The 64,146-nt window shown below is 35.1% G+C and overlaps 1 protein-coding gene and 5 pseudogenes across 1 annotated transcript; all 6 read right to left on the bottom strand.

The window, feature by feature from the left end:
* Positions 1-9,140: 9,140 nt before the first annotated feature.
* Positions 9,141-11,364, bottom strand: LOC143223523 (heat shock protein 70 B2-like). Its single transcript, XM_076451601.1, has one exon. The coding sequence runs from the start codon at positions 11,246-11,248 to the stop codon at positions 9,344-9,346; it is 1,905 nt and encodes a 634-aa protein (XP_076307716.1). The 5' UTR covers positions 11,249-11,364; the 3' UTR covers positions 9,141-9,343.
* Positions 11,365-18,095: 6,731 nt separating this feature from the next.
* On the bottom strand, positions 18,096-19,852 carry LOC143223522 (heat shock protein 70 B2-like; annotated as a pseudogene).
* Positions 19,853-26,857: 7,005 nt separating this feature from the next.
* On the bottom strand, positions 26,858-28,947 carry LOC143223521 (heat shock protein 70 B2-like; annotated as a pseudogene).
* A 6,723-nt stretch (positions 28,948-35,670) lies between these two features.
* On the bottom strand, positions 35,671-46,579 carry LOC143224014 (uncharacterized; annotated as a pseudogene).
* Positions 46,580-53,304: 6,725 nt separating this feature from the next.
* On the bottom strand, positions 53,305-55,370 carry LOC143223519 (heat shock protein 70 B2-like; annotated as a pseudogene).
* Positions 55,371-62,108: 6,738 nt separating this feature from the next.
* LOC143224013 (heat shock protein 70 B2-like) lies at positions 62,109-64,126 on the bottom strand (annotated as a pseudogene).
* Between the last annotated feature and the right edge of the window lie 20 nt (positions 64,127-64,146).

The raw sequence follows: 64,146 nt of genomic DNA, 5'->3' as shown, positions 1-64,146 counted from the left end.
TTGTATCTCATACATTGGTTTGGCATTTTACGTTATATTCTACTTACATTACAAATCATTATCTTAGGCCTCGATGCTATATTCTGTGCATTTTGTTGCCTTTTATAACAACTGTATGGATTTCAAGTTAATAACGGATTGAGAACGCCACAGCCAAATAATGTTATATTATGTACTGTTTGGCGGCCGGTACAATGTGGTGGCTAAGGCGCTTAACTCGTAATCAAGGGTTGCGGGTTCGAACCTCCGTCGCATCAAACATGCGCTGCCGCTGGGGCGTTATAGTGTTACGGTCAATCCTTCTATTCGTTGGTTAAAGAGTTGGCGGTGAGTGGTGATGACTAGCTGCCTCCATTCTGATCTTACACTTCTGAATTAGGGAGGGTTAGGGCAGGTAGCCCTCGAGTAGCTCTGCGCGAAATTCAAAAAGAAAACCAAACTGTTTGTGGCCCATATTTCTTGTTTAGAAAGCCGTACGTTCCTTTCGTAAAGTCACTAAAATACTCACCTCAGAAGAACTTACTGTTTCGGTGTGTTCTGATAGCGTGAAAGTGACTAATGTAAAGGTAAAGGTGCAGGACAGCCTCAGAGCACTGTATGATGGGGTGGTGAATAGGCGTATCACGTGAAGTTTACCCCCCCTTCCATTATAAACTTAATGGATGAGTTCTTGTATACCACTCTATGGTTGAAGTACATGTTTATGTTTAAAAGTTGTTAACAGTGATGTGCGTTAGTACAATCGTAAAACTTGTGTTTATTGTACCTCTACCAGTGAAAAGTACACTTGATACGTCAATTAATTATACCGATACTTGCAAAAATATACAAAGTGTCAATCGTGATTGTTAAATGGTACAGCCGTTTTAAAAATGTTACGATAAATAAGCTAAAGAGATTTTATAATGCTCTAGGGGTATTATATATATCTCTATGTAGTAATTCAACTCTACAAAAGAGCACTATTGCACGTTAATTAAATATTTAATTAACATATGTTAAAATTATATATTATACATACAACATGTGTGCATGCTTTATTTAATGGTTACGTTACTTAACGGTAGAAGTAATTACAACAGGAGTGTTGTGTTACTTAAAGTTGACTAAACGTATGTGCGCTCAATGGCACAACAGTACATCTGCGAACTTGTACTGCTGAAAACCGGGTTTCGATACCCTTGTGAGCAGATCACATGATAGTCCCTTGTGTAGATTTGTATTTTAATAACAATCTAACTTAACGTCTGTCGCCATGTAGACATACACGATATAATGAAGTTAGTGAATTAAAATGAGGCATGAATAATGTACAGGGTGAATGAATTAAAGATACAAAAGAGTATATGAAAGTAAATCAAACAGTTAAATTTTACTTAGCACTAAGACTATAAAGCTAATTATAAATATATAAATATTGGCTAATAAACAGAGAAGAAAACGTGCACTTTCCCTCTGCCATTTGTTTGGTGAACGAAACGAAATCACGATCACCAGAGAAAAGGGAAGAGTGAATATATTCATTATGTTATCACAGCGCTGAAAATCTGAAACAAGAAACGTCACTGATTGTGGAGGGATCGATAGCCACGAGCCATCGAGGTAGCTTGTTCTGTATAATGGATGTTGTATCGCAGATTTTTTAAAACGTTTGGAGAACATTATAAATATAGACTTGCCATTTACTTGCGCGAGTGTATTTGTATCACTCATTTTTCCACGTTAACGGCTTACGACACAATATTTACAGTTAGAGCATCAAATGTATTTTCCTCAGCACGTAATGTACATAAAACTTCAGTTCTGAGAAATCACTTTCTTATCTTTATAGCAAACTACGTTTCTCAGATTGTAGATAGTAAACTTGTGTAGATAATTTTCAGAGGCAAGGGTAGAAATTTATAAAAGTGTTATATTTGGAAAAGAAAGGAAATGAGTGGCAAAATGATTGTGGGGATATGGAGGTATTTCCTCTTGAAAACATTTGTAATTTACACAACGTTATGGGTTTCATAATTTGTATATAATTGATATAACATTGGAGTTTAGTTTTGGGAGTATGATACCACTGTATACTCCGATGACTTTAGTAATGTAATAACGTCATCCATACTCAGTGATAAGATTTACGACGCAATATTTACATTTAGAGGCATCAGATGTATTTTCTAAACATAATGTACATATAATAGCTTATGATACTAGTTATTGGTTCGATCACTGGAACTGATACTCCAAAGAAGAGCTAAACTTGCAGCTTTGCTCTACAATCAAGCAAAAGGATTTTTGTAACTGCATTAACCGGTTACTGACATTGTATAAGTATGTAACATGAAGACAAATAGTTTCTATGCGATATAAAATAAAAGTTAGAAATAGAATGTGCCGAAAATATGTTTAATAAAATATAGGAAAAGAGATTTTTTGTTTGTTTGTTTTCATAAAACAAGATTATCGTCTTACTTTCCTGTGAATTGGAATTGAATGTCTGATTAACGTGTGCCATGAATTATTTTCGGAATTCTAGAAATGATTAAAACCAACAAACAACAGTGGGATGAACGGAGAAGGGGTATATTGTTGATGTACCTAACATCGTAATTCAAATATAGTCTTATGAAGGTGAATTTAAATCTAATGTCAGAATGTATCAGCGTGTATTTTATCAATACCAGATTACTATACTGAGTAGCAACTGGAATTAACCTGAAATTTCTCTCCATTTTTATACCATCCATTGCCGGTGGGGACTGATTTACGCTGAGGTGATTATATGGTTTTGCCTGTCGCAGGACTCAGTTTGGAAAAAATGGCCAAGAAAAGGTAAAGCCGCCCAATGTTATAATACAAAGGCGTAGAAAGTCTCATCAGTAATCACTGGGATTGACGACAGTACCCATCTTTTTTTACTCGTATGTTATTTTAGGGACAGTGTAATGAGTAATAATGTCATGTACCCACAAAGAGTTTGCGTATTAGTAGTGAAGACAAAAAAGTATTCGAAAGCCGTGGGAGCCCATGTGTAAATCAGGTTGTAAGTGAAGCCAAATTAAAGGGGTAAACATATAAAGAACTATACCGAGGTATCGTTGCTATAAAACGGATTGTGTCTTATGTATGTGATTGTCTATCAACGTTTTCCTTATGATGACCGAGAATTTACAAAGGTTCTTGAGCATAACGCAGGGAAACCTTAAGTTCCATACCTTATCCCTTTCCCTCTTTCACGAGTTTGAGAGCCGTTTAAAATTTCCCTCAGCTATTGGTGGCAAATGACACACGCACGTCGTACCACCATCACCGTAAAGGGGCAGAGTAAATGTCGCACGTGGGACAAACACCTTTGCCAGTACATTGTAAAAGCACTAAAACATTTAAATATATAGCCTATAAACTTAAGGAAACCCTACAAACATTACACTATTTCTGAAAAACTGAAATAAATATCAATGAATTTTACGTTGCATGTCGTATTTGTAAGGTGTTCCATTCAGAAAAATGTGTGTGTGTTTGTACCCTCACTCCTTCCGTGCCTATTGGACCAATTTCAGCAAAATTTGTATGTAAACTGTAAACTATGGGGATGTTCTAAGACGGTCAAATTAAACTTAACCATATTTTTTCTTTTAAAGCTTGTTGGCTAAAACTTCCAACCAACAGAGTCAGTCTTAGCAGGCTGACGTTTTAGGCAATGTTGGATATTAAATAAGGATTCAAGGTCAAAGTATGAAAGTTGCTGGATTGTTTCTCAAACAGCCGTGCTTTTCTCACCGTGAAGGAGATGAAACATGTTCAAGGATGGGATCACCTCAAAATCTTTTTGTTGTTGGTACACGGAAAGCAAACTGCAAGTGTTGTTTATCGAGAAACTTTGCCATAATTTTAAATGTTTTATATGTATATGTTCAAGTTATTATTTTGAAATATGTCATTGATGTTCAACTTGCATTGTTTTAATTAAGTTGATACATACCCCAAGAAATGACTGGTGTTTCAGCCTGTTATATGTGTATGATCACAAAACCTGCTTCGTGGAACATAAAATACTAACTAGCGCTTTTTAGGTGTATTACTGGATATAGCACCTTATGGATTTGTTTGCATCTCATTCTTCGTATACTTGAGTGTAATAATAAATATTAAGTTTCAGAATGACTTCTATTTAGTGTCTAGTTCTGAAGAAACTATATGGAGTTAGTTTTAGTTGGCACAAGCCAAATCGAGGAAACGACTGAACACCACTGATCTCTGATAAACACAGGCAGAGGGAATGATGGTGTATCCTTCATCTGTGTCCCTACTCACGGTCATGTGATAATTGACTTTTTTATGACGTTTGAGACGTATAATACCCGTGTACGTAACTTCCGCAGGTAGTAAAACATGTGGAGTAATCAGCGCCGCCCAGTGAGTCAATTTGACAAAAATATCCTGAGCACTTATTTTTGCATTTTGGGTTATGTTTCATGCAACTAGCGCCATCAAGCGAGCAAGAGCTACAACTACAGTACAAATTAGTACATTAAATTACACGTATATTAACATGATTTCTCGAACTCAGCGGTCTACTTATGTTGGTTTAAAAATGCGCTACTGAAATATAATTCCGTTTTCACTTAATTGTCTATTCGCTAATTTTTTCTGTTTTCTTTATTCTTTCTTCTTAATCATCTATTAGTCAGTGATGCTTATAATCGGTTAAGTTTCACTAGAATTTGTATATAAATTTGTTTTGTAGTTTTGGGATATCTGAACTATGCACCCCGTAGTCGCAAAACGATCTTATAATCTATGACCGTGAGTACGCGATAAAGTGAAAGCCAAATTCCACTCTTTGGTCAGGCAAGAATATTACGTGTATTGTTATCTATCTTCCATCTGGTTCAGTGCCAGTGATGGGCCACCCACAGCTTTATAGATTTGAACTTTATTTCTCCATTTTCGTTGTATCAGAAAGACAACAGCAAAAACTTATCACAACAACGCAAGTAGTTTTCAAAAGTTAATATATTAAGTGATAACGTGCAATAATGTTAGTAAATTAAATTTTAAACTTATATTATTTTAGTATATAATACTTTTTAAAATAACTAGTATAAAACTACAATACAACTTGAATGTATTTCATACAGTTCATATTTATTAAAGTGTGTTATTTTTGACTTATGCTTAACAAATGAATGTTATTGCAGCTCTCAGTGTTCGAGTCTCATTTATGCTCCGAGAATTAATTTAGTTTCTTCACCACTTCTATAGTCTGTAGGATGACTATACGTAGATATTTACTGTGCAACTTTTATTTACTAAAAACATAGAGCTTTTTCGCGTACTCTATGCTTTCGTACTTCTTCCAAGCACGATTCTGTACGTCAATGAGTAGTTCTTGCTCTACCAAACCAAGTAAGCTACATCTAACAACCTATATACAATGAAATACATGCGATGCTTAAAATGGTTTATTGTTGGTTTTGTATTCTCAGTATCTTCATTTAAAGCACGTCGAAAAGGTTGTTTGAAAAGTATTGAAGAAAAATCGTTTAGAAAGCACGTCCATGTCAATTGAACCACTCCCATAAGCATATCTCTTCGGTATGTTTTCAATCCACCTGCAGAGAAACAAAATACTGACTTCTTGCTCTAATTAACAATCAAATATCGCCTTCTCCAACTTCAAGTATACCAATACGACACTTAATAAACCTCGTGGAAATTGTTTATATAACAGGATTTTGCTGTTTTCCTTTTTTATAACAAACCTACAAAATTAACTAGTTACATAATGGAAATAAAATAAAAGTTAGTATTGTTCAGCACTTGAATTTGCTACTGATTACTAAAGTTCTTATTCAAATTCTGTTGTGGTTTAACGAAAAATAAACCCAATGGGCTGTTTCCAACCACTTTTCCAAAGGAATCAAACCTTGGATTCTAGAGTTTTAAGCGTTTATAGCTATTGCAGATTTCAAAAAGAAAAACAAACGTGTACAAAATGACAAACATGTTTACTATTTTCTCTTCTAAAACACAAAATATACAACACATTGAACTAAGTGAAGGTTTCACTTTATGCTAAAATATGAGAACAACATTTACGAGTATTAGTCCAAAAAATTTCGTAATATTTTTAATAAATATATTTCCGTAGTAATAACGCTAGAAACTGGGTTTAGATACTCGACGCAAATATATTGTATAACTTTGTGATGTTTTTTAATGTTCACTTTTCAAACATATCAATAAATCTGGCATTCTCACAAGAAAATCAAGTGTTGGATTCAAAATGTTCATCCACAATGTTAATGATAAAATACGTTTTGTTGAAACGTATTATAACTGAAAAAAAATACACTGGTGAGGTTTTCGTTAGCGAGAATTTTCTCATGATATTAATGAATAAACTTGCATCGTCCTAGTTCAATATTGTTTCTGTCAGCATAAAATGTTTTCTGGAGTCACAGCTTACAGGTTTCCCTGTATGTAAGCTTTGGGGGTTGATGTGCTGTACTGATATCTTTCTTTAAGAAATGAGTGTTACGTACATAACTTGTGGAGTTTTAATACAGTTCAAATTCATTTGATTATATAAATAATCATGAACATGCGTGCGTATGATTTTATAAATTTTAACATATCTTCATCAATCTGAACCGAACTTGCACAGTGTTAAAGGAGGGTTGGATCCCACTCGTAATTACGTATTGATAGAATGCTAGGGAGCAGTATGTCTTTCTTACGAGTATTGATACCTTTCTAGATTTTATTGCACTTTTAGTGGTTTTATTTATATAAAGAAGCACAATTTCCTGCATTTAGTATATATATAAAAAAGGAAAACGAGGCAGGTAAATATATGCCATGCTGAATGCTTCAGTTGCATTAAAATATGATTTTATTGAGAAAATTGGTGAAGTCCAAAATAATTAATTTCTGAAATACGAAGAGGAACCTCATAATTAGTATGAATACTTCTTGAATAGCCAGTTGGAATGTAAGTGAAATTGGAGACGGTAGAATGACAAAAGAAAACAAACGAACAGGAAGTAAAATAAATTAATTGGAAGTTAGTGTTAAAAATGAATATATCCATAGTGTATTTACTCTACAATAAATTAAATACAAGAAAGGCTCCGCGGCAGCCACTGGATGTTATAAAATGTTGAAATAATCCCACGACATAGAAATATAAGTACATAGAAAGTTTCAAAATAACTTGTTCTAAAGTATGGGATGTCTTAACTTTAGTCAATTAATGTGTAGGCTATGTATGTACAAAGATAATTCCACTTCGTGAAAGGTGGTAAAAGAACGCTCCTTTCACAACTGAATTAATACAAAGACGGTTTAATTTTATTCTCGAACAACAGATGACAGCACATTCTCATCACTTGAACTTCTACGTATTTGTAAATCACAATCTGAATATTTATGTGTACATATTGTACGATGATACGAAGTTTAACGTTTTTTAGTTGTGGGTAAAATTGGCAAGCCTTATGTTAGTATTCAGGTTCGCTGAGGTCGAAAAGAAAACTGAAACGTTTTCACAAAATGCAGGTTTAGGACTGTTAAAAGAAGAGTATATTGAGTAAAGCCAAGGAGGATGAGAAAACAAGTTTAGTGTTAAATATGAACATCTTTGTTTCCTGTTTACTATTACTATTTTGTTAAATAAATCAGCCCGGTTTCTACTGTCACATGTCATCTAGTGCTGGAGGCTGCAAAACAAGCAAAAGTTATCAAATCCTTAGCTTGTGTATTAAAATCAATGTTCTACACGAAGTATTTACAGATTTATTACGTATTAGAACAGACTATTTTTACACAGAAACATAGTTGAGGAAAAAAAAAACATAATTCAGAGAAATGCCGTAATAATATACACGATAATATAAAATTTGTAACAAATAGGGGCTAAAACTGGTAATAGTAGAAAGGATATGTCGGTTCGAAAGTTCATGATTTGTGTTTTGTTTATTTCGTAAAAGTATCTAAATTGTTGGCGAGACGAGTGTTGTTGACAAGCTGTCTTCCTTCTCTGGTCTATCAGTTCAAGATTAGGAAAAGCTACACACAGAAATTCTTGTCCCGGCATGATGGGTTAAGGCCTTTCGACTCGTAATCCAAGGATCGCGGGTTCGAATCCCCGTCGCACCAAACATGCTCGCCCTATCAGCCTTGGGGCTGTTATAATGTGACGGTCACTCCTACTATTCGTTGGTAAAAGAGCAGCCCAAGAGTTGGCGGTGATGACTAGCTGCCTTCTTACATTGCAAAATTAGGGACGGCTAGCGCAGATAACCCTCGTGTAGCTTTGCGCAAAATTCCAAAACAAACAAAAAGTCTTTTGGGCGAAAGAAAGAGATATTTTAAAGTGCATTTAAACAGAGCATTTAACAAACGAGTAGGAGCTTTATTAGAGATATTGTTTTTATTGGTTTCAAAGTGATAACTCGGGTTTCATGCTGATAAAAGTTACATTGTGATAATTGTTTCCTGCTAAATTATTCAGTTGTTGACGATTTAGTTTTTCTTTATTATTTGTCTCAACCGTTTGCACAGTTTCAAAATTCGAATTTTGTTTGTTTCTTGTTAAACACGAGGTTACCCTATTCACTATCTGTGCTACGTTCTGCACGAGAATCGAAAGTTGGTTTCTAGACTAACGAGCCTCCGTGCTTGTCAATCCCCCTTCCCGCCTCACCACAGCAGTGTGTTTTCGGACTTACAACGCCAGAAACTGGGCTTCGATTCCCGTGGTGGACAGAGCACAGATAACCCATGGTGTGAAGCTTTGTGCTCAACTTGAAACAAAGAAACTTAGCGCTTAGTCACTTGGAGTTCCAAACTCGTTATTATAAATGCTTACAAGTTTCCAGATTGGAAAAATTAGTCCATATTGAATACAAGTGTTTACTTTGTCTAATTGATTTATAAAGTAAATGGAGTTAGATGTTGTACACATTTTAATCTAAAGTTTTAGCTGTTTGGTATCCTTACCGATCACCCAATTAATTGGAAAAATGGCAAACTTACGTCATCATGAAACGTGACAGTCTTCTCATAACAAAACAATTAACGGATATAAACTTCATATTTACTACTTACATTACAAGATATGAACGCACCAGAAAAAACCGTAATTAACAAAAACTAGCTTTATTTATATAAAAATATAACGTTGACTAGGATAAGACGATTAAGAACAACTTTCATATTATACATACATTCTGAAGAAAATAAATTAAAATGAAGCACGTGAGAAAATATTGTTCCGAAAATGTGTTATATGATTTATCACATGTTTTAGTTTTACATTATATACAGTTTATTATATTTTCTACAATTAATCCACTTCTTCAACCGTTGGACCAGATCGTGAACTCTTAGAAGTATTTCGAGAATCAGTTGTTTGATGGAGTTTGGTCATAATAGGACTACATTCTTGTTGAACTTCTTTAAGTTTATACTCAAATTCATCCTTCTCTGCTAGGCTGTTGTTGTCTATCCACCTAATCGTGTCCTCGCACTTTTGGTTAACTTTCTCTTTGTCAGCAGATGACAATTTTTCGCCACTTTCATTGACTGCCTGTTTTACACTATACACGTAACTCTCTAGCTGATTACGAGCACTTACTCTTTCTCGCTGTTTTTCGTCTTCTTGTTGGTACTTTTCAGCGTCTGCTAGCATCCTATCAATCTCGTCCTTCGACAGTCGTCCTTTCTCGTTGGTGATCCTTATACTTTCAGCCTTTCCTGTGCTCTTATCCTTGGCCGAGACATGCAGAATGCCGTTTGCATCAATATCAAAAGTCACCTCAATCTGAGGCACACCACGAGGTGCTGGAGGTATACCCATCAGTTCAAACTTCCCCAACAGATGGTTGTCTTTGGTCATTGCTCTTTCTCCCTCAAATACCTGGATGGTGACTCCAGGTTGGTTGTCAGAATAGGTCGTAAAAACCTGTGAGGTCTTGCAAGGGATTCTGGAATTTCGTTCTACAATTTTGGTCATTACTCCTCCAGCAGTCTCTATACCAAGAGACAAAGGTGCTACATCTACTAGTAACACGTCCTTGATGTTATGACTGGTATCACCACTCAACACGGCTGCCTGGACTGCAGCTCCATAGGCCACAGCTTCGTCAGGGTTGATCGACATACATAGATCTTTACCATTGAAGAAATCCTTTAACAACTTCTGGATTTTGGGGATCCGAGTGGATCCTCCAACGAGAACTATTTCACTAATCCTATGCTTGTCCATCTTGGCATCAGAAAGAGCTCGCTCAACAGGTTCCAGTGTACCTCGAAAGAGGTCCATACACAGTTCTTCAAACCTGGCACGGCTGATTTTGCTGTAGAAGTCGATGCCTTCAAAGAGGGCGTCAATCTCAATAGAAGCTTCTGTACTGCTGGACAGTGTTCGCTTGGCTCTTTCACAAGCAGTTCTCAGTCTCCGAAGAGCACGAGGACTCTTGTGCAGATCCCTTTTGTGCTTTCTCTTGAACTCTTCTACAAAATGGCTAACCATCCTGTTATCAAAGTCCTCACCACCCAGATGCGTATCACCAGCAGTGGCTCTTACTTCAAACATTGAACCTTCGTCAATGGTGAGTATTGACACGTCAAAGGTCCCACCTCCTAGATCATATACGAGGATATGCTTTTCACCTTGAAGATTTTTATCGAGACCGTATGCTAATGCAGCAGCTGTTGGTTCATTGATAATTCTCAGTACATTAAGTCCAGCAATAGCTCCAGCATCCTTGGTAGCTTGTCTCTGGGAATCATTGAAGTAAGCTGGAACTGTGATTACTGCATCTTTCACCGGCTGGCCAAGGTAGGCTTCAGCGGTTTCTTTCATCTTTGTTAGAACCATGGCACTGATTTCTTCAGGATTGAATAGCTTATTTTCCCCTTTAAATGAAACTTTCACTTTTGGCTTACCGTCTTGATTAACGACAGTGAAAGGCCAGTGCTTCAGGTCTTGCTGGATCTTTGGATCATCATACCGACGGCCGATGAGTCTCTTGGCGTCAAATACTGAGTTTTCGGGATTCAGAGATACTTGGGATTTTGCTGCATCTCCAATCAATCGCTCTGTATCTGTAAAGGCAACGTAACTTGGCGTTGTTCTGTTACCCTGATCATTGGCAATGATCTCGACTTTTCCGTTTTGGAAAACTCCCACACAAGAGTAAGTTGTTCCGAGGTCAATACCAATCGCTGGTACTCTTTCACACGACATGTTTCCTTGTATAAGTCAGACTTTTCAACTTAATATGCACTATCAGAACTGTTAACAGCAAGTAATTCGAAAATTCTTTCAAGTACTACTCGATTGCAGAACGTTTTCGAACTCTTCGTTGAGCGCAATATTTATATTCTTTGTAACTTTTCTCGAAGTTTCTCGAACGTTGACTCATAATGCTGTTTAGACAGCGCCCTCCCGCGTGTTCTTTAGCCAATCACGGCTTTCCTTCTAGCTAACAGTAGGTGTACTATCCTCTTGAGGTAGCTTCGGGAAAATTCTCGACAAGTAATGTATGTGTAGCATGCAAATGTTTTACCTTATCGAAGGAATGCAATTCGAACAGTTTAGTTTTCACAGATCATTTGTGTTTAACTTCAAAAGATTTGATTTGAATAGAAATGCAGGTTAGTAATTAGGTCTACAGACGGAGATGGACGTTTCTGCCGAAGTGTCGACATTTACTCCATTTCGTAAAGTAGGCCTAATTTACGGTGTTTATAAATTTTCACCATCACAATGAGATTAAAAGTTAGTACTGATACGTTCCGAATATAAAATTAGCATATCATACGTGCTATTACGCTGTGTTATATACACTGAGAGTTTACGAATAATGTGTTAAGTAAAGTAAAGCTAGAACTAGTATTAAACTTTGTGTTTCGAAAAAATAGTTGATAAAAGAGCTTGTTTCTGTTGGTTTTTTTTATTTTTATTAAGAACTTGTGATCAGAGTAAAGTGACTATAAATAAATGTTTATTAAAACTCGAACATCTTAATGTCGCAAGGAAATATATAGTGAAATAGAAAAGAAGCCTGTACGTGATATTCATTTACCTGTATCTATAGCTATATGGCCATACGGACCTCCATGGTCTTTTAAAACTATTATGCAACTAATTACTTGTGATTTCTTTACGACATTATTGATCGTGTTTCCCTAACAGCATGCGAGTTCCATAAAATAGTGTATAATATGATATCAGTGTAACAATCAGACAAATATTTTACTTTTTTTAATTTTTCAAAGTTTGTAAGTGTTGACGCTTGAAAAACGTGATGAAGAGGCAAGCTCTGCTGTCAAAACATTTGTTTACGTTACACAATTTACTAGAAATAACCTTGTGTTGTAGTCCAGTTCCTTTTTAAACTGTCCAGATTTAGTTGGTGCCCATTAATGATATTTTATTCTACTAATTTATTAGTCCATTTTATTTTTAGTGATGAATATGGTTGAAGTGAGACGGCATGTTTCAAGATGTTCTAACATGAAGTTAGTTTTAAGAATTAAATTAATGAACTGCCAAAGTCTGAATTGGAGGAAATCATTACTCAATCAGCATAGTGTGCAACAAAGACAGCGTTTTCACTTGCATTTGTGAGGAATGTAATCATTACGTATTTTGAATGGCAAAAAAGACCAGTTTTATTAATTGTTTGATTTTAATTGAATTGAACGTGGTAACTGTGTGTGAGGCACAAGAATACATTTAATAAATACATATATAAACATATTATTGCTTTATGTGATTTAAGAAGTATGATGCTGAAAGCTTTTTGAAATTGTAAGCAATATAATCACAGTTTAACTCCTCAACTTAACTGACTTTTAATCTAAAGAAGTAATACATTGAGGTAGGTAAAAGTCAGTTGGAGTAGTAATGTGAACTTGAATAATGAAAATAAATTTCTCAAACTTGTAGTAACATTTCATTTTGGAGTTTATACGTAAATTTTTCTAATTCTAATTTGCAAGTATTGCTCATTTTTAGAATATTTTAATGCAAAGAGAGAGGTGTCACATGGTCCATCTTTGATCCAAGGTTTACATATTTTGTAATTTCATTGATAAACAGTGTGCAACATTAGCTAACCTCAACGGATAATTGCATATACGAGTACATGGTAAAGCATCTGTTATATATTGAGATTTGACAACAGTTTCTAACAGGTTAGTAGTAATCATCTTTGTATGTTGTTTCCAATTTAAGTTATAATGACTTTCATTTTTTAACTGATCTGCTTTGATTGCTAATGTTGCTGATGTGCCAGAGCAGAATGTTTGCAATCCTGCTCTTTGTATTAGTCAGATTTCAAGCAAGTACTTGTAAAATTAAAAATTTGGCCGAAACAAACAAACAAACTGTATAGAATTTAAGATCTAATGTGGGGAACTTCCATGCCTTCCTGGAACTAACCTCGGTGATATTAATTACAGTAAAGCTATTTATTAGATTCTAGGGAAGGTTTATTTAAGTGGTGGTGATGGGGCTTCTTTCTTTTAAGAATTCTAAAATGTGAAAGATATTTAGTTACATGTTTTTGTTTTGAAGATGTATATATCGAAGCAAAGAAATAAAATATATCAATTAGAGTCACTTGTTGTCATTTGGATTATTTTGTAGAACAATATAAACGAAATACATATTTGAAGCTTGTTAATTACTATATGTGTGTGGCAAGATAAATATTCATTTGCTAAAGTACTATATGAATGATCACAACAGTTGTAACTTTAAATCCTGTTATTTCTGAAGGATCTAGTTCCTAATTAATAGACCAACTAGATTAATTTTAATGTGTTGTAATTTAACTGATAACATCTCTACCAAGAATTCTTTGAATCTGGCTACAGGGAGCATAATAAATAACTCATATCTGATCATATATCAGTACTTATTCAAAGTCAGTCTGTTAGCCTATCTAGATGCTTCAGCAAATCAACAATAAAGGATATGAGACATTTTTTGGAAGGTGCATTTAAATGATTTCAGATGGTGTGGATGATGCCTTCAAAGAACTGTTTAAAAATTTTAGTAATGGATGAGAAGAAAGGAAAGTAGGCTGACCACTAAACCATGGTTATTTCAATTTATATTTATTAAGATGTAAAAAACACAGTACTTGCATGGAAATGAGATGAGAAAAACAAACAGACTTGTGAAAGATATCAACAAGAAATTTCGAAAAGAACTTAATAAAGGGTAAGAATAAAAAATATAACACAAAACACTTGCAGGGTAGTTGCAACGTGGTTTACACTAAACATTAGATGTATATGTACTCGCCTAAAGTTTACTCAAATTCTATAAAATTAATGATTTGATCTGGTTTAACTTTGTGATGTTTTAATGTTCACTTTTCTACCATACGAGTAAATCTGGCATTCTCACTAGAAAATCAAGTGTTGGATTCAAAATGTTCATTTACAATGTTAATGATAAAATACGTTTTCTTGAAACGTGTTACTACTGATGACGTCTTTATTTGATAATGCAACGAATAATCGTGAAGCTATCCATAACCTCAAAGTGTATCAAGAAATTTATCAAAATATGTATTCATGTTCTATCTTCTAGCCTATGTGAATTACTTAATAATTATGCATTACCAGAGGCTTTAAAGACAGCAAAAATAATTTTCTAGTTAAATTCTTTACACGATGCATTTTAATATCACTTCATTGTAGAAAGATTCTGAATAGTTGATTTACATTAAATTTACGTCTTTCTTTTTAACAGTATCAAAATTTCAAATAATTCACCATTATTAATGGCCTGAAATGGGAATATAGTGTCAATACATTTCGTAATCAATGCCAATAAGAAGAAGGAAAATTGGTGAACTTGCATAGATGTAAAATGATGTACAACTGAAAAGACATCACTGGTGAAATCATGTAAATGCAATTTTGATTAACCTTACGAGTTTGAAAATGTTAAGAACATGGAAAAGTAATAATTTAATAGGAGAATAAATTTATTACGCCGCATTTGTCAAAATTTGGTAGTTAAATGTTACCCAGTCATTGAGAGATGAGGCTGTCAATATGTAACCTTTCACATTTTTCTGTATTGAAACTGGTCGACATGTATATTATGTTTTCCTATTCTTAACTAAAAAAATACACTGGGTGAGGTTTTCGTTAGCGAGAATTTTCTCATGATATTAATGAATAAACTTGCATCGTCCTAGTTCAATATTGTTTCTGTCAGCATAAAATGTTTTCTGGAGTCACAGCTTACAGGTTTCCCTGTATGTAAGCTTTGGGGGTTGATGTGCTGTACTGATATCTTTCTTTAAGAAATGAGTGTTACGTACATAACTTGTGGAGTTTTAATACAGTTCAAATTCATTTGATTATATAAATAATCATGAACATGCGTGCGTATGATTTTATAAATTTTAACATATCTTCATCAATCTGAACCGAACTTGCACAGTGTTAAAGGAGGGTTGGATCCCACTCGTAATTACGTATTGATAGAATGCTAGGGAGCAGTATGTCTTTCTTACGAGTATTGATACCTTTCTAGATTTTATTGCACTTTTAGTGGTTTTATTTATATAAAGAAGTGATAAAAAGAAGCACAATTTCCTGCATTTAGTATATATATAAAAAGGAAAACGAGGCAGGTAAATATATGCCATGCTGAATGCTTCAGTTGCATTAAAATATGATTTTATTGAGAAAATTGGTGAAGTCCAAAATAATTAATTTCTGAAATACGAAGAGGAACCTCATAATTAGTATGAATACTTCTTGAATAGCCAGTTGGAATGTAAGTGAAATTGGAGACGGTAGAATGATTAAAGAAAACAAACGAACAGGAAGTAAAATAAATTAATTGGAAGTTAGTGTTAAAAATGAATATATCCATAGTGTATTTACTCTACAATAAATTAAATACAAGAAAGGATCCGCGGCAGCCACTGGATGTTATAAAATGTTGAAATAATCCCACGACATAGAAATATAAGTACATAGAAAGTTTCAAAATAACTTGTTCTAAAGTATGGGATGTCTTAACTTTAGTCATTTAATGTGTAGGCTATGTATGTACAAAGATAATTCCACTTCGTGAAAGGTGGTAAAAGAACGCTCATTTCACAACTGAATTAATAGAAAGACGGTTTAATTTTATTCTCGAACAACAGATGACAGCACATTCTCATCACTTGAACTTCTACGTATTTGTAAATCACAATCTGAATATTTATGTGTACATATTGTACGATGATACGAAGTTTAACGTTTTTAGTTGTGGGTAAAATTGGCAAGCCTTATGTTAGTATTCAGGTTCGCTGAGGTCGAAAAGAAAACTGAAACGTTTTCACAAAATGAAGGTTTAGGGCTGTTAAAAGAAGAGTATATTGAGTAAAGCCAAGGAGGATGAGAAAACAAGTTTAGTGTTAAATATGAACATCTTTGTTTCCTGTTTACTATTACTATTTTGTTAAATAAATCAGCCCGGTTTCTACTGTCACATGTCATCTAGTGCTGGAGGCTGCAAAACAAGCAAAAGTTATCAAATCCTTAGCTTGTGTATTAAAATGAATGTTCTACACGAAGTATTTACAGATTTGTTACGTATTAGAACAGACTATTTTTACACAGAAACATAGTTGAGAAAAAAAACATAATTCAGAGAAATGCCGTAATAATATACACGATAATATAAAATTTGTAACAGATAGGGGCTAAAACTGGTAATAGTAGAAAGGATATGTCGGTTCGAAAGTTCATGATTTGTGTTCTGTTTATTTCGTAAAAGTATCTAAATTGTTGGCGAGACGAGTGTTGTTGACGAGCTGTCTTCCTTCTCTGGTCTATCAGTTCAAAATTAGGAAAAGGTACACACATAAATTCTTGTCCCGGCGTGATGGGTTAAGGCCTTTCGACTCGTAATCCGAGGGTCGCGGGTTCGAATCCCCGTCGCACCAAACATGCTCGCCCTATCAGCCGTGGAGCTGTTATAATGTGACGGTCACTCCCACTATTCGTTGGTAAAAGAGCAGCCCAAGAGTTGGCGGTGATGACTAGCTGCCTTCTTTCATTGCAAAATTAGGGACGGCTAGAGCAGATAACCCTCGTGTAGCTTTGCGCAAAATTCCAAAACAAACAGAAAGTCTTTTGGGCGAAAGAAAGAAATATTTTAAAGTGCATTTAAACAGAGCATTTAACAAACGAGTAGGAGCTTTATTAGAGATATTGTTTTTTATTGGTTTCAAAGTGATAACTCGGGTTTCATGCTGATAAAAGTTACATTGTGATAATTGTTTCCTGCTAAATTATTCAGTTGTTGACGATTTAGTTTTTGTTTATTATTTGTCTCAACCGTTTGCACAGTTTCAAAATTCGAATTTTGTTTGTTTCTTGTTAAACACGAGGTTACCCTATTCACTATCTGTGCTACGTTCTGCACGAGAATCGAAAGTTGGTTTCTAGAGTAACGAGCCTCCGTGCTTGTCAATCCCCCTCCCCGCCTCACCACAGCAGTGTGTGTTCGGACTTACAACGCCAGAAACTGGGCTTCGATTCCCGTGGTGGACAGAGCACAGATAACCCATTGTGTGAAGCTTTGTGCTCAACTTGAAACAAAGAAACTTAGCGCTTAGTCACTTGGAGTTCCAAACTCGTTATTATAAATGCTTACAAGTTTCCAGATTGGAAAAATTAGTCCATATTGAATACAAGTGTTTACTTTGTCTAATTGATTTATAAAGTAAATGGAGTTAGATGTTGTACACATTTTAATCTAAAGTTTTAGCTGTTTGGTATCCTTACCGATCACCCAATTAATTGGAAAAATGGCAAACTTACGTCATCATGAAACGTGACAGTCCTCTCATAAAAAAACAACAAAACAATTAACGGATATAAACTTCATATTTACTACTTACATTACAAGATATGAACGCACCAGAAAAACCGTAATTAACAAAACTAGCTTTATTTATATAAAAATATAACGTTGACTAGGCTAAGACGATTAAGAACAACTTTCATATTATACATACATTCTGATGAAAATAAATTAAAATGAAGCACGTGAGAAAATATTGTTCCGAAAATGTGTTATATGATTTATCACATGTTTTTAGTTTTTACATTATATACAGTTTATTATATTTTCTACAATTAATCCACTTCTTCAACCGTTGGACCAGATCGTGAACTCTTAGAAGTATTTCGAGAATCAGTTGTTTGATGGAGTTTGGTCATAATAGGACTACATTCTTGTTGAACTTCTTTAAGTTTATACTCAAATTCATCCTTCTCTGCTAGGCTGTTGTTGTCTATCCACCTAATCGTGTCCTCGCACTTTTGGTTAACTTTCTCTTTGTCAGCAGATGACAATTTTTCGCCACTTTCATTGACTGCCTGTTTTACACTATACACGTAACTCTCTAGCTGATTACGAGCACTTACTCTTTCTCGCTGTTTTTCGTCTTCTTGTTGGTACTTTTCAGCGTCTGCTAGCATCCTATCAATCTCGTCCTTCGACAGTCGTCCTTTCTCGTTGGTGATCCTTATACTTTCAGCCTTTCCTGTGCTCTTATCCTTGGCCGAGACATGCAGAATGCCGTTTGCATCAATATCAAAAGTCACCTCAATCTGAGGCACACCACGATGTGCTGGAGGTATACCCATCAGTTCAAACTTCCCCAACAGATGGTTGTCTTTAGTCATTGCTCTTTCTCCCTCAAATACCTGGATGGTGACTCCAGGTTGGTTGTCAGAATAGGTCGTAAAAACCTGTGAGGTCTTGCAAGGGATTCTGGAATTTCGTTCTACAATTTTGGTCATTACTCCTCCAGCAGTCTCTATACCAAGAGACAAAGGTGCTACATCTACTAGTAACACGTCCTTGATGTTATGACTGGTATCACCACTCAACACGGCTGCCTGGACTGCAGCTCCATAGGCCACAGCTTCGTCAGGGTTGATCGACATACATAGATCTTTACCATTGAAGAAATCCTTTAACAACTTCTGGATTTTGGGGATCCGAGTGGATCCTCCAACGAGAACTATTTCACTAATCCTATGCTTGTCCATCTTGGCATCAGAAAGAGCTCGCTCAACAGGTTCCAGTGTACCTCGAAAGAGGTCCATACACAGTTCTTCAAACCTGGCACGGCTGATTTTGCTGTAGAAGTCGATGCCTTCAAAGAGGGCGTCAATCTCAATAGAAGCTTCTGTACTGCTGGACAGTGTTCGCTTGGCTCTTTCACAAGCAGTTCTCAGTCTCCGAAGAGCACGAGGACTCTTGTGCAGATCCCTTTTGTGCTTTCTCTTGAACTCTTCTACAAAATGGCTAACCATCCTGTTATCAAAGTCCTCACCACCCAGATGCGTATCACCAGCAGTGGCTCTTACTTCAAACATTGAACCTTCGTCAATGGTGAGTATTGACACGTCAAAGGTCCCACCTCCTAGATCATATACGAGGATATGCTTTTCACCTTGAAGATTTTATCGAGACCGTATGCTAATGCAGCAGCTGTTGGTTCATTGATAATTCTCAGTACATTAAGTCCAGCAATAGCTCCAGCATCCTTGGTAGCTTGTCTCTGGGAATCATTGAAGTAAGCTGGAACTGTGATTACTGCATCTTTCACCGGCTGGCCAAGGTAGGCTTCAGCGGTTTCTTTCATCTTTGTTAGAACCATGGCACTGATTTCTTCAGGATTGAATAGCTTATTTTCCCCTTTAAATGAAACTTTCACTTTTGGCTTACCGTCTTGATTAACGACAGTGAAAGGCCAGTGCTTCAGGTCTTGCTGGATCTTTGGATCATCATACCGACGGCCGATGAGTCTCTTGGCGTCAAATACTGAGTTTTCGGGATTCAGAGATACTTGGGATTTTGCTGCATCTCCAATCAATCGCTCTGTATCTGTAAAGGCAACGTAACTTGGCGTTGTTCTGTTACCCTGATCATTGGCAATGATCTCGACTTTTCCGTTTTGGAAAACTCCCACACAAGAGTAAGTTGTTCCGAGGTCAATACCAATCGCTGGTACTCTTCACACGACATGTTTCCTTGTATAAGTCAGACTTTTCAACTTAATATGCACTATCAGAACTGTTAACAGCAAGTAATTCGAAAATTCTTTCAAGTACTACTCGATTGCAGAACGTTTTCGAACTTTTCGTTGAGCGCAATATTTATATTCTTTGTAACTTTTCTCGAAGTTTCTCGAACGTTGACTCATAATGCTTTTAGACAGCGCCCTCCCGCGTGTTCTTTAGCCAATCACGGCTTTCCTTCTAGCTAACAGTAGGTGTACTATCCTCTTGAGGTAGCTTCGGGAAAATTCTCGACAAGTAATGTACGTGTAGCGTGCAAATGTTTTACCTTATCGAAGGAATGCAATTCGAACAGTTTAGTTTTCACAGATCATTTGTGTTTAACTTCAAAAGATTTGATTTGAATAGAAATGCAGGTTAGTAATTAGGTCTACAGACGGGAGATGGACGTTTCTGCCGAAGTGTCGACATTTACTCCATTTCGTAAAGTAGGCCTAATTTACGGTGTTTATAAATTTTCACCATCACAATGAGATTAAAAGTTAGTACTGATACGTTCCGAATATAAAATTAGCATATCATACGTGCTATTACGCTGTGTTATATACACTGAGAGTTTACGAATAATGTGTTAAGTAAAGTAAAGCTAGAACTAGTATTAAACTTTGTGTTTCGAAAAAATAGTTGATAAAAGAGCTTGTTTCTGTTGGTTTTTTTTATTTTTATTAAGAACTTGTGATCAGAGTAAAGTGACTATAAATAAATGTTTATTAAAACTCGAACATCTTAATGTCGCAAGGAAATATATAGTGAAATAGAAAAGAAGCCTGTACGTGATATTCATTTACCTGTATCTATAGCTATATGGCCATACGGACCTCCATGGTCTTTTAAAACTATTATGCAACTAATTACTTGTGATTTCTTTACGACATTATTGATCGTGTTTCCCTAACAGCATGCGAGTTCCATAAAATAGTGTATAATATGATATCAGTGTAACAATCAGACAAATATTTTACTTTTTTTAATTTTTCAAAGTTTGTAAGTGTTGACGCTTGAAAAACGTGATGAAGAGGCAAGCTCTGCTGTCAAAACATTTGTTTACGTTACACAATTTACTAGAAATAACCTTGTGTTGTAGTCCAGTTCCTTTTTAAACTGTCCAGATTTAGTTGGTGCCCATTAATGATATTTTATTCTACTAATTTATTAGTCCATTTTATTTTAGTGATGAATATGGTTGAAGTGAGACGGCATGTTTCAAGATGTTCTAACATGAAGTTAGTTTTAAGAATTAAATTAATGAACTGCCAAAGTCTGAATTGGAGGAAATCATTACTCCAATCAGCATAGTGTGCAACAAAGACAGCGTTTTCACTTGCATTTGTGAGGAATGTAATCATTACGTATTTTGAATGGCAAAAAGACCAGTTTTATTAATTGTTTGATTTTAATTGAATTGAACGTGGTAACTGTGTGTGAGGCACAAGAATACATTTAATAAATACATATATAAACATATTATTGCTTTATGTGATTTAAGAAGTATGATGCTGAAAGCTTTTTGAAATTGTAAGCAATATAATCACAGTTTAACTCCTCAACTTAACTGACTTTTAATCTAAAGAAGTAATACATTGAGGTAGGTAAAAGTCAGTTGGAGTAGTAATGTGAACTTGAATAATGAAAATAAATTTCTCAAACTTGTAGTAACATTTCATTTTGGAGTTTATACGTAAATTTTTCTAATTCTAATTTGCAAGTATTGCTCATTTTTAGAATATTTTAATGCAAAGAGAGAGGTGTCACATGGTCCATCTTTGATCCAAGGTTTACATATTTTGTAATTTCATTGATAAACAGTGTGCAACATTAGCTAACCTCAACGGATAATTGCATATACGAGTACATGGTAAAGCATCTGTTATATATTGAGATTTGACAACAGTTTCTAACAGGTTAGTAGTAATCATCTTTGTATGTTGTTTCCAATTTAAGTTATAATGACTTTCATTTTTTTAACTGATTGCTAATGTTGCTGATGTGCCAGAGCAGAATGTTTGCAATCCTGCTCTTTGTATTAGTCAGATTTCAAGCAAGTACTTGTAAAATTAAAAATTTGGCCGAAACAAACAAACAAACTGTATAGAATTTAAGATCTAATGTGGGGAACTTCCATGCCTTCCTGGAACTAACCTCGGTGATATTAATTACAGTAAAGCTATTTATTAGATTCTAGGGAAGGTTTATTTAAGTGGTGGTGATGGGGCTTCTTTCTTTTAAGAATTCTAAAATGTGAAAGATATTTAGTTACATGTTTTTTGTTTTGAAGATGTATATATCGAAGCAAAGAAATAAAATATGTCAATTAGAGTCACTTGTTGTCATTTGGATTATTTTGTAGAACAATATAAACGAAATACATATTTGAAGCTTGTTAATTACTATATGTGTGTGGCAAGATAAATATTCATTTGCTAAAGTACTATATGAATGATCACAACAGTTGTAACTTTAAATCCTGTTATTTCTGAAGGATCTAGTTCCTAATTAATAGACCAACTAGATTAATTTTAATGTGTTGTAATTTAACTGATAACATCTCTACCAAGAATTCTTTGAATCTGGCTACAGGGAGCATAATAAATAACTCATATCTGATCATATATCAGTACTTATTCAAAGTCAGTCTGTTAGCCTATCTAGATGCTTCAGCAAATCAACAATAAAGGATATGAGACATTTTTTGGAAGGTGCATTTAAATGATTTCAATTAATATAGAAACAGATGGTGTGGATGATGCCTTCAAAGAACTGTTTAAAAATTTTAGTAATGGATGAGAAGAAAGGAAAGTAGGCTGACCACTAAACCATGGTTATTTCAATTTATATTTATTAAGATGTAAAAAACACAGTACTTGCATGGAAATGAGATGAGAAAAACAAACAGACTTGTGAAAGATATCAACAAGAAATTTCGAAAAGAACTTAATAAAGGGTAAGAATAAAAAATATAACACAAAACACTTGCAGGGTAGTTGCAACGTGGTTTACACTAAACATTAGATGTATATGTACTCGCCTAAAGTTTACTCAAATTCTATAAAATTAATGATTTGATCTGGTTTAACTTTGTGATGTTTTTAATGTTCACTTTTCTACCATACGAGTAAATCTGGCATTCTCACTAGAAAATCAAGTGTTGGATTCAAAATGTTCATTTACAATGTTAATGATAAAATACGTTTTCTTGAAACGTGTTACTACTGATGACGTCTTTATTTGATAATGCAACGAATAATCGTGAAGCTATCCATAACCTCAAAGTGTATCAAGAAATTTATCAAAATATGTATTCATGTTCTATCTTCTAGCCTATGTGAATTACTTAATAATTATGCATTACCAGAGGCTTTAAAGACAGCAAAAATAATTTTCTAGTTAAATTCTTTACACGATGCATTTTAATATCACTTCATTGTAGAAAGATTCTGAATAGTTGATTTACATTAAATTTACGTCTTTCTTTTAACAGTATCAAAATTTCAAATAATTCACCATTATTAATGGCCTGAAATGGGAATATAGTGTCAATACATTTCGTAATCAATGCCAATAAGAAGAAGGAAAATTGGTGAACTTGCATAGATGTAAAATGATGTACAACTGAAAAGACATCACTGGTGAAATCATGTAAATGCAATTTTGATTAACCTTACGAGTTTGAAAATGTTAAGAACATGGAAAAGTAATAATTTAATAGGAGAATAAATTTATTACGCCGCATTTGTCAAAATTTGGTAGTTAAATGTTACCCAGTCATTGAGAGATGAGGCTGTCAATATGTAACCTTTCACATTTTTCTGTATTGAAACTGGTCGACATGTATATTATGTTTTCCTATTCTTAACTAAAAAAATACACTGGGTGAGGTTTTCGTTAGCGAGAATTTTCTCATGATATTAATGAATAAACTTGCATCGTCCTAGTTCAATATTGTTTCTGTCAGCATAAAATGTTTTCTGGAGTCACAGCTTACAGGTTTCCCTGTATGTAAGCTTTGGGGGTTGATGTGCTGTACTGATATCTTTCTTTAAGAAATGAGTGTTACGTACATAACTTGTGGAGTTTTAATACAGTTCAAATTCATTTGATTATATAAATAATCATGAACATGCGTGCGTATGATTTTATAAATTTTAACATATCTTCATCAATCTGAACCGAACTTGCACAGTGTTAAAGGAGGGTTGGATCCCACTCGTAATTACGTATTGATAGAATGCTAGGGAGCAGTATGTCTTTCTTACGAGTATTGATACCTTTCTAGATTTTATTGCACTTTTAGTGGTTTTATTTATATAAAGAAGTGATAAAAAAGAAGCACAATTTCCTGCATTTAGTATATATATAAAAAGGAAAACGAGGCAGGTAAATATATGCCATGCTGAATGCTTCAGTTGCATTAAAATATGATTTTATTGAGAAAATTGGTGAAGTCCAAAATAATTAATTTCTGAAATACGAAGAGGAACCTCATAATTAGTACGAATACTTCTTGAATAGCCAGTTGGAATGTAAGTGAAATTGGAGACGGTAGAATGATTAAAGAAAACAAACGAACAAGAAGTAAAATAAATTAATTGGAAGGTAGTGTTAAAATGAATATATCCATAGTGTATTTACTCTACAATAAATTAAATACAAGAAAGGATCCGCGGCAGCCACTGGATGTTATAAAATGTTGAAATAATCCCACGACATAGAAATATAAGTACATAGAAAGTTTCAAAATAACTTGTTCTAAAGTATGGGATGCCTTAACTTTAGTCATTTAATGTGTAGGCTATGTATGTACAAAGATAATTCCACTTCGTGAAAGGTGGTAAAAGAACGCTCATTTCACAACTGAATTAATAGAAAGACGGTTTAATTTTATTCTCGAACAACAGATGACAGCACATTCTCATCACTTGAACTTCTACGTATTTGTAAATCACAATCTGAATATTTATGTGTACATATTGTACGATGATACGAAGTTTAACGTTTTTAGTTGTGGGTAAAATTGGCAAGCCTTATGTTAGTATTCAGGTTCGCTGAGGTCGAAGAGAAAACTGAAACGTTTTCACAAAATGAAGGTTTAGGGCTGTTAAAAGAAGAGTATATTGAGTAAAGCCAAGGAGGATGAGAAAACAAGTTTAGTGTTAAATATGAACATCTTTGTTTCCTGTTTACTATTACTATTTTGTTAAATAAATCAGCCCGGTTTCTACTGTCACATGTCATCTAGTGCTGGAGGCTGCAAAACAAGCAAAAGTTATCAAATCCTTAGCTTGTGTATTAAAATGAATGTTCTACACGAAGTATTTACAGATTTGTTACGTATTAGAACAGACTATTTTACACAGAAACATAGTTGAGAAAAAAACATAATTCAGAGAAATGCCGTAATAATATACACGATAATATAAAATTTGTAACAGATAGGGGCTAAAACTGGTAATAGTAGAAAGGATATGTCGGTTCGAAAGTTCATGATTTGTGTTCTGTTTATTTCGTAAAAGTATCTAAATTGTTGGCGAGACGAGTGTTGTTGACGAGCTGTCTTCCTTCTCTGGTCTATCAGTTCAAAATTAGGAAAAGGTACACACATAAATTCTTGTCCCGGCGTGATGGGTTAAGGCCTTTCGACTCGTAATCCGAGGGTCGCGGGTTCGAATCCCCGTCGCACCAAACATGCTCGCCCTATCAGCCGTGGAGCTGTTATAATGTGACGGTCACTCCCACTATTCGTTGGTAAAAGAGCAGCCCAAGAGTTGGCGGTGATGACTAGCTGCCTTCTTTCATTGCAAAATTAGGGACGGCTAGAGCAGATAACCCTCGTGTAGCTTTGCGCAAAATTCCAAAACAAACAGAAAGTCTTTTGGGCGAAAGAAAGAAATATTTTAAAGTGCATTTAAACAGAGCATTTAACAAACGAGTAGGAGCTTTATTAGAGATATTGTTTTTTATTGGTTTCAAAGTGATAACTCGGGTTTCATGCTGATAAAAGTTACATTGTGATAATTGTTTCCTGCTAAATTATTCAGTTGTTGACGATTTAGTTTTTGTTTATTATTTGTCTCAACCGTTTGCACAGTTTCAAAATTCGAATTTTGTTTGTTTCTTGTTAAACACGAGGTTACCCTATTCACTATCTGTGCTACGTTCTGCACGAGAATCGAAAGTTGGTTTCTAGAGTAACGAGCCTCCGTGCTTGTCAATCCCCCTCCCCGCCTCACCACAGCAGTGTGTGTTCGGACTTACAACGCCAGAAACTGGGCTTCGATTCCCGTGGTGGACAGAGCACAGATAACCCATTGTGTGAAGCTTTGTGCTCAACTTGAAACAAAGAAACTTAGCGCTTAGTCACTTGGAGTTCCAAACTCGTTATTATAAATGCTTACAAGTTTCCAGATTGGAAAAATTAGTCCATATTGAATACAAGTGTTTACTTTGTCTAATTGATTTATAAAGTAAATGGAGTTAGATGTTGTACACATTTTAATCTAAAGTTTTAGCTGTTTGGTATCCTTACCGATCACCCAATTAATTGGAAAAATGGCAAACTTACGTCATCATGAAACGTGACAGTCCTCTCATAAAAAACAACAAAACAATTAACGGATATAAACTTCATATTTACTACTTACATTACAAGATATGAACGCACCAGAAAAAACCGTAATTAACAAAAACTAGCTTTATTTATATAAAAATATAACGTTGACTAGGCTAAGACGATTAAGAACAACTTTCATATTATACATACATTCTGATGAAAATAAATTAAAATGAAGCACGTGAGAAAATATTGTTCCGAAAATGTGTTATATGATTTATCACATGTTTTAGTTTTACATTATATACAGTTTATTATATTTTCTACAATTAATCCACTTCTTCAACCGTTGGACCAGATCGTGAACTCTTAGAAGTATTTCGAGAATCAGTTGTTTGATGGAGTTTGGTCATAATAGGACTACATTCTTGTTGAACTTCTTTAAGTTTATACTCAAATTCATCCTTCTCTGCTAGGCTGTTGTTGTCTATCCACCTAATCGTGTCCTCGCACTTTTGGTTAACTTTCTCTTTGTCAGCAGATGACAATTTTTCGCCACTTTCATTGACTGCCTGTTTTACACTATACACGTAACTCTCTAGCTGATTACGAGCACTTACTCTTTCTCGCTGTTTTTCGTCTTCTTGTTGGTACTTTTCAGCGTCTGCTAGCATCCTATCAATCTCGTCCTTCGACAGTCGTCCTTTCTCGTTGGTGATCCTTATACTTTCAGCCTTTCCTGTGCTCTTATCCTTGGCCGAGACATGCAGAATGCCGTTTGCATCAATATCAAAAGTCACCTCAATCTGAGGCACACCACGATGTGCTGGAGGTATACCCATCAGTTCAAACTTCCCCAACAGATGGTTGTCTTTAGTCATTGCTCTTTCTCCCTCAAATACCTGGATGGTGACTCCAGGTTGGTTGTCAGAATAGGTCGTAAAAACCTGTGAGGTCTTGCAAGGGATTCTGGAATTTCGTTCTACAATTTTGGTCATTACTCCTCCAGCAGTCTCTATACCAAGAGACAAAGGTGCTACATCTACTAGTAACACGTCCTTGATGTTATGACTGGTATCACCACTCAACACGGCTGCCTGGACTGCAGCTCCATAGGCCACAGCTTCGTCAGGGTTGATCGACATACATAGATCTTTACCATTGAAGAAATCCTTTAACAACTTCTGGATTTTGGGGATCCGAGTGGATCCTCCAACGAGAACTATTTCACTAATCCTATGCTTGTCCATCTTGGCATCAGAAAGAGCTCGCTCAACAGGTTCCAGTGTACCTCGAAAGAGGTCCATACACAGTTCTTCAAACCTGGCACGGCTGATTTTGCTGTAGAAGTCGATGCCTTCAAAGAGGGCGTCAATCTCAATAGAAGCTTCTGTACTGCTGGACAGTGTTCGCTTGGCTCTTTCACAAGCAGTTCTCAGTCTCCGAAGAGCACGAGGACTCTTGTGCAGATCCCTTTTGTGCTTTCTCTTGAACTCTTCTACAAAATGGCTAACCATCCTGTTATCAAAGTCCTCACCACCCAGATGCGTATCACCAGCAGTGGCTCTTACTTCAAACATTGAACCTTCGTCAATGGTGAGTATTGACACGTCAAAGGTCCCACCTCCTAGATCATATACGAGGATATGCTTTTCACCTTGAAGATTTTATCGAGACCGTATGCTAATGCAGCAGCTGTTGGTTCATTGATAATTCTCAGTACATTAAGTCCAGCAATAGCTCCAGCATCCTTGGTAGCTTGTCTCTGGGAATCATTGAAGTAAGCTGGAACTGTGATTACTGCATCTTTCACCGGCTGGCCAAGGTAGGCTTCAGCGGTTTCTTTCATCTTTGTTAGAACCATGGCACTGATTTCTTCAGGATTGAATAGCTTATTTTCCCCTTTAAATGAAACTTTCACTTTTGGCTTACCGTCTTGATTAACGACAGTGAAAGGCCAGTGCTTCAGGTCTTGCTGGATCTTTGGATCATCATACCGACGGCCGATGAGTCTCTTGGCGTCAAATACTGAGTTTTCGGGATTCAGAGATACTTGGGATTTTGCTGCATCTCCAATCAATCGCTCTGTATCTGTAAAGGCAACGTAACTTGGCGTTGTTCTGTTACCCTGATCATTGGCAATGATCTCGACTTTTCCGTTTTGGAAAACTCCCACACAAGAGTAAGTTGTTCCGAGGTCAATACCAATCGCTGGTACTCTTCCACACGACATGTTTCCTTGTATAAGTCAGACTTTTCAACTTAATATGCACTATCAGAACTGTTAACAGCAAGTAATTCGAAAATTCTTTCAAGTACTACTCGATTGCAGAACGTTTTCGAACTTTTCGTTGAGCGCAATATTTATATTCTTTGTAACTTTTCTCGAAGTTTCTCGAACGTTGACTCATAATGCTTTTAGACAGCGCCCTCCCGCGTGTTCTTTAGCCAATCACGGCTTTCCTTCTAGCTAACAGTAGGTGTACTATCCTCTTGAGGTAGCTTCGGGAAAATTCTCGACAAGTAATGTACGTGTAGCGTGCAAATGTTTTACCTTATCGAAGGAATGCAATTCGAACAGTTTAGTTTTCACAGATCATTTGTGTTTAACTTCAAAAGATTTGATTTGAATAGAAATGCAGGTTAGTAATTAGGTCTACAGACGGGAGATGGACGTTTCTGCCGAAGTGTCGACATTTACTCCATTTCGTAAAGTAGGCCTAATTTACGGTGTTTATAAATTTTCACCATCACAATGAGATTAAAAGTTAGTACTGATACGTTCCGAATATAAAATTAGCATATCATACGTGCTATTACGCTGTGTTATATACACTGAGAGTTTACGAATAATGTGTTAAGTAAAGTAAAGCTAGAACTAGTATTAAACTTTGTGTTTCGAAAAATAGTTGATAAAAGAGCTTGTTTCTGTTGGTTTTTTTATTTTTATTAAGAACTTGTGATCAGAGTAAAGTGACTATAAATAAATGTTTATTAAAACTCGAACATCTTAATGTCGCAAGGAAATATATAGTGAAATAGAAAAGAAGCCTGTACGTGATATTCATTTACCTGTATCTATAGCTATATGGCCATACGGACCTCCATGGTCTTTTAAAACTATTATGCAACTAATTACTTGTGATTTCTTTACGACATTATTGATCGTGTTTCCCTAACAGCATGCGAGTTCCATAAAATAGTGTATAATATGATATCAGTGTAACAATCAGACAAATATTTTACTTTTTTTAATTTTTCAAAGTTTGTAAGTGTTGACGCTTGAAAACGTGATGAAGAGGCAAGCTCTGCTGTCAAAACATTTGTTTACGTTACACAATTTACTAGAAATAACCTTGTGTTGTAGTCCAGTTCCTTTTTAAACTGTCCAGATTTAGTTGGTGCCCATTAATGATATTTTATTCTACTAATTTATTAGTCCATTTTATTTTAGTGATGAATATGGTTGAAGTGAGACGGCATGTTTCAAGATGTTCTAACATGAAGTTAGTTTTAAGAATTAAATTAATGAACTGCCAAAGTCTGAATTGGAGGAAATCATTACTCCAATCAGCATAGTGTGCAACAAAGACAGCGTTTTCACTTGCATTTGTGAGGAATGTAATCATTACGTATTTTGAATGGCAAAAAAGACCAGTTTTATTAATTGTTTGATTTTAATTGAATTGAACGTGGTAACTGTGTGTGAGGCACAAGAATACATTTAATAAATACATATATAAACATATTATTGCTTTATGTGATTTAAGAAGTATGATGCTGAAAGCTTTTTGAAATTGTAAGCAATATAATCACAGTTTAACTCCTCAACTTAACTGACTTTTAATCTAAAGAAGTAATACATTGAGGTAGGTAAAAGTCAGTTGGAGTAGTAATGTGAACTTGAATAATGAAAATAAATTTCTCAAACTTGTAGTAACATTTCATTTTGGAGTTTATACGTAAATTTTTCTAATTCTAATTTGCAAGTATTGCTCATTTTTAGAATATTTTAATGCAAAGAGAGAGGTGTCACATGGTCCATCTTTGATCCAAGGTTTACATATTTTGTAATTTCATTGATAAACAGTGTGCAACATTAGCTAACCTCAACGGATAATTGCATATACGAGTACATGGTAAAGCATCTGTTATATATTGAGATTTGACAACAGTTTCTAACAGGTTAGTAGTAATCATCTTTGTATGTTGTTTCCAATTTAAGTTATAATGACTTTCATTTTTTTAACTGATTGCTAATGTTGCTGATGTGCCAGAGCAGAATGTTTGCAATCCTGCTCTTTGTATTAGTCAGATTTCAAGCAAGTACTTGTAAAATTAAAAATTTGGCCGAAACAAACAAACAAACTGTATAGAATTTAAGATCTAATGTGGGGAACTTCCATGCCTTCCTGGAACTAACCTCGGTGATATTAATTACAGTAAAGCTATTTATTAGATTCTAGGGAAGGTTTATTTAAGTGGTGGTGATGGGGCTTCTTTCTTTTAAGAATTCTAAAATGTGAAAGATATTTAGTTACATGTTTTTTGTTTTGAAGATGTATATATCGAAGCAAAGAAATAAAATATGTCAATTAGAGTCACTTGTTGTCATTTGGATTATTTTGTAGAACAATATAAACGAAATACATATTTGAAGCTTGTTAATTACTATATGTGTGTGGCAAGATAAATATTCATTTGCTAAAGTACTATATGAATGATCACAACAGTTGTAACTTTAAATCCTGTTATTTCTGAAGGATCTAGTTCCTAATTAATAGACCAACTAGATTAATTTTAATGTGTTGTAATTTAACTGATAACATCTCTACCAAGAATTCTTTGAATCTGGCTACAGGGAGCATAATAAATAACTCATATCTGATCATATATCAGTACTTATTCAAAGTCAGTCTGTTAGCCTATCTAGATGCTTCAGCAAATCAACAATAAAGGATATGAGACATTTTTTGGAAGGTGCATTTAAATGATTTCAGATGGTGTGGATGATGCCTTCAAAGAACTGTTTAAAAATTTTAGTAATGGATGAGAAGAAAGGAAAGTAGGCTGACCACTAAACCATGGTTATTTCAATTTATATTTATTAAGATGTAAAAAACACAGTACTTGCATGGAAATGAGATGAGAAAAACAAACAGACTTGTGAAAGATATCAACAAGAAATTTCGAAAAGAACTTAATAAAGGGTAAGAATAAAAATATAACACAAAACACTTGCAGGGTAGTTGCAACGTGGTTTACACTAAACATTAGATGTATATGTACTCGCCTAAAGTTTACTCAAATTCTATAAAATTAATGATTTGATCTGGTTTAACTTTGTGATGTTTTTAATGTTCACTTTTCTACCATACGAGTAAATCTGGCATTCTCACTAGAAAATCAAGTGTTGGATTCAAAATGTTCATTTACAATGTTAATGATAAAATACGTTTTCTTGAAACGTGTTACTACTGATGACGTCTTTATTTGATAATGCAACGAATAATCGTGAAGCTATCCATAACCTCAAAGTGTATCAAGAAATTTATCAAAATATGTATTCATGTTCTATCTTCTAGCCTATGTGAATTACTTAATAATTATGCATTACCAGAGGCTTTAAAGACAGCAAAAATAATTTTCTAGTTAAATTCTTTACACGATGCATTTTAATATCACTTCATTGTAGAAAGATTCTGAATAGTTGATTTACATTAAATTTACGTCTTTCTTTTAACAGTATCAAAATTTCAAATAATTCACCATTATTAATGGCCTGAAATGGGAATATAGTGTCAATACATTTCGTAATCAATGCCAATAAGAAGAAGGAAAATTGGTGAACTTGCATAGATGTAAAATGATGTACAACTGAAAAGACATCACTGGTGAAATCATGTAAATGCAATTTTGATTAACCTTACGAGTTTGAAAATGTTAAGAACATGGAAAAGTAATAATTTAATAGGAGAATAAATTTATTACGCCGCATTTGTCAAAATTTGGTAGTTAAATGTTACCCAGTCATTGAGAGATGAGGCTGTCAATATGTAACCTTTCACATTTTTCTGTATTGAAACTGGTCGACATGTATATTATGTTTTCCTATTCTTAACTAAAAAAATACACTGGGTGAGGTTTTCGTTAGCGAGAATTTTCTCATGATATTAATGAATAAACTTGCATCGTCCTAGTTCAATATTGTTTCTGTCAGCATAAAATGTTTTCTGGAGTCACAGCTTACAGGTTTCCCTGTATGTAAGCTTTGGGGGTTGATGTGCTGTACTGATATCTTTCTTTAAGAAATGAGTGTTACGTACATAACTTGTGGAGTTTTAATACAGTTCAAATTCATTTGATTATATAAATAATCATGAACATGCGTGCGTATGATTTTATAAATTTTAACATATCTTCATCAATCTGAACCGAACTTGCACAGTGTTAAAGGAGGGTTGGATCCCACTCGTAATTACGTATTGATAGAATGCTAGGGAGCAGTATGTCTTTCTTACGAGCATTGATACCTTTCTAGATTTTATTGCACTTTTAGTGGTTTTATTTATATAAAGAAGTGATAAAAGAAGCACAATTTCCTGCATTTAGTATATATATAAAAAGGAAAACGAGGCAGGTAAATATATGCCATGCTGAATGCTTCAGTTGCATTAAAATATGATTTTATTGAGAAAATTGGTGAAGTCCAAAATAATTAATTTCTGAAATACGAAGAGGAACCTCATAATTAGTACGAATACTTCTTGAATAGCCAGTTGGAATGTAAGTGAAATTGGAGACGGTAGAATGATTAAAGAAAACAAACGAACAAGAAGTAAAATAAATTAATTGGAAGGTAGTGTTAAAATGAATATATCCATAGTGTATTTACTCTACAATAAATTAAATACAAGAAAGGATCCGCGGCAGCCACTGGATGTTATAAAATGTTGAAATAATCCCACGACATAGAAATATAAGTACATAGAAAGTTTCAAAATAACTTGTTCTAAAGTATGGGATGCCTTAACTTTAGTCATTTAATGTGTAGGCTATGTATGTACAAAGATAATTCCACTTCGTGAAAGGTGGTAAAAGAACGCTCATTTCACAACTGAATTAATAGAAAGACGGTTTAATTTTATTCTCGAACAACAGATGACAGCACATTCTCATCACTTGAACTTCTACGTATTTGTAAATCACAATCTGAATATTTATGTGTACATATTGTACGATGATACGAAGTTTAACGTTTTTAGTTGTGGGTAAAATTGGCAAGCCTTATGTTAGTATTCAGGTTCGCTGAGGTCGAAGAGAAAACTGAAACGTTTTCACAAAATGAAGGTTTAGGGCTGTTAAAAGAAGAGTATATTGAGTAAAGCCAAGGAGGATGAGAAAACAAGTTTAGTGTTAAATATGAACATCTTTGTTTCCTGTTTACTATTACTATTTTGTTAAATAAATCAGCCCGGTTTCTACTGTCACATGTCATCTAGTGCTGGAGGCTGCAAAACAAGCAAAAGTTATCAAATCCTTAGCTTGTGTATTAAAATGAATGTTCTACACGAAGTATTTACAGATTTGTTACGTATTAGAACAGACTATTTTTACACAGAAACATAGTTGAGAAAAAAACATAATTCAGAGAAATGCCGTAATAATATACACGATAATATAAAATTTGTAACAGATAGGGGCTAAAACTGGTAATAGTAGAAAGGATATGTCGGTTCGAAAGTTCATGATTTGTGTTCTGTTTATTTCGTAAAAGTATCTAAATTGTTGGCGAGACGAGTGTTGTTGACGAGCTGTCTTCCTTCTCTGGTCTATCAGTTCAAAATTAGGAAAAGGTACACACATAAATTCTTGTCCCGGCGTGATGGGTTAAGGCCTTTCGACTCGTAATCCGAGGGTCGCGGGTTCGAATCCCCGTCGCACCAAACATGCTCGCCCTATCAGCCGTGGAGCTGTTATAATGTGACGGTCACTCCCACTATTCGTTGGTAAAAGAGCAGCCCAAGAGTTGGCGGTGATGACTAGCTGCCTTCTTTCATTGCAAAATTAGGGACGGCTAGAGCAGATAACCCTCGTGTAGCTTTGCGCAAAATTCCAAAACAAACAGAAAGTCTTTTGGGCGAAAGAAAGAAATATTTTAAAGTGCATTTAAACAGAGCATTTAACAAACGAGTAGGAGCTTTATTAGAGATATTGTTTTTTATTGGTTTCAAAGTGATAACTCGGGTTTCATGCTGATAAAAGTTACATTGTGATAATTGTTTCCTGCTAAATTATTCAGTTGTTGACGATTTAGTTTTTGTTTATTATTTGTCTCAACCGTTTGCACAGTTTCAAAATTCGAATTTTGTTTGTTTCTTGTTAAACACGAGGTTACCCTATTCACTATCTGTGCTACGTTCTGCACGAGAATCGAAAGTTGGTTTCTAGAGTAACGAGCCTCCGTGCTTGTCAATCCCCCTCCCCGCCTCACCACAGCAGTGTGTGTTCGGACTTACAACGCCAGAAACTGGGCTTCGATTCCCGTGGTGGACAGAGCACAGATAACCCATTGTGTGAAGCTTTGTGCTCAACTTGAAACAAAGAAACTTAGCGCTTAGTCACTTGGAGTTCCAAACTCGTTATTATAAATGCTTACAAGTTTCCAGATTGGAAAAATTAGTCCATATTGAATACAAGTGTTTACTTTGTCTAATTGATTTATAAAGTAAATGGAGTTAGATGTTGTACACATTTTAATCTAAAGTTTTAGCTGTTTGGTATCCTTACCGATCACCCAATTAATTGGAAAAATGGCAAACTTACGTCATCATGAAACGTGACAGTCCTCTCATAAAAAAACAACAAAACAATTAACGGATATAAACTTCATATTTACTACTTACATTACAAGATATGAACGCACCAGAAAAACCGTAATTAACAAAACTAGCTTTATTTATATAAAAATATAACGTTGACTAGGCTAAGACGATTAAGAACAACTTTCATATTATACATACATTCTGATGAAAATAAATTAAAATGAAGCACGTGAGAAAATATTGTTCCGAAAATGTGTTATATGATTTATCACATGTTTTAGTTTTACATTATATACAGTTTATTATATTTTCTACAATTAATCCACTTCTTCAACCGTTGGACCAGATCGTGAACTCTTAGAAGTATTTCGAGAATCAGTTGTTTGATGGAGTTTGGTCATAATAGGACTACATTCTTGTTGAACTTCTTTAAGTTTATACTCAAATTCATCCTTCTCTGCTAGGCTGTTGTTGTCTATCCACCTAATCGTGTCCTCGCACTTTTGGTTAACTTTCTCTTTGTCAGCAGATGACAATTTTTCGCCACTTTCATTGACTGCCTGTTTTACACTATACACGTAACTCTCTAGCTGATTACGAGCACTTACTCTTTCTCGCTGTTTTTCGTCTTCTTGTTGGTACTTTTCAGCGTCTGCTAGCATCCTATCAATCTCGTCCTTCGACAGTCGTCCTTTCTCGTTGGTGATCCTTATACTTTCAGCCTTTCCTGTGCTCTTATCCTTGGCCGAGACATGCAGAATGCCGTTTGCATCAATATCAAAAGTCACCTCAATCTGAGGCACACCACGATGTGCTGGAGGTATACCCATCAGTTCAAACTTCCCCAACAGATGGTTGTCTTTAGTCATTGCTCTTTCTCCCTCAAATACCTGGATGGTGACTCCAGGTTGGTTGTCAGAATAGGTCGTAAAAACCTGTGAGGTCTTGCAAGGGATTCTGGAATTTCGTTCTACAATTTTGGTCATTACTCCTCCAGCAGTCTCTATACCAAGAGACAAAGGTGCTACATCTACTAGTAACACGTCCTTGATGTTATGACTGGTATCACCACTCAACACGGCTGCCTGGACTGCAGCTCCATAGGCCACAGCTTCGTCAGGGTTGATCGACATACATAGATCTTTACCATTGAAGAAATCCTTTAACAACTTCTGGATTTTGGGGATCCGAGTGGATCCTCCAACGAGAACTATTTCACTAATCCTATGCTTGTCCATCTTGGCATCAGAAAGAGCTCGCTCAACAGGTTCCAGTGTACCTCGAAAGAGGTCCATACACAGTTCTTCAAACCTGGCACGGCTGATTTTGCTGTAGAAGTCGATGCCTTCAAAGAGGGCGTCAATCTCAATAGAAGCTTCTGTACTGCTGGACAGTGTTCGCTTGGCTCTTTCACAAGCAGTTCTCAGTCTCCGAAGAGCACGAGGACTCTTGTGCAGATCCCTTTTGTGCTTTCTCTTGAACTCTTCTACAAAATGGCTAACCATCCTGTTATCAAAGTCCTCACCACCCAGATGCGTATCACCAGCAGTGGCTCTTACTTCAAACATTGAACCTTCGTCAATGGTGAGTATTGACACGTCAAAGGTCCCACCTCCTAGATCATATACGAGGATATGCTTTTCACCTTGAAGATTTTATCGAGACCGTATGCTAATGCAGCAGCTGTTGGTTCATTGATAATTCTCAGTACATTAAGTCCAGCAATAGCTCCAGCATCCTTGGTAGCTTGTCTCTGGGAATCATTGAAGTAAGCTGGAACTGTGATTACTGCATCTTTCACCGGCTGGCCAAGGTAGGCTTCAGCGGTTTCTTTCATCTTTGTTAGAACCATGGCACTGATTTCTTCAGGATTGAATAGCTTATTTTCCCCTTTAAATGAAACTTTCACTTTTGGCTTACCGTCTTGATTAACGACAGTGAAAGGCCAGTGCTTCAGGTCTTGCTGGATCTTTGGATCATCATACCGACGGCCGATGAGTCTCTTGGCGTCAAATACTGAGTTTTCGGGATTCAGAGATACTTGGGATTTTGCTGCATCTCCAATCAATCGCTCTGTATCTGTAAAGGCAACGTAACTTGGCGTTGTTCTGTTACCCTGATCATTGGCAATGATCTCGACTTTTCCGTTTTGGAAAACTCCCACACAAGAGTAAGTTGTTCCGAGGTCAATACCAATCGCTGGTACTCTTCCACACGACATGTTTCCTTGTATAAGTCAGACTTTTCAACTTAATATGCACTATCAGAACTGTTAACAGCAAGTAATTCGAAAATTCTTTCAAGTACTACTCGATTGCAGAACGTTTTCGAACTTTTCGTTGAGCGCAATATTTATATTCTTTGTAACTTTTCTCGAAGTTTCTCGAACGTTGACTCATAATGCTTTTAGACAGCGCCCTCCCGCGTGTTCTTTAGCCAATCACGGCTTTCCTTCTAGCTAACAGTAGGTGTACTATCCTCTTGAGGTAGCTTCGGGAAAATTCTCGACAAGTAATGTACGTGTAGCGTGCAAATGTTTTACCTTATCGAAGGAATGCAATTCGAACAGTTTAGTTTTCACAGATCATTTGTGTTTAACTTCAAAAGATTTGATTTGAATAGAAATGCAGGTTAGTAATTAGGTCTACAGACGGGAGATGGACGTTTCTGCCGAAGTGTCGACATTTACTCCATTTCGTAAAGTAGGCCTAATTTACGGTGTTTATAAATTTTCACCATCACAATGAGATTAAAAGTTAGTACTGATACGTTCCGAATATAAAATTAGCATATCATACGTGCTATTACGCTGTGTTATATACACTGAGAGTTTACGAATAATGTGTTAAGTAAAGTAAAGCTAGAACTAGTATTAAACTTTGTGTTTCGAAAAAAATAGTTGATAAAAGAGCTTGTTTCTGTTGGTTTTTTTTATTTTTATTAAGAACTTGTGATCAGAGTAAAGTGACTATAAATAAATGTTTATTAAAACTCGAACATCTTAATGTCGCAAGGAAATATATAGTGAAATAGAAAAGAAGCCTGTACGTGATATTCATTTACCTGTATCTATAGCTATATGGCCATACGGACCTCCATGGTCTTTTAAAACTATTATGCAACTAATTACTTGTGATTTCTTTACGACATTATTGATCGTGTTTCCCTAACAGCATGCGAGTTCCATAAAATAGTGTATAATATGATATCAGTGTAACAATCAGACAAATATTTTACTTTTTTTAATTTTTCAAAGTTTGTAAGTGTTGACGCTTGAAAAACGTGATGAAGAGGCAAGCTCTGCTGTCAAAACATTTGTTTACGTTACACAATTTACTAGAAATAACCTTGTGTTGTAGTCCAGTTCCTTTTTAAACTGTCCAGATTTAGTTGGTGCCCATTAATGATATTTTATTCTACTAATTTATTAGTCCATTTTATTTTTTAGTGATGAATATGGTTGAAGTGAGACGGCATGTTTCAAGATGTTCTAACATGAAGTTAGTTTTAAGAATTAAATTAATGAACTGCCAAAGTCTGAATTGGAGGAAATCATTACTCCAATCAGCATAGTGTGCAACAAAGACAGCGTTTTCACTTGCATTTGTGAGGAATGTAATCATTACGTATTTTGAATGGCAAAAAGACCAGTTTTATTAATTGTTTGATTTTAATTGAATTGAACGTGGTAACTGTGTGTGAGGCACAAGAATACATTTAATAAATACATATATAAACATATTATTGCTTTATGTGATTTAAGAAGTATGATGCTGAAAGCTTTTTGAAATTGTAAGCAATATAATCACAGTTTAACTCCTCAACTTAACTGACTTTTAATCTAAAGAAGTAATACATTGAGGTAGGTAAAGTCAGTTGGAGTAGTAATGTGAACTTGAATAATGAAAATAAATTTCTCAAACTTGTAGTAACATTTCATTTTGGAGTTTATACGTAAATTTTTCTAATTCTAATTTGCAAGTATTGCTCATTTTTAGAATATTTTAATGCAAAGAGAGAGGTGTCACATGGTCCATCTTTGATCCAAGGTTTACATATTTTGTAATTTCATTGATAAACAGTGTGCAACATTAGCTAACCTCAACGGATAATTGCATATACGAGTACATGGTAAAGCATCTGTTATATATTGAGATTTGACAACAGTTTCTAACAGGTTAGTAGTAATCATCTTTGTATGTTGTTTCCAATTTAAGTTATAATGACTTTCATTTTTTTAACTGATTGCTAATGTTGCTGATGTGCCAGAGCAGAATGTTTGCAATCCTGCTCTTTGTATTAGTCAGATTTCAAGCAAGTACTTGTAAAATTAAAAATTTGGCCGAAACAAACAAACAAACTGTATAGAATTTAAGATCTAATGTGGGAACTTCCATGCCTTCCTGGAACTAACCTCGGTGATATTAATTACAGTAAAGCTATTTATTAGATTCTAGGGAAGGTTTATTTAAGTGGTGGTGATGGGGCTTCTTTCTTTTAAGAATTCTAAAATGTGAAAGATATTTAGTTACATGTTTTTTGTTTTGAAGATGTATATATCGAAGCAAAGAAATAAAATATGTCAATTAGAGTCACTTGTTGTCATTTGGATTATTTTGTAGAACAATATAAACGAAATACATATTTGAAGCTTGTTAATTACTATATGTGTGTGGCAAGATAAATATTCATTTGCTAAAGTACTATATGAATGATCACAACAGTTGTAACTTTAAATCCTGTTATTTCTGAAGGATCTAGTTCCTAATTAATAGACCAACTAGATTAATTTTAATGTGTTGTAATTTAACTGATAACATCTCTACCAAGAATTCTTTGAATCTGGCTACAGGGAGCATAATAAATAACTCATATCTGATCATATATCAGTACTTATTCAAAGTCAGTCTGTTAGCCTATCTAGATGCTTCAGCAAATCAACAATAAAGGATATGAGACATTTTTTGGAAGGTGCATTTAAATGATTTCAGATGGTGTGGATGATGCCTTCAAAGAACTGTTTAAAAATTTTAGTAATGGATGAGAAGAAAGGAAAGTAGGCTGACCACTAAACCATGGTTATTTCAATTTATATTTATTAAGATGTAAAAAACACAGTACTTGCATGGAAATGAGATGAGAAAACAAACAGACTTGTGAAAGATATCAACAAGAAATTTCGAAAAGAACTTAATAAAGGGTAAGAATAAAAAATATAACACAAAACACTTGCAGGGTAGTTGCAACGTGGTTTACACTAAACATTAGATGTATATGTACTCGCCTAAAGTTTACTCAAATTCTATAAAATTAATGATTTGATCTGGTTTAACTTTGTGATGTTTTAATGTTCACTTTTCTACCATACGAGTAAATCTGGCATTCTCACTAGAAAATCAAGTGTTGGATTCAAAATGTTCATTTACAATGTTAATGATAAAATACGTTTTCTTGAAACGTGTTACTACTGATGACGTCTTTATTTGATAATGCAACGAATAATCGTGAAGCTATCCATAACCTCAAAGTGTATCAAGAAATTTATCAAAATATGTATTCATGTTCTATCTTCTAGCCTATGTGAATTACTTAATAATTATGCATTACCAGAGGCTTTAAAGACAGCAAAAATAATTTTCTAGTTAAATTCTTTACACGATGCATTTTAATATCACTTCATTGTAGAAAGATTCTGAATAGTTGATTTACATTAAATTTACGTCTTTCTTTTTAACAGTATCAAAATTTCAAATAATTCACCATTATTAATGGCCTGAAATGGGAATATAGTGTCAATACATTTCGTAATCAATGCCAATAAGAAGAAGGAAAATTGGTGAACTTGCATAGATGTAAAATGATGTACAACTGAAAAGACATCACTGGTGAAATCATGTAAATGCAATTTTGATTAACCTTACGAGTTTGAAAATGTTAAGAACATGGAAAAGTAATAATTTAATAGGAGAATAAATTTATTACGCCGCATTTGTCAAAATTTGGTAGTTAAATGTTACCCAGTCATTGAGAGATGAGGCTGTCAATATGTAACCTTTCACATTTTTCTGTATTGAAACTGGTCGACATGTATATTATGTTTTCCTATTCTTAACTAAAAAAATACACTGGGTGAGGTTTTCGTTAGCGAGAATTTTCTCATGATATTAATGAATAAACTTGCATCGTCCTAGTTCAATATTGTTTCTGTCAGCATAAAATGTTTTCTGAGTCACAGCTTACAGGTTTCCCTGTATGTAAGCTTTGGGGGTTGATGTGCTGTACTGATATCTTTCTTTAAGAAATGAGTGTTACGTACATAACTTGTGGAGTTTTAATACAGTTCAAATTCATTTGATTATATAAATAATCATGAACATGCGTGCGTATGATTTTATAAATTTTAACATATCTTCATCAATCTGAACCGAACTTGCACAGTGTTAAAGGAGGGTTGGATCCCACTCGTAATTACGTATTGATAGAATGCTAGGGAGCAGTATGTCTTTCTTACGAGCATTGATACCTTTCTAGATTTTATTGCACTTTTAGTGGTTTTATTTATATAAAGAAGTGATAAAAAAGAAGCACAATTTCCTGCATTTAGTATATATATAAAAAGGAAAACGAGGCAGGTAAATATATGCCATGCTGAATGCTTCAGTTGCATTAAAATATGATTTTATTGAGAAAATTGGTGAAGTCCAAAATAATTAATTTCTGAAATACGAAGAGGAACCTCATAATTAGTACGAATACTTCTTGAATAGCCAGTTGGAATGTAAGTGAAATTGGAGACGGTAGAATGATTAAAGAAAACAAACGAACAAGAAGTAAAATAAATTAATTGGAAGGTAGTGTTAAAATGAATATATCCATAGTGTATTTACTCTACAATAAATTAAATACAAGAAAGGATCCGCGGCAGCCACTGGATGTTATAAAATGTTGAAATAATCCCACGACATAGAAATATAAGTACATAGAAAGTTTCAAAATAACTTGTTCTAAAGTATGGGATGCCTTAACTTTAGTCATTTAATGTGTAGGCTATGTATGTACAAAGATAATTCCACTTCGTGAAAGGTGGTAAAAGAACGCTCATTTCACAACTGAATTAATAGAAAGACGGTTTAATTTTATTCTCGAACAACAGATGACAGCACATTCTCATCACTTGAACTTCTACGTATTTGTAAATCACAATCTGAATATTTATGTGTACATATTGTACGATGATACGAAGTTTAACGTTTTTAGTTGTGGGTAAAATTGGCAAGCCTTATGTTAGTATTCAGGTTCGCTGAGGTCGAAGAGAAAACTGAAACGTTTTCACAAAATGAAGGTTTAGGGCTGTTAAAAGAAGAGTATATTGAGTAAAGCCAAGGAGGATGAGAAAACAAGTTTAGTGTTAAATATGAACATCTTTGTTTCCTGTTTACTATTACTATTTTGTTAAATAAATCAGCCCGGTTTCTACTGTCACATGTCATCTAGTGCTGGAGGCTGCAAAACAAGCAAAAGTTATCAAATCCTTAGCTTGTGTATTAAAATGAATGTTCTACACGAAGTATTTACAGATTTGTTACGTATTAGAACAGACTATTTTACACAGAAACATAGTTGAGAAAAAAACATAATTCAGAGAAATGCCGTAATAATATACACGATAATATAAAATTTGTAACAGATAGGGGCTAAAACTGGTAATAGTAGAAAGGATATGTCGGTTCGAAAGTTCATGATTTGTGTTCTGTTTATTTCGTAAAAGTATCTAAATTGTTGGCGAGACGAGTGTTGTTGACGAGCTGTCTTCCTTCTCTGGTCTATCAGTTCAAAATTAGGAAAAGGTACACACATAAATTCTTGTCCCGGCGTGATGGGTTAAGGCCTTTCGACTCGTAATCCGAGGGTCGCGGGTTCGAATCCCCGTCGCACCAAACATGCTCGCCCTATCAGCCGTGGAGCTGTTATAATGTGACGGTCACTCCCACTATTCGTTGGTAAAAGAGCAGCCCAAGAGTTGGCGGTGATGACTAGCTGCCTTCTTTCATTGCAAAATTAGGGACGGCTAGAGCAGATAACCCTCGTGTAGCTTTGCGCAAAATTCCAAAACAAACAGAAAGTCTTTTGGGCGAAAGAAAGAAATATTTTAAAGTGCATTTAAACAGAGCATTTAACAAACGAGTAGGAGCTTTATTAGAGATATTGTTTTTTATTGGTTTCAAAGTGATAACTCGGGTTTCATGCTGATAAAAGTTACATTGTGATAATTGTTTCCTGCTAAATTATTCAGTTGTTGACGATTTAGTTTTGTTTATTATTTGTCTCAACCGTTTGCACAGTTTCAAAATTCGAATTTTGTTTGTTTCTTGTTAAACACGAGGTTACCCTATTCACTATCTGTGCTACGTTCTGCACGAGAATCGAAAGTTGGTTTCTAGAGTAACGAGCCTCCGTGCTTGTCAATCCCCTCCCGCCTCACCACAGCAGTGTGTGTTCGGACTTACAACGCCAGAAACTGGGCTTCGATTCCCGTGGTGGACAGAGCACAGATAACCCATTGTGTGAAGCTTTGTGCTCAACTTGAAACAAAGAAACTTAGCGCTTAGTCACTTGGAGTTCCAAACTCGTTATTATAAATGCTTACAAGTTTCCAGATTGGAAAAATTAGTCCATATTGAATACAAGTGTTTACTTTGTCTAATTGATTTATAAAGTAAATGGAGTTAGATGTTGTACACATTTTAATCTAAAGTTTTAGCTGTTTGGTATCCTTACCGATCACCCAATTAATTGGAAAAATGGCAAACTTACGTCATCATGAAACGTGACAGTCCTCTCATAAAAAAACAACAAAACAATTAACGGATATAAACTTCATATTTACTACTTACATTACAAGATATGAACGCACCAGAAAAAACCGTAATTAACAAAAACTAGCTTTATTTATATAAAAATATAACGTTGACTAGGCTAAGACGATTAAGAACAACTTTCATATTATACATACATTCTGATGAAAATAAATTAAAATGAAGCACGTGAGAAAATATTGTTCCGAAAATGTGTTATATGATTTATCACATGTTTTAGTTTTACATTATATACAGTTTATTATATTTTCTACAATTAATCCACTTCTTCAACCGTTGGACCAGATCGTGAACTCTTAGAAGTATTTCGAGAATCAGTTGTTTGATGGAGTTTGGTCATAATAGGACTACATTCTTGTTGAACTTCTTTAAGTTTATACTCAAATTCATCCTTCTCTGCTAGGCTGTTGTTGTCTATCCACCTAATCGTGTCCTCGCACTTTTGGTTAACTTTCTCTTTGTCAGCAGATGACAATTTTTCGCCACTTTCATTGACTGCCTGTTTTACACTATACACGTAACTCTCTAGCTGATTACGAGCACTTACTCTTTCTCGCTGTTTTCGTCTTCTTGTTGGTACTTTTCAGCGTCTGCTAGCATCCTATCAATCTCGTCCTTCGACAGTCGTCCTTTCTCGTTGGTGATCCTTATACTTTCAGCCTTTCCTGTGCTCTTATCCTTGGCCGAGACATGCAGAATGCCGTTTGCATCAATATCAAAAGTCACCTCAATCTGAGGCACACCACGATGTGCTGGAGGTATACCCATCAGTTCAAACTTCCCCAACAGATGGTTGTCTTTAGTCATTGCTCTTTCTCCCTCAAATACCTGGATGGTGACTCCAGGTTGGTTGTCAGAATAGGTCGTAAAAACCTGTGAGGTCTTGCAAGGGATTCTGGAATTTCGTTCTACAATTTTGGTCATTACTCCTCCAGCAGTCTCTATACCAAGAGACAAAGGTGCTACATCTACTAGTAACACGTCCTTGATGTTATGACTGGTATCACCACTCAACACGGCTGCCTGGACTGCAGCTCCATAGGCCACAGCTTCGTCAGGGTTGATCGACATACATAGATCTTTACCATTGAAGAAATCCTTTAACAACTTCTGGATTTTGGGGATCCGAGTGGATCCTCCAACGAGAACTATTTCACTAATCCTATGCTTGTCCATCTTGGCATCAGAAAGAGCTCGCTCAACAGGTTCCAGTGTACCTCGAAAGAGGTCCATACACAGTTCTTCAAACCTGGCACGGCTGATTTTGCTGTAGAAGTCGATGCCTTCAAAGAGGGCGTCAATCTCAATAGAAGCTTCTGTACTGCTGGACAGTGTTCGCTTGGCTCTTTCACAAGCAGTTCTCAGTCTCCGAAGAGCACGAGGACTCTTGTGCAGATCCCTTTTGTGCTTTCTCTTGAACTCTTCTACAAAATGGCTAACCATCCTGTTATCAAAGTCCTCACCACCCAGATGCGTATCACCAGCAGTGGCTCTTACTTCAAACATTGAACCTTCGTCAATGGTGAGTATTGACACGTCAAAGGTCCCACCTCCTAGATCATATACGAGGATATGCTTTTCACCTTGAAGATTTTATCGAGACCGTATGCTAATGCAGCAGCTGTTGGTTCATTGATAATTCTCAGTACATTAAGTCCAGCAATAGCTCCAGCATCCTTGGTAGCTTGTCTCTGGGAATCATTGAAGTAAGCTGGAACTGTGATTACTGCATCTTTCACCGGCTGGCCAAGGTAGGCTTCAGCGGTTTCTTTCATCTTTGTTAGAACCATGGCACTGATTTCTTCAGGATTGAATAGCTTATTTTCCCCTTTAAATGAAACTTTCACTTTTGGCTTACCGTCTTGATTAACGACAGTGAAAGGCCAGTGCTTCAGGTCTTGCTGGATCTTTGGATCATCATACCGACGGCCGATGAGTCTCTTGGCGTCAAATACTGAGTTTTCGGGATTCAGAGATACTTGGGATTTTGCTGCATCTCCAATCAATCGCTCTGTATCTGTAAAGGCAACGTAACTTGGCGTTGTTCTGTTACCCTGATCATTGGCAATGATCTCGACTTTTCCGTTTTGGAAAACTCCCACACAAGAGTAAGTTGTTCCGAGGTCAATACCAATCGCTGGTACTCTTCCACACGACATGTTTCCTTGTATAAGTCAGACTTTTCAACTTAATATGCACTATCAGAACTGTTAACAGCAAGTAATTCGAAAATTCTTTCAAGTACTACTCGATTGCAGAACGTTTTCGAACTTTTCGTTGAGCGCAATATTTATATTCTTTGTAACTTTTCTCGAAGTTTCTCGAACGTTGACTCATAATGCTTTTAGACAGCGCCCTCCCGCGTGTTCTTTAGCCAATCACGGCTTTCCTTCTAGCTAACAGTAGGTGTACTATCCTCTTGAGGTAGCTTCGGGAAAATTCTCGACAAGTAATGTACGTGTAGCGTGCAAATGTTTTACCTTATCGAAGGAATGCAATTCGAACAGTTTAGTTTTCACAGATCATTTGTGTTTAACTTCAAAAGATTTGATTTGAATAGAAATGCAGGTTAGTAATTAGGTCTACAGACGGGAGATGGACGTTTCTGCCGAAGTGTCGACATTTACTCCATTTCGTAAAGTAGGCCTAATTTACGGTGTTTATAAATTTTCACCATCACAATGAGATTAAAAGTTAGTACTGATACGTTCCGAATATAAAATTAGCATATCATACGTGCTATTACGCTGTGTTATATACACTGAGAGTTTACGAATAATGTGTTAAGTAAAGTAAAGCTAGAACTAGTATTAAACTTTGTGTTTCGAAAAAATAGTTGATAAAAGAGCTTGTTTCTGTTGGTTTTTTTTATTTTTATTAAGAACTTGTGATCAGAGTAAAGTGACTATAAATAAATGTTTATTAAAACTCGAACATCTTAATGTCGCAAGGAAATATATAGTGAAATAGAAAAGAAGCCTGTACGTGATATTCATTTACCTGTATCTATAGCTATATGGCCATACGGACCTCCATGGTCTTTTAAAACTATTATGCAACTAATTACTTGTGATTTCTTTACGACATTATTGATCGTGTTTCCCTAACAGCATGCGAGTTCCATAAAATAGTGTATAATATGATATCAGTGTAACAATCAGACAAATATTTTACTTTTTTAATTTTTCAAAGTTTGTAAGTGTTGACGCTTGAAAACGTGATGAAGAGGCAAGCTCTGCTGTCAAAACATTTGTTTACGTTACACAATTTACTAGAAATAACCTTGTGTTGTAGTCCAGTTCCTTTTTAAACTGTCCAGATTTAGTTGGTGCCCATTAATGATATTTTATTCTACTAATTTATTAGTCCATTTTATTTTTAGTGATGAATATGGTTGAAGTGAGACGGCATGTTTCAAGATGTTCTAACATGAAGTTAGTTTTAAGAATTAAATTAATGAACTGCCAAAGTCTGAATTGGAGGAAATCATTACTCCAATCAGCATAGTGTGCAACAAAGACAGCGTTTTCACTTGCATTTGTGAGGAATGTAATCATTACGTATTTTGAATGGCAAAAAAGACCAGTTTTATTAATTGTTTGATTTTAATTGAATTGAACGTGGTAACTGTGTGTGAGGCACAAGAATACATTTAATAAATACATATATAAACATATTATTGCTTTATGTGATTTAAGAAGTATGATGCTGAAAGCTTTTTGAAATTGTAAGCAATATAATCACAGTTTAACTCCTCAACTTAACTGACTTTTAATCTAAAGAAGTAATACATTGAGGTAGGTAAAAGTCAGTTGGAGTAGTAATGTGAACTTGAATAATGAAAATAAATTTCTCAAACTTGTAGTAACATTTCATTTTGGAGTTTATACGTAAATTTTTCTAATTCTAATTTGCAAGTATTGCTCATTTTTAGAATATTTTAATGCAAAGAGAGAGGTGTCACATGGTCCATCTTTGATCCAAGGTTTACATATTTTGTAATTTCATTGATAAACAGTGTGCAACATTAGCTAACCTCAACGGATAATTGCATATACGAGTACATGGTAAAGCATCTGTTATATATTGAGATTTGACAACAGTTTCTAACAGGTTAGTAGTAATCATCTTTGTATGTTGTTTCCAATTTAAGTTATAATGACTTTCATTTTTTAACTGATCTGCTTTGATTGCTAATGTTGCTGATGTGCCAGAGCAGAATGTTTGCAATCCTGCTCTTTGTATTAGTCAGATTTCAAGCAAGTACTTGTAAAATTAAAAATTTGGCCGAAACAAACAAACAAACTGTATAGAATTTAAGATCTAATGTGGGGAACTTCCATGCCTTCCTGGAACTAACCTCGGTGATATTAATTACAGTAAAGCTATTTATTAGATTCTAGGGAAGGTTTATTTAAGTGGTGGTGATGGGGCTTCTTTCTTTTAAGAATTCTAAAATGTGAAAGATATTTAGTTACATGTTTTTTGTTTTGAAGATGTATATATCGAAGCAAAGAAATAAAATATGTCAATTAGAGTCACTTGTTGTCATTTGGATTATTTTGTAGAACAATATAAACGAAATACATATTTGAAGCTTGTTAATTACTATATGTGTGTGGCAAGATAAATATTCATTTGCTAAAGTACTATATGAATGATCACAACAGTTGTAACTTTAAATCCTGTTATTTCTGAAGGATCTAGTTCCTAATTAATAGACCAACTAGATTAATTTTAATGTGTTGTAATTTAACTGATAACATCTCTACCAAGAATTCTTTGAATCTGGCTACAGGGAGCATAATAAATAACTCATATCTGATCATATATCAGTACTTATTCAAAGTCAGTCTGTTAGCCTATCTAGATGCTTCAGCAAATCAACAATAAAGGATATGAGACATTTTTTGGAAGGTGCATTTAAATGATTTCAGATGGTGTGGATGATGCCTTCAAAGAACTGTTTAAAAATTTTAGTAATGGATGAGAAGAAAGGAAAGTAGGCTGACCACTAAACCATGGTTATTTCAATTTATATTTATTAAGATGTAAAAAACACAGTACTTGCATGGAAATGAGATGAGAAAACAAACAGACTTGTGAAAGATATCAACAAGAAATTTCGAAAAGAACTTAATAAAGGGTAAGAATAAAAAATATAACACAAAACACTTGCAGGGTAGTTGCAACGTGGTTTACACTAAACATTAGATGTATATGTACTCGCCTAAAGTTTACTCAAATTCTATAAAATTAATGATTTGATCTGGTTTAACTTTGTGATGTTTTTAATGTTCACTTTTCTACCATACGAGTAAATCTGGCATTCTCACTAGAAAATCAAGTGTTGGATTCAAAATGTTCATTTACAATGTTAATGATAAAATACGTTTTCTTGAAACGTGTTACTACTGATGACGTCTTTATTTGATAATGCAACGAATAATCGTGAAGCTATCCATAACCTCAAAGTGTATCAAGAAATTTATCAAAATATGTATTCATGTTCTATCTTCTAGCCTATGTGAATTACTTAATAATTATGCATTACCAGAGGCTTTAAAGACAGCAAAAATAATTTTCTAGTTAAATTCTTTACACGATGCATTTTAATATCACTTCATTGTAGAAAGATTCTGAATAGTTGATTTACATTAAATTTACGTCTTTCTTTTAACAGTATCAAAATTTCAAATAATTCACCATTATTAATGGCCTGAAATGGGAATATAGTGTCAATACATTTCGTAATCAATGCCAATAAGAAGAAGGAAAATTGGTGAACTTGCATAGATGTAAAATGATGTACAACTGAAAAGACATCACTGGTGAAATCATGTAAATGCAATTTTGATTAACCTTACGAGTTTGAAAATGTTAAGAACATGGAAAAGTAATAATTTAATAGGAGAATAAATTTATTACGCCGCATTTGTCAAAATTTGGTAGTTAAATGTTACCCAGTCATTGAGAGATGAGGCTGTCAATATGTAACCTTTCACATTTTTCTGTATTGAAACTGGTCGACATGTATATTATGTTTTCCTATTCTTAACTAAAAAAATACACTGGGTGAGGTTTTCGTTAGCGAGAATTTTCTCATGATATTAATGAATAAACTTGCATCGTCCTAGTTCAATATTGTTTCTGTCAGCATAAAATGTTTTCTGAGTCACAGCTTACAGGTTTCCCTGTATGTAAGCTTTGGGGGTTGATGTGCTGTACTGATATCTTTCTTTAAGAAATGAGTGTTACGTACATAACTTGTGGAGTTTTAATACAGTTCAAATTCATTTGATTATATAAATAATCATGAACATGCGTGCGTATGATTTTATAAATTTTAACATATCTTCATCAATCTGAACCGAACTTGCACAGTGTTAAAGGAGGGTTGGATCCCACTCGTAATTACGTATTGATAGAATGCTAGGGAGCAGTATGTCTTTCTTACGAGCATTGATACCTTTCTAGATTTTATTGCACTTTTAGTGGTTTTATTTATATAAAGAAGTGATAAAAAGAAGCACAATTTCCTGCATTTAGTATATATATAAAAGGAAAACGAGGCAGGTAAATATATGCCATGCTGAATGCTTCAGTTGCATTAAAATATGATTTTATTGAGAAAATTGGTGAAGTCCAAAATAATTAATTTCTGAAATACGAAGAGGAACCTCATAATTAGTACGAATACTTCTTGAATAGCCAGTTGGAATGTAAGTGAAATTGGAGACGGTAGAATGATTAAAGAAAACAAACGAACAAGAAGTAAAATAAATTAATTGGAAGGTAGTGTTAAAATGAATATATCCATAGTGTATTTACTCTACAATAAATTAAATACAAGAAAGGATCCGCGGCAGCCACTGGATGTTATAAAATGTTGAAATAATCCCACGACATAGAAATATAAGTACATAGAAAGTTTCAAAATAACTTGTTCTAAAGTATGGGATGCCTTAACTTTAGTCATTTAATGTGTAGGCTATGTATGTACAAAGATAATTCCACTTCGTGAAAGGTGGTAAAAGAACGCTCATTTCACAACTGAATTAATAGAAAGACGGTTTAATTTTATTCTCGAACAACAGATGACAGCACATTCTCATCACTTGAACTTCTACGTATTTGTAAATCACAATCTGAATATTTATGTGTACATATTGTACGATGATACGAAGTTTAACGTTTTTAGTTGTGGGTAAAATTGGCAAGCCTTATGTTAGTATTCAGGTTCGCTGAGGTCGAAGAGAAAACTGAAACGTTTTCACAAAATGAAGGTTTAGGGCTGTTAAAAGAAGAGTATATTGAGTAAAGCCAAGGAGGATGAGAAAACAAGTTTAGTGTTAAATATGAACATCTTTGTTTCCTGTTTACTATTACTATTTTGTTAAATAAATCAGCCCGGTTTCTACTGTCACATGTCATCTAGTGCTGGAGGCTGCAAAACAAGCAAAAGTTATCAAATCCTTAGCTTGTGTATTAAAATGAATGTTCTACACGAAGTATTTACAGATTTGTTACGTATTAGAACAGACTATTTTACACAGAAACATAGTTGAGAAAAAAACATAATTCAGAGAAATGCCGTAATAATATACACGATAATATAAAATTTGTAACAGATAGGGGCTAAAACTGGTAATAGTAGAAAGGATATGTCGGTTCGAAAGTTCATGATTTGTGTTCTGTTTATTTCGTAAAAGTATCTAAATTGTTGGCGAGACGAGTGTTGTTGACGAGCTGTCTTCCTTCTCTGGTCTATCAGTTCAAAATTAGGAAAAGGTACACACATAAATTCTTGTCCCGGCGTGATGGGTTAAGGCCTTTCGACTCGTAATCCGAGGGTCGCGGGTTCGAATCCCCGTCGCACCAAACATGCTCGCCCTATCAGCCGTGGAGCTGTTATAATGTGACGGTCACTCCCACTATTCGTTGGTAAAAGAGCAGCCCAAGAGTTGGCGGTGATGACTAGCTGCCTTCTTTCATTGCAAAATTAGGGACGGCTAGAGCAGATAACCCTCGTGTAGCTTTGCGCAAAATTCAAAACAAACAGAAAGTCTTTTGGGCGAAAGAAAGAAATATTTTAAAGTGCATTTAAACAGAGCATTTAACAAACGAGTAGGAGCTTTATTAGAGATATTGTTTTTTATTGGTTTCAAAGTGATAACTCGGGTTTCATGCTGATAAAAGTTACATTGTGATAATTGTTTCCTGCTAAATTATTCAGTTGTTGACGATTTAGTTTTTGTTTATTATTTGTCTCAACCGTTTGCACAGTTTCAAAATTCGAATTTTGTTTGTTTCTTGTTAAACACGAGGTTACCCTATTCACTATCTGTGCTACGTTCTGCACGAGAATCGAAAGTTGGTTTCTAGAGTAACGAGCCTCCGTGCTTGTCAATCCTCTCCCGCCTCACCACAGCAGTGTGTGTTCGGACTTACAACGCCAGAAACTGGGCTTCGATTCCCGTGGTGGACAGAGCACAGATAACCCATTGTGTGAAGCTTTGTGCTCAACTTGAAACAAAGAAACTTAGCGCTTAGTCACTTGGAGTTCCAAACTCGTTATTATAAATGCTTACAAGTTTCCAGATTGGAAAAATTAGTCCATATTGAATACAAGTGTTTACTTTGTCTAATTGATTTATAAAGTAAATGGAGTTAGATGTTGTACACATTTTAATCTAAAGTTTTAGCTGTTTGGTATCCTTACCGATCACCCAATTAATTGGAAAATGGCAAACTTACGTCATCATGAAACGTGACAGTCCTCTCATAAAAAAACAACAAAACAATTAACGGATATAAACTTCATATTTACTACTTACATTACAAGATATGAACGCACCAGAAAAAACCGTAATTAACAAAAACTAGCTTTATTTATATAAAAATATAACGTTGACTAGGCTAAGACGATTAAGAACAACTTTCATATTATACATACATTCTGATGAAAATAAATTAAAATGAAGCACGTGAGAAAATATTGTTCCGAAAATGTGTTATATGATTTATCACATGTTTTAGTTTTACATTATATACAGTTTATTATATTTTCTACAATTAATCCACTTCTTCAACCGTTGGACCAGATCGTGAACTCTTAGAAGTATTTCGAGAATCAGTTGTTTGATGGAGTTTGGTCATAATAGGACTACATTCTTGTTGAACTTCTTTAAGTTTATACTCAAATTCATCCTTCTCTGCTAGGCTGTTGTTGTCTATCCACCTAATCGTGTCCTCGCACTTTTGGTTAACTTTCTCTTTGTCAGCAGATGACAATTTTTCGCCACTTTCATTGACTGCCTGTTTTACACTATACACGTAACTCTCTAGCTGATTACGAGCACTTACTCTTTCTCGCTGTTTTCGTCTTCTTGTTGGTACTTTTCAGCGTCTGCTAGCATCCTATCAATCTCGTCCTTCGACAGTCGTCCTTTCTCGTTGGTGATCCTTATACTTTCAGCCTTTCCTGTGCTCTTATCCTTGGCCGAGACATGCAGAATGCCGTTTGCATCAATATCAAAAGTCACCTCAATCTGAGGCACACCACGATGTGCTGGAGGTATACCCATCAGTTCAAACTTCCCCAACAGATGGTTGTCTTTAGTCATTGCTCTTTCTCCCTCAAATACCTGGATGGTGACTCCAGGTTGGTTGTCAGAATAGGTCGTAAAAACCTGTGAGGTCTTGCAAGGGATTCTGGAATTTCGTTCTACAATTTTGGTCATTACTCCTCCAGCAGTCTCTATACCAAGAGACAAAGGTGCTACATCTACTAGTAACACGTCCTTGATGTTATGACTGGTATCACCACTCAACACGGCTGCCTGGACTGCAGCTCCATAGGCCACAGCTTCGTCAGGGTTGATCGACATACATAGATCTTTACCATTGAAGAAATCCTTTAACAACTTCTGGATTTTGGGGATCCGAGTGGATCCTCCAACGAGAACTATTTCACTAATCCTATGCTTGTCCATCTTGGCATCAGAAAGAGCTCGCTCAACAGGTTCCAGTGTACCTCGAAAGAGGTCCATACACAGTTCTTCAAACCTGGCACGGCTGATTTTGCTGTAGAAGTCGATGCCTTCAAAGAGGGCGTCAATCTCAATAGAAGCTTCTGTACTGCTGGACAGTGTTCGCTTGGCTCTTTCACAAGCAGTTCTCAGTCTCCGAAGAGCACGAGGACTCTTGTGCAGATCCCTTTTGTGCTTTCTCTTGAACTCTTCTACAAAATGGCTAACCATCCTGTTATCAAAGTCCTCACCACCCAGATGCGTATCACCAGCAGTGGCTCTTACTTCAAACATTGAACCTTCGTCAATGGTGAGTATTGACACGTCAAAGGTCCCACCTCCTAGATCATATACGAGGATATGCTTTTCACCTTGAAGATTTTATCGAGACCGTATGCTAATGCAGCAGCTGTTGGTTCATTGATAATTCTCAGTACATTAAGTCCAGCAATAGCTCCAGCATCCTTGGTAGCTTGTCTCTGGGAATCATTGAAGTAAGCTGGAACTGTGATTACTGCATCTTTCACCGGCTGGCCAAGGTAGGCTTCAGCGGTTTCTTTCATCTTTGTTAGAACCATGGCACTGATTTCTTCAGGATTGAATAGCTTATTTTCCCCTTTAAATGAAACTTTCACTTTTGGCTTACCGTCTTGATTAACGACAGTGAAAGGCCAGTGCTTCAGGTCTTGCTGGATCTTTGGATCATCATACCGACGGCCGATGAGTCTCTTGGCGTCAAATACTGAGTTTTCGGGATTCAGAGATACTTGGGATTTTGCTGCATCTCCAATCAATCGCTCTGTATCTGTAAAGGCAACGTAACTTGGCGTTGTTCTGTTACCCTGATCATTGGCAATGATCTCGACTTTTCCGTTTTGGAAAACTCCCACACAGAGTAAGTTGTTCCGAGGTCAATACCAATCGCTGGTACTCTTCCACACGACATGTTTCCTTGTATAAGTCAGACTTTTCAACTTAATATGCACTATCAGAACTGTTAACAGCAAGTAATTCGAAAATTCTTTCAAGTACTACTCGATTGCAGAACGTTTTCGAACTTTTCGTTGAGCGCAATATTTATATTCTTTGTAACTTTTCTCGAAGTTTCTCGAACGTTGACTCATAATGCTTTTAGACAGCGCCCTCCCGCGTGTTCTTTAGCCAATCACGGCTTTCCTTCTAGCTAACAGTAGGTGTACTATCCTCTTGAGGTAGCTTCGGGAAAATTCTCGACAAGTAATGTACGTGTAGCGTGCAAATGTTTTACCTTATCGAAGGAATGCAATTCGAACAGTTTAGTTTTCACAGATCATTTGTGTTTAACTTCAAAAGATTTGATTTGAATAGAAATGCAGGTTAGTAATTAGGTCTACAGACGGGAGATGGACGTTTCTGCCGAAGTGTCGACATTTACTCCATTTCGTAAAGTAGGCCTAATTTACGGTGTTTATAAATTTTCACCATCACAATGAGATTAAAAGTTAGTACTGATACGTTCCGAATATAAAATTAGCATATCATACGTGCTATTACGCTGTGTTATATACACTGAGAGTTTACGAATAATGTGTTAAGTAAAGTAAAGCTAGAACTAGTATTAAACTTTGTGTTTCGAAAAAATAGTTGATAAAAGAGCTTGTTTCTGTTGGGTTTTTTTATTTTTATTAAGAACTTGTGATCAGAGTAAAGTGACTATAAATAAATGTTTATTAAAACTCGAACATCTTAATGTCGCAAGGAAATATATAGTGAAATAGAAAAGAAGCCTGTACGTGATATTCATTTACCTGTATCTATAGCTATATGGCCATACGGACCTCCATGGTCTTTTAAACTATTATGCAACTAATTACTTGTGATTTCTTTACGACATTATTGATCGTGTTTCCCTAACAGCATGCGAGTTCCATAAAATAGTGTATAATATGATATCAGTGTAACAATCAGACAAATATTTTACTTTTTTTAATTTTTCAAAGTTTGTAAGTGTTGACGCTTGAAAACGTGATGAAGAGGCAAGCTCTGCTGTCAAAACATTTGTTTACGTTACACAATTTACTAGAAATAACCTTGTGTTGTAGTCCAGTTCCTTTTTAAACTGTCCAGATTTAGTTGGTGCCCATTAATGATATTTTATTCTACTAATTTATTAGTCCATTTTATTTTTAGTGATGAATATGGTTGAAGTGAGACGGCATGTTTCAAGATGTTCTAACATGAAGTTAGTTTTAAGAATTAAATTAATGAACTGCCAAAGTCTGAATTGGAGGAAATCATTACTCCAATCAGCATAGTGTGCAACAAAGACAGCGTTTTCACTTGCATTTGTGAGGAATGTAATCATTACGTATTTTGAATGGCAAAAAGACCAGTTTTATTAATTGTTTGATTTTAATTGAATTGAACGTGGTAACTGTGTGTGAGGCACAAGAATACATTTAATAAATACATATATAAACATATTATTGCTTTATGTGATTTAAGAAGTATGATGCTGAAAGCTTTTTGAAATTGTAAGCAATATAATCACAGTTTAACTCCTCAACTTAACTGACTTTTAATCTAAAGAAGTAATACATTGAGGTAGGTAAAGTCAGTTGGAGTAGTAATGTGAACTTGAATAATGAAAATAAATTTCTCAAACTTGTAGTAACATTTCATTTTGGAGTTTATACGTAAATTTTTCTAATTCTAATTTGCAAGTATTGCTCATTTTTAGAATATTTTAATGCAAAGAGAGAGGTGTCACATGGTCCATCTTTGATCCAAGGTTTACATATTTTGTAATTTCATTGATAAACAGTGTGCAACATTAGCTAACCTCAACGGATAATTGCATATACGAGTACATGGTAAAGCATCTGTTATATATTGAGATTTGACAACAGTTTCTAACAGGTTAGTAGTAATCATCTTTGTATGTTGTTTCCAATTTAAGTTATAATGACTTTCATTTTTTTAACTGATTGCTAATGTTGCTGATGTGCCAGAGCAGAATGTTTGCAATCCTGCTCTTTGTATTAGTCAGATTTCAAGCAAGTACTTGTAAAATTAAAAATTTGGCCGAAACAAACAAACAAACTGTATAGAATTTAAGATCTAATGTGGGAACTTCCATGCCTTCCTGGAACTAACCTCGGTGATATTAATTACAGTAAAGCTATTTATTAGATTCTAGGGAAGGTTTATTTAAGTGGTGGTGATGGGGCTTCTTTCTTTTAAGAATTCTAAAATGTGAAAGATATTTAGTTACATGTTTTTGTTTTGAAGATGTATATATCGAAGCAAAGAAATAAAATATGTCAATTAGAGTCACTTGTTGTCATTTGGATTATTTTGTAGAACAATATAAACGAAATACATATTTGAAGCTTGTTAATTACTATATGTGTGTGGCAAGATAAATATTCATTTGCTAAAGTACTATATGAATGATCACAACAGTTGTAACTTTAAATCCTGTTATTTCTGAAGGATCTAGTTCCTAATTAATAGACCAACTAGATTAATTTTAATGTGTTGTAATTTAACTGATAACATCTCTACCAAGAATTCTTTGAATCTGGCTACAGGGAGCATAATAAATAACTCATATCTGATCATATATCAGTACTTATTCAAAGTCAGTCTGTTAGCCTATCTAGATGCTTCAGCAAATCAACAATAAAGGATATGAGACATTTTTTGGAAGGTGCATTTAAATGATTTCAGATGGTGTGGATGATGCCTTCAAAGAACTGTTTAAAAATTTTAGTAATGGATGAGAAGAAAGGAAAGTAGGCTGACCACTAAACCATGGTTATTTCAATTTATATTTATTAAGATGTAAAAACACAGTACTTGCATGGAAATGAGATGAGAAAACAAACAGACTTGTGAAAGATATCAACAAGAAATTTCGAAAAGAACTTAATAAAGGGTAAGAATAAAAAATATAACACAAAACACTTGCAGGGTAGTTGCAACGTGGTTTACACTAAACATTAGATGTATATGTACTCGCCTAAAGTTTACTCAAATTCTATAAAATTAATGATTTGATCTGGTTTAACTTTGTGATGTTTTAATGTTCACTTTTCTACCATACGAGTAAATCTGGCATTCTCACTAGAAAATCAAGTGTTGGATTCAAAATGTTCATTTACAATGTTAATGATAAAATACGTTTTCTTGAAACGTGTTACTACTGATGACGTCTTTATTTGATAATGCAACGAATAATCGTGAAGCTATCCATAACCTCAAAGTGTATCAAGAAATTTATCAAAATATGTATTCATGTTCTATCTTCTAGCCTATGTGAATTACTTAATAATTATGCATTACCAGAGGCTTTAAAGACAGCAAAAATAATTTTCTAGTTAAATTCTTTACACGATGCATTTTAATATCACTTCATTGTAGAAAGATTCTGAATAGTTGATTTACATTAAATTTACGTCTTTCTTTTTAACAGTATCAAAATTTCAAATAATTCACCATTATTAATGGCCTGAAATGGGAATATAGTGTCAATACATTTCGTAATCAATGCCAATAAGAAGAAGGAAAATTGGTGAACTTGCATAGATGTAAAATGATGTACAACTGAAAAGACATCACTGGTGAAATCATGTAAATGCAATTTTGATTAACCTCACGAGTTTGAAAATGTTAAGAACATGGAAAAGTAATAATTTAATAGGAGAATAAATTTATTACGCCGCATTTGTCAAAATTTGGTAGTTAAATGTTACCCAGTCATTGAGAGATGAGGCTGTCAATATGTAACCTTTCACATTTTTCTGTATTGAAACTGGTCGACATGTATATTATGTTTTCCTATTCTTAACTAAAAAAATACACTGGGTGAGGTTTTCGTTAGCGAGAATTTTCTCATGATATTAATGAATAAACTTGCATCGTCCTAGTTCAATATTGTTTCTGTCAGCATAAAATGTTTTCTGGAGTCACAGCTTACAGGTTTCCCTGTATGTAAGCTTTGGGGGGTTGATGTGCTGTACTGATATCTTTCTTTAAGAAATGAGTGTTACGTACATAACTTGTGGAGTTTTAATACAGTTCAAATTCATTTGATTATATAAATAATCATGAACATGCGTGCGTATGATTTTATAAATTTTAACATATCTTCATCAATCTGAACCGAACTTGCACAGTGTTAAAGGAGGGTTGGATCCCACTCGTAATTACGTATTGATAGAATGCTAGGGAGCAGTATGTCTTTCTTACGAGCATTGATACCTTTCTAGATTTTATTGCACTTTTAGTGGTTTTATTTATATAAAGAAGTGATAAAAAAGAAGCACAATTTCCTGCATTTAGTATATATATATAAAGGAAAACGAGGCAGGTAAATATATGCCATGCTGAATGCTTCAGTTGCATTAAAATATGATTTTATTGAGAAAATTGGTGAAGTCCAAAATAATTAATTTCTGAAATACGAAGAGGAACCTCATAATTAGTACGAATACTTCTTGAATAGCCAGTTGGAATGTAAGTGAAATTGGAGACGGTAGAATGATTAAAGAAAACAAACGAACAAGAAGTAAAATAAATTAATTGGAAGGTAGTGTTAAAAAATGAATATATCCATAGTGTATTTACTCTACAATAAATTAAATACAAGAAAGGATCCGCGGCAGCCACTGGATGTTATAAAATGTTGAAATAATCCCACGACATAGAAATATAAGTACATAGAAAGTTTCAAAATAACTTGTTCTAAAGTATGGGATGCCTTAACTTTAGTCATTTAATGTGTAGGCTATGTATGTACAAAGATAATTCCACTTCGTGAAAGGTGGTAAAAGAACGCTCATTTCACAACTGAATTAATAGAAAGACGGTTTAATTTTATTCTCGAACAACAGATGACAGCACATTCTCATCACTTGAACTTCTACGTATTTGTAAATCACAATCTGAATATTTATGTGTACATATTGTACGATGATACGAAGTTTAACGTTTTTAGTTGTGGGTAAAATTGGCAAGCCTTATGTTAGTATTCAGGTTCGCTGAGGTCGAAGAGAAAACTGAAACGTTTTCACAAAATGAAGGTTTAGGGCTGTTAAAGAAGAGTATATTGAGTAAAGCCAAGGAGGATGAGAAAACAAGTTTAGTGTTAAATATGAACATCTTTGTTTCCTGTTTACTATTACTATTTTGTTAAATAAATCAGCCCGGTTTCTACTGTCACATGTCATCTAGTGCTGGAGGCTGCAAAACAAGCAAAGTTATCAAATCCTTAGCTTGTGTATTAAAATGAATGTTCTACACGAAGTATTTACAGATTTGTTACGTATTAGAACAGACTATTTTACACAGAAACATAGTTGAGAAAAAACATAATTCAGAGAAATGCCGTAATAATATACACGATAATATAAAATTTGTAACAGATAGGGGCTAAAACTGGTAATAGTAGAAAGGATATGTCGGTTCGAAAGTTCATGATTTGTGTTCTGTTTATTTCGTAAAAGTATCTAAATTGTTGGCGAGACGAGTGTTGTTGACGAGCTGTCTTCCTTCTCTGGTCTATCAGTTCAAAATTAGGAAAAGGTACACACATAAATTCTTGTCCCGGCGTGATGGGTTAAGGCCTTTCGACTCGTAATCCGAGGGTCGCGGGTTCGAATCCCCGTCGCACCAAACATGCTCGCCCCATCAGCCGTGGAGCTGTTATAATGTGACGGTCACTCCCACTATTCGTTGGTAAAGAGCAGCCCAAGAGTTGGCGGTGATGACTAGCTGCCTTCTTTCATTGCAAAATTAGGGACGGCTAGAGCAGATAACCCTCGTGTAGCTTTGCGCAAAATTCCAAAACAAACAGAAAGTCTTTTGGGCGAAAGAAAGAAATATTTTAAAGTGCATTTAAACAGAGCATTTAACAAACGAGTAGGAGCTTTATTAGAGATATTGTTTTTTATTGGTTTCAAAGTGATAACTCGGGTTTCATGCTGATAAAGTTACATTGTGATAATTGTTTCCTGCTAAATTATTCAGTTGTTGACGATTTAGTTTTTGTTTATTATTTGTCTCAACCGTTTGCACAGTTTCAAAATTCGAATTTTGTTTGTTTCTTGTTAAACACGAGGTTACCCTATTCACTATCTGTGCTACGTTCTGCACGAGAATCGAAAGTTGGTTTCTAGAGTAACGAGCCTCCGTGCTTGTCAATCCCCCTCCCCGCCTCACCACAGCAGTGTGTGTTCGGACTTACAACGCCAGAAACTGGGCTTCGATTCCCGTGGTGGACAGAGCACAGATAACCCATTGTGTGAAGCTTTGTGCTCAACTTGAAACAAAGAAACTTAGCGCTTAGTCACTTGGAGTTCCAAACTCGTTATTATAAATGCTTACAAGTTTCCAGATTGGAAAAATTAGTCCATATTGAATACAAGTGTTTACTTTGTCTAATTGATTTATAAAGTAAATGGAGTTAGATGTTGTACACATTTTAATCTAAAGTTTTAGCTGTTTGGTATCCTTACCGATCACCCAATTAATTGGAAAAATGGCAAACTTACGTCATCATGAAACGTGACAGTCCTCTCATAAAAAAACAACAAAACAATTAACGGATATAAACTTCATATTTACTACTTACATTACAAGATATGAACGCACCAGAAAAAACCGTAATTAACAAAAACTAGCTTTATTTATATAAAAAATATAACGTTGACTAGGCTAAGACGATTAAGAACAACTTTCATATTATACATACATTCTGATGAAAATAAATTAAAATGAAGCACGTGAGAAAATATTGTTCCGAAAATGTGTTATATGATTTATCACATGTTTTAGTTTTACATTATATACAGTTTATTATATTTTCTACAATTAATCCACTTCTTCAACCGTTGGACCAGATCGTGAACTCTTAGAAGTATTTCGAGAATCAGTTGTTTGATGGAGTTTGGTCATAATAGGACTACATTCTTGTTGAACTTCTTTAAGTTTATACTCAAATTCATCCTTCTCTGCTAGGCTGTTGTTGTCTATCCACCTAATCGTGTCCTCGCACTTTGGTTAACTTTCTCTTTGTCAGCAGATGACAATTTTCGCCACTTTCATTGACTGCCTGTTTTACACTATACACGTAACTCTCTAGCTGATTACGAGCACTTACTCTTTCTCGCTGTTTTTCGTCTTCTTGTTGGTACTTTTCAGCGTCTGCTAGCATCCTATCAATCTCGTCCTTCGACAGTCGTCCTTTCTCGTTGGTGATCCTTATACTTTCAGCCTTTCCTGTGCTCTTATCCTTGGCCGAGACATGCAGAATGCCGTTTGCATCAATATCAAAAGTCACCTCAATCTGAGGCACACCACGATGTGCTGGAGGTATACCCATCAGTTCAAACTTCCCCAACAGATGGTTGTCTTTGAGTCATTGCTCTTTTCCTCAAATACCTGGATGGTGACTCCAGGTTGGTTGTCAGAATAGGTCGTAAAACCTGTGAGGTCTTGCAAGGATTCTGGAATTTCGTTCTACATTTTGGTCATTACTCCTCCAGCAGTCTCTATACCAAGAGACAAAGGTGCTACATCTACGTAGTAACACGTCCTTGATGTTATGACTGGTATCACACTCAACACGGCTGCCTGGACTGCAGCTCCATAGGCCACACACTTCGTCAGGGTTGATCGACATACATAGATCTTTACCATTGAAGAAATCCTTTAACAACTTCTGGATTTTGGGGATCCGAGTGATCCTCCAACGAGAACTATTTCACTAATCCTATGCTTGTCCATCTTGGCATCAGAAAGAGCTCGCTCAACAGGTTCCAGTGTACCTCGAAAGAGTCCATACACAGTTCTTCAAACCTGGCACGGCTGATTTTGCTGTAGAAGTCGATGCCTTCAAAGAGGGCGTCAATCTCAATAGAAGCTTCTGTACTGCTGGACAGTGTTCGCTTGGCTCTTTCACAAGCAGTTCTGTCTTCTCGAAGAGCACGAGGACTCTGCAGATCCCTTTGTGCTTTCTCTTGAACTCTTCTACAAAATGGCCCTAACTACATCCTGCATTATCAGTCCTCACCACCCAGATGCGTATCACCAGCAGTGGCTCTTACTTCAAACATTGAACCTTCTGTCAATGGTGAGTATTGACACGTCAAAGGTCCCACCTCCTAGATCATATACACGAGGATATGCTTTTCACCTTGAAGATTTTTATCGAGACCGTCATGCAATGCAGCAGCTGTTGGTTCATTGATAATTCTCTTGGTACATTGTCTCAGCAATAGCTCCAGCATCCTTGGTAGCTTGTCTCTGGGAATCATTGAAGTAAGCTGGAACTGTGATTGCATCTTTTCACCTGGCTACAAGGTAGGCTTCAGCGGTTTCTTTCATCTTTGTTAGAACCATGGCACTGATTTCTTCAGGATTGAATAGCTTATTTTCCCCTTTAAATGAAACTTTCACTTTTGGCTTACCGTCTTGATTAACGACAGTGAAGGCCAGTGCTTCAGGTCTTGCTGGATCTTTGGATCATCATACCGACGGCCGATGAGTCTCTTTGGCGTCAAATACTGAGTTTTCGGGATTCAGAGATACTTGGGATTTTGCTGCATCTCCAATCAATCGCTCTCTGTATCTGTAAAGGCAACGTACCTATGTTGTTCTGTTACCCTGATCATTGGCAATGATCTCGACTCTTTCCGTTTTGGAAAACTCCACACAAGAGTAAGTTGTTCGAGGTCATTCACCAATCGAATTGG

The sequence above is a fragment of the Tachypleus tridentatus genome, chromosome 8, assembly GCF_004210375.1.
Source record: "Tachypleus tridentatus isolate NWPU-2018 chromosome 8, ASM421037v1, whole genome shotgun sequence".
Lineage (NCBI taxonomy): Eukaryota > Metazoa > Arthropoda > Merostomata > Xiphosura > Limulidae > Tachypleus > Tachypleus tridentatus.
Note: the sequence above shows the minus strand (reverse complement) of the source record. Positions and strands in the feature narration are given on the sequence as shown.

What these genes read in the sequence shown, in the direction of transcription:
- LOC143223523 (XM_076451601.1), bottom strand. Translation starts at nt 11,248, where the DNA reads ATGTCGTGTGAAAGAGTACCAGCGATTGGTATTGACCTCGGAACAACT.